This window comes from Triticum urartu, chromosome 7A (genome assembly GCF_056163025.1).
Source record: "Triticum urartu cultivar PI428250 chromosome 7A, HENAU_Tu73, whole genome shotgun sequence".
Classification (NCBI taxonomy): domain Eukaryota; kingdom Viridiplantae; phylum Streptophyta; class Magnoliopsida; order Poales; family Poaceae; genus Triticum; species Triticum urartu.
The window spans coordinates 714099713-714171801 of NC_141879.1; the positions used below are offsets into that span (position 1 = coordinate 714099713).

A 72089-nucleotide genomic window follows, 5' to 3' on the forward strand; every position below is an offset into this window, starting at 1 on the left:
CATATGAAGTGGATCAGGTATGTCTTTGTGTCGGATATCTGGCCTTCTGTATTGGTCTTCTTTGGGTAAGTCGATTGACTTTCGTCCTGTCTGTTGTCTTCCAGGCGACCACTGAGATGTACTCGACGCCCAACGGGGCACAAGGGTCGACTGAGGAAGGTGAGGGGAGCGGAGGCGAGAGCGGGGACGACCAGGTCGAGTGGGAGTCCGACGGTGAGGGAGAGGAAGGCGATGACATCTTCTCCAGCGAAGAGGAGGAGGAGGCTGAACCCTCCCGCCCGGAGGGGCGATCCAAGCTCACCCATGATCCAGCGCGGGAACGTGGCAAGGCGACTGCTCCTGTTGGGCAGTCGTCGAAACGCCCTCTGACTTCTTCTCCTCCGCCGACCGGGAAGGCTCCCAAGCACCCACGAGCGATGCCATCCAAGCTGCCCAAGGCCTTGCCCAAGATGAAGATAGCTGTTCCCACCATTTCTAGGTAACAATAACACTTGCTTTCCTTTGTCGACTGTGGACGGATCCTTGGTAGATTCACTGGGCCAACTGACTAACTTTCGAGATTTGCAGTGGTCCAACTTCTGAGGTCTCCGCCAGGAACGACGACCAAGAGATGGAGGACGCTGTCACCTCCAACCCTGGTACGATCACTAACGTCCTGCTTTCGAGTCGACTGAAACTTTATTGCGATTGAATGTTTTCCTTGCAGCTCCTCCTCATGTTATTGACCTCCCGGACGACGACGACAACGAACCACTGAGAGTGAAGAGGAAGAAGAAGGCGTTGGCTGGCAAGACTCCGCAATCCACTCCGGCGCCTGAGGCCGTAGTTCGGGACGATGGCGAACCCACTCGGGCTTCCGTGACTTTCGCTGTTCCTCTGACGAGTGTGCGGCCTTCAGCATCAACTGCGGATCCGTCTTCGCTTTTTGCTGCGTACCCCGTCCCTGAGGACCAAGCGGCTGCTGCGAAGGAGGCTGTACGCCAGGCTGGAATCATGATGGAACAGGTGAAAGTGGCTCGGGAGGCTTGCCAGGCGGCTTATGACGCAAGCTCGGCTCTTCAGAGCAATGTCCAGGTCAGTCGACTTCAACACTTGGTCTGTTTCGATATGTCCTTTGAAGAATCTCTTTTTCGAAGATCTTTAAGTTTGTACACCCAGTGGGTGTGTTTGCCAATTCTTGGACGAGTGGGGGCACGCTAAGTGCACCCACTGGGTGTAGTCCCCGAGACTACGGTGGACTGCTGGCAGTCGACTGTAGTCTTTAAATTGAGTCGTTGTAGTTGAGTTTCTTCGCTCTGTCTGATCGGGTCATGTCGAATGGAACGGTATCCTGTCGACTGCGGGCAGTCGACGTCTTTCTCTTTTTTTACTGTGGGGGCACGCTAAGTGCACCCACTGGGTGTAGTCCCTGAGGCTACTGTCGAATGTTTCGCTTCGGCTGAAGTCTTAGAAACTCCATTATTGTCTCTTAGCTGCTCGGAAGCAACTTTTCTTGGACTCGACTTCAGGGGTCGGTCGGGTGGGATAGGAACCGGTGGGGGCACGCTAAGTGCACCCACTGGGTGTAGTCCCCGAGACTATGGTGGATTGCTGGCAGTCGACCGTAGTCTTAGTATTTATTGCCTTTGTTGCTTTTTTTTACTGAAATTGTAACTCCTCCCCTTTGACTTCAGAAATCTTGTGATCTTGGAACCCGCTTGGCTGACTTGGAGAAGCAGCAAATTCAAATGAACCTTGATCTGGAGCTGGCCAGGACAGAGTTGCAGAAGGTCAGAGACGGCGCCGCAGGTAAGACGCCTTTGTCGACTGATTAGTTTTTAGGCTTGAGTATCTTTTCGCTTTCTCCGACTCAATCATCATTTTTTTACAGAAAAACTGAAAGAAGCTCTGGTGAAGAAGGATCAGGACTTGCTTCTGCCCGTAAGGAGGCTGATGACAAGACCGCTCTGGCCGCGCAGAAGCTGGCTTCGGTCGACCAATTAGAAGGAGAGAATACCAAGTTGAAGACCGCTCTGAATGAAGCCAACAGGGAGTGTTCGCGTTGGAAGAAGGAGAACCTCACCCTCAACGAGAAGGTGGAAGGCATCGCTCGCAGGAGGGATGACCTGGAGAGCTACTTGAGAAGCCTTGCCAAGAAGTTGTACATCAAGCTCGAAGGTGCACACTCAGTTCCGACTGGTGTTTTTTGTGTCGACTCGGTTTTACGAAATTTGACTTATCCTTGGGTCGTGTATGCAGAACTTTGCCAGAACTTTGAAGAGGAGACTGGGCGGATCGAAACAGGTTTGGATCCAATCAACTCTCCGGTGAAAGATGAAGCTGCCATGAACCTGCTCCGACTGGAATCTCGTGTTGACGGCATCGTGGATTACTTGGCTCGACTGAAGGTTGCCATGACGCGGATCGACCCGACGCTTTGGCCAGAGTCTACGCTCCAGAATGATCTTGAGTCTCTGATGACTCGACTCAACGGAATCCCTGACCGAGTGCAGGAGTGGAAGAAGTCTTCAGCTCGGTGTGGCGCTGACGTGGCTCTATCTCTGGTCCGCGTCCATTGCAAGGAGGTGCGGGAGGAGAAGCTGGCCGCCATCCAAGTCGCCAACACGAGGAAGCACAACTTCCAGGACTTCATGGAGACATTTATTGCTGCTGCTACCCGTGTCGCAGACGGGATCGACTTGGATGAGTTTGTCGCCCCTGCCAGTCCTCCTCCTCCTGAGGAATGAAAAAACTCGCCTCGGAATGCCGAGTGTATTTTGTAATCCGTTAAACTCTGCCTTAAATTTGCCTCGGAATGCCGAGTGGAAGTGTAACAGTTAAACTCTGCCGAGCCGGGGGCTCGAGTACTTTGATCTGAGGTCTCTGGGACCTTTTAGGCTTTATTTGAACTTGATTTGTCGTTGAATCTCTTTGTGGATGACCCGTCGAGTGGAATTTGGTCTTCACTCGAAATAACTTTGTGTCTGTGGTGCAGCTCCGAAGGAGAAGGTGGCAGTCGACCTGCCCCTCGTCGTCCTTGGGAAATGAGATGTGTTTCATACTTAGGCGAGCGCTGGGCTGCAGCTAAGCCTCCGAGCGGGAGGTTTGCTCTCGTCCGGTAGGATTTCAAACTTAGGCGAGTGCTGACCACAGCTAAGTCTCTTCGTAGGAGAACTTAGGCGAGTGCCGGACCGCAGCTAAGCCTCCGAGTGGGAGGTTTGCTCTCTACTCGGTAGGATTTTTCAAACTTAGGCGAGTGCTGACTCCAGCTAAGTCTCTTCGTAGGAGAACTTAGGCGAGTGCTGGACTACAGCTAAGCCCCCGAGTGGGAGGTTTGCTCTCCACTCGGTAGGATTTTTCAAACTTAGGCGAGTGCTGACTGCAGCTAAGTCTCTTCGTAGGAGAACTTAGGCGATTCCTGGACTGAAGCTAAGCCCCCGAGTGGGAGGTTTGCTCTCCACTTGGTAGGATTTTTCAAACTTAGGCGAGTGCTGACTGCAGCTAAGTCTCTTCGTAGGAGAACTTAGGCGAGTGCTGGACTGCAGCTAAGCCCCCGAGTGGGAGGTTTGCTCTCCACTCGGTAGGATTTTTCAAACTTAGGCGAGTGCTGACTGTAGCTAAGTCCCTTCGTAGGAGAACTTAGGCGAGTGCTGGACTGCAGCTAAGCCCCCGAGTGGGAGGTTTGCTCTCCACTCGGTAGGATTTCTCAAACTTAGGCGAGTGCTGACTGCAGCTAAGTCTCTTCGTAGGAGAACTTAGGCGAGTGCTGGACTGCAGCTAAGCCCCCGAGTGGGAGGTTTGCTCTCCACTCGGTAGGATTTTTCAAACTTAGGCGAGTGCTGACTGCAGCTAAGTCTCTTCGTAGGAGAACTTAGGCGAGTGCTGGACTGCAGCTAGGCCCCCGAGTGGGAGGTTTGCTCTCCACTCGGTAGGATTTTTCAAACTTAGGCGAGTGCTGACTGCAGCTAAGTCTCTTCGTAGGAGAACTTAGGCGAGTGCTGGACTGCAGCTAAGCCCCCGAGTGGGAGGTTTGCTCTCCACTCGGTAGGATTTCTCAAACTTAGGCGAGTGCCAGGTATTGGAGAACCTGACGTCCATAACAGCCATGTAGCGATGGACGTGCTCGTCCTCCTCCCTGACACGGCGACGTACCACCTCCGGCGGGGCTGGCTCCCTCCGCACCGAAAGTGGCCCATGCGAACGCCACCAAAGGAGATGAGGGTCGACGACGGGACCCGGGGCCGGGTTCCTCACCAAGCGTCGTGCCCCTGAAGGTAGCACCTCCCAGTGCCAGCCCGGCGGAGCCCAGTCCCGGACATGGGTCCTCTGAAGCAGGACGTCGTCGCGAACGGGTCGACGGCGAGGATGCGGGCCGGGCATCGTCGACAACAAATACTATATGCCGCAAAAGTAAAGTAACATTTTTTAAATGATGGATTGTGATTTCATATATGCAAATTCTAAATTTTATAACTAAAACTAACATTTCTAATATTTCTATAACTAAAACTAACATTTCTAATATTTCTATAACTAAAAAACATTTCTATATAACTAACATTTCTATATAACTAACATTTCTAATATAACTAACATTTCTATATAACTAACATTTCTAATATTTCTATATAACTAACATTTCTATATAACTAACATTTCTATAACTAAAACTAACATTTCTAATAATTCTATAACTAAAAAATAGAAAGATTGCTAACAATTCTATAACAATGTGTGTGTGTGTGTGTGGTTGGCGGCCGGGGCAGGAGCTCACCGGCTAGGCGCGACAACGGGGGGCGGCGACGGGGACGGGGACGGAGACGGAGACGGGGATGGGGCGGCGACGACGGGGACGGGGACGGGCCGGGCGGGGACGACGGGAGGACGGGAGGACGGGGCGCGGCGCGGCGCGGTGACGGGGACGGGGACGGCGATGGCGACGGACGGCGACGGGGGCGGCGACGAGGGGCGGCGGCGACCGGGCAGAGGAGAAAGAAGCAGAGGGAGAGATGAGAAACTGACAACTTTTTTGAAGTGTTTTCTTATATAGAACCCACCTTTAGTACCGGTTGGAGCCACCAACCGGTACTAAAGGTCTGTTTTGGCTAGGCGAAGCGGCAGGAACCGCACCCCGTTTAGTACCGGGTCGTGGCACCAACCGGTACTAAAGCCCCCCCCTTTAGTACCGGTTGGAGCCACGACCCGGTACTAAAGGGTGTACGCTGCCAGGTGAGGGGCGCAGAAGTTTAGTCCCACCCCGCTAGCCGAGAGGCACTCGCACCAGCTTATAAGCCCCGCCGCCGCTGCTGTCTCGAGCTCCTCTCTTAAGCAGGCCTTCTGGGCCTACCTCTGCTGCGATGCCCTGTTGGGCCTACTAGGCTAGCGGGCCTGCATCCTGGCCCAACTAGAATTTGGGTTTCTAGTCGTATGCAGGCCGCTGTGGCCCAGTAGGTGGGCTTTTTTTCTTCTTAATTTTTTTTGCTTTATTTATTTTTGTTTTATTTATTTTTGAGTTGTTTTTTGCTGTATTTAGAGTTTCTTTGTGAATATTTTTGCTTTAGGTACAAAAAATTACAAACTTTCTGTTAGTACCGGTAGTTTACAAATTTGAATAATTTAAATTTTGAATTATTTGAAATTTGTATGAATCACTAGTTTGTGAATAACTTAACTTTGAAAATAGATTTTTCAGTCATTCTTTTTTCTTATGTTTAATATTAGTGTGTTTTATCATTATATTCAATTTGGTAATGCTTAGGTTATTTAAAAAATGAAATGCCTTTGTAACGGATGAGTTTTTGTCTGAAACCCTGATACTTCGAAAGAGATTGTCCATTTTGTACACGAAGTGCATCCAGTTTTTGCGGTAACCCTCTCTACTTTTTTGCACATGCTATGTGGGTGAAATTATGATACCATGCCAACTTTCAACCTTTTCTGAGTTCATTTGAAATGCTTTTCAATTTCAGGGTCATTTAGCTGGAAAAAAAATCAGTAAATGCATGAAAGAATTTGCTTGCACATAAAATTTCTTCGCGTTTCAAATGCCAAAACACATAACTAGCTACCCTAACAATTACAGAGATTCCCTTCTGGGTGTGAAACACATAAGAAAGTGATGATAGTGAAGCCGATCACATCCCAGATCTTTGGGTGTGAAACTTTTTCTTCGCGTGTGTCCTTTTGCGCCGTAGCCATGGAAAATCTTCATCATTTAACTGGATTCTCGGGTCAATATTCACTGTTAATGGAGCAATTTCATCAAACTTTTCATAATCTCCTGACATGTCTATCTTGTCATCCACTCCCACGATGTTTCTCTTCCCAGAAAGAACTATATGTCGCTTTGGCTCATCGTACGATGCATTCGCTTCCTTATCTTTTCTTTTTCTCGGCTCGGTAGACATGTCCTTCAGATACAAAACCTATGCCACGTCATTGGCTAGGACGAATGGTTCGTCTGCATACGCAAGATTGTTGAGATCCACTGTTGTCATTCCGTACTGCGGGTCTTCCGTTACCCCGCATCATGTCATATTGACCCATTTGCACCGAAACAAAGGGACCTTCAAACCACGTCGATAGTCAATTTCCCATATGTCCTGTATATAACCATAATATGTTTCCTTTCCCATCTCGGTTTCTGCATCAAAGCGGACATCACTGTTTTGGTTGGTGCTCTTCTTATCTTGGGCGATTGTGTAAAATGTATTACCATTTATCTCGTACCCTTTGAAAGTCATTATATTCGAAGATGGTAACTGGGACAGCAAGTACATGTCATCTTCAATAGAGGTGTCATGCATGGTACGTGTCTGCAACCAGCTGGCGAAACTCCTGGTTTGTTCACGTGTGATCCAGTGATCAGACCACTCTGGGTGTTTGGAGCATAGCAAATTCTTGTGTTCATCCACATACGGAGCCACCAAGGCGGAATTTGGTAAAACTGTGTAGTGTGCTTCAGTGAGAGAATGTCAACCATACATATTATTTGTTCCCCTCCTAGCGTGCCTTTTCCATCCAGTTTGCCCTTATGCCGCGATTCAGGAACACCAATCGTCTTAAGGTCAGGAATAAAGTCAATACAAAACTCAATGACCTCCTCATTTTCATGGCCCTTGGAGATGCTTCCTTCTGGCCTAGCACGGTTATGAACATATTTCTTTAAGACTCCCATGAACCTCTCAAAGGGGAACATATTGTGTAGAAATACAGGACCCAAAACTTTAATCTCTTCACATAGGTGAACTAGGACGTGTGTCATGATGTTGAAGAAGGATGGTGGCAACACCAACTTGAAACTGACAAGACATTGCACCAAATCATTCTCTGACCTTGGTATGATTTCTGGATCGATTACCTTCTGAGAGATTACATTGAGGAATGCACATAGCTTCACAATGGCTAATCGAACGTTTTTCGGTAGAAGCCCCCTCAATGCAACCGGAAGCAGTTGCGTCATAATCACGTGGCAGTCATGCGACTTTAGGTTCTGGAACTTTTTCTCTGCCATGTTTATTATTCCCTTTATATTCGACGAGAAGCCAGACGGTACCTTAATACTGAGCAGGCATTCAAAAAAGATTTCCTTCTCTTCTTTGGTAAGAGCGTAGCCTGCATGACCCTGATGTATGCCGTCTTTTCCGTGCATACGTTGCTGGTCCTCCCGTACCTCAGGTGTATCTTTTGTCTTCCCATACACGCCCAAGAAGCCAAGTAGGGTCACACAAAGATTCTTTGTCACGTGCATCACGTCGATTGCGGAGCGGACCTCTAGGTCTTTCCAATAGGGCAGGTCCCAAAATATAGATTTCTTTTTTCACATGGGTGCGCGTCCGTCAGCGTCATCCGGAACAGGTTGTCCACCAGGACCCTTTCCAAAGACCACCGTCAAATCCTTGACCATATCATGTACATCAGCACCAGTACGGTGGCGAGGCTTCGTCCGGTGATCCGCCTCACCTTTGAAATTCTTGCCTTTCTTTCTTACGGGATGCCTGCTCGGAAGAAATCGACGATGTCCCAGGTACACATTCTTCTTACAATTAGTCAAATATATATTGTCGGTATCGTCCAAACAGTGCGTGCATGCGCGGTATCCCTTGTTTGTCTGTCCTGGAAGGTTACTGAGAGCAGGCCAATCATTGATGGTCACAAAGAGCAACGCCTTTAGGTCAAATTCTTCCCCCATGTGCTCATCCCACGCACGTACACCTGTTCCATTCCACAGTTGTAAGAGTTCTTCAACTAATGGCCTTAGGTACACATCAATGTCGTTGCCGGGTTGCTTAGGGCCTTGGATGAGCACTGGCATCATAATGAACTTCCGCATCATGCACAACCAAGGAGGAAGGTTATACAAACATATAGTCACAGGCCAGGTGCTATGGTTGCTGCTCTGCTCCCCAAAAGGATTAATGTCATCTGCGCTTAGACCAAACCATACGTTCCTTGCGTCATCTGCAAACTCCTTCCCGTACTTTCTTTCGATTTTTCTCCACTGTGACCCGTCAGCGGGTACTCTCAACTTTCCGTCTTTCTTACGGTCTTCTCTGTGCCATCGCATCGCCTTGGCATGCTCTTTGTTTTGGAACAAACGTTTCAACCGTGGTATTATAGGAGCATACCACATCACCTTGGCAGGAATCTTCTTCCTGGGGCGCTCGCCCTCGACATCACCAGGGTCATCGCGACTGATCTTATAGCGCAATGCACCGCATACTGGGCAAGCGTTCAAATCCTCGTACTCATCGCGGTAGAGGATGCAATCATTAGGGCATGCATGTATCTGGGCAATGCACCGCGGTAGAGGATTCGGCTTCGGGGAAAACCCTTGATCTTGTGTGACCGGACTATGGCGTGCGACTCCTTTGCGTCGTTTCCCCGCTTGAGGGCTTCTTCCTTGGATCTGGGCATTTGCAAGTGTGACCAGTGGGAGGCGGCGATGTTGCCGCCATGGCTTCTGTGGCAACGATGGTGGAGGCGAGTGAAGTCAGAGACATGGCAATGGTTGTAGTAGTTGGTTGTTTTAGACGTAACCATGGGATTACCTCGGGTTGTTTTGTTGTGCTGAAGTCAGAGCGGCGGGCGCGGGGCCCATGTGGTGATGATGATAGGCAGCAGGTGGTCTGTTCGGCGGTCTTCCAAGGCGCCAAGCTTGCATAGTTCTCATTCGGAGCTCTCCATCAGAGTCAGAGCTGTTTTGCCCTCGGTGCGGGTGGCTGAAGTTGGCACGAGTCTTCTTGTATTTCACATAGCCTCTACGGCGAGGGTTGGGTTGACGTTCGTCTTTGGCAAAGACGAAGTCTTTTGCTCGGAGATTAGGGAGGGCGATGACGCCTCTTGGGGAAAAGTGATGACGATGACACCATAGTGTATTTTGACGAGACCCTCTCTATTGAGGTATGTGTGTGGGGGGGGGGGGGGTGGGGGGGCGCTATCATGTGTGTGACGCTTGACAATTTGTGACAGTTTTGGCCTATTTTTTCATTAATTAACAGGACAACTCTCTTCTGCTTTATTTAATTGATGAGACAAATCCTGCCTCCATTTCGACAAAAAATAAATATGTATTTCACTCAATTTCAGTTTTTCAGATATTATTCACAAATATTGACACATATCTTACTCATTTTAGTTATATTTGAATCAATTACAGAAAAAAAGTTCCACATGCATATTTCACAAACATTTCAAGCAATTATTTAACACATATTCAACGTTTTTGAATATTAACTCCATTTATGTTCTTTCAAATATCATTCCCCTCAATTTCAAGTTTTGAGAAAAATATTCATAAAAATTCACACATAGGTTAACCATTTTATTTATATTTTAATCAATCAGGGAAAACATCCCACATGCATTTTTCGCCAGTATAAAATTATCTTAGTGAGATGTTAATTATTTTAAGCACTTTTTTTACAAAAGTGCCCACACATTTCAGTAACATTTCACACGATATGTTTATTCAGGTAAGTCTAGGTCGCGGCAAGGTTTTGTTAGTTTGTTTTAACCCACAAAAAGTTTTTTTTTGTGTAAATGTAGTCAGCTTTTTGGTGTATCAGTCGGGTGCTTTGTTTATCGTTGTTGAAGCGGAGCTGCTGTGTCATGTGGTGGCAACTGACAATAACGAGTGATGGTTTGAATTTCCACTCTTGGAGCTCTTTTTTTGAGCGTAATAACTTTATTCCTCAAATAACAGCAAGATCGTTTACATAATGGTGGAGAATAAAGTCAGGGACGATGGTCTCCCACTCTTCTGATTTACTAATGCTGAAACAGTGCTTTGCTAAACCATCCGCTATCAAGCTTGCCTCTCTAGTACAATAATCAAAACTGATAGAAGCATAATCCATTGACATGAAGGAGCATTCTGCTATGATTGGGACATCCACTCCCATGTAGGCATTAGGATCAGATATGGCCTCCAGCGCAGTCAAACTATCAGACTCGATGATAAGCTTCATACAACCCAGTTTCGCTGCTAGGTACAGACCACATCGAATAGCAAATAATTCAGCTGAACCTGCACTAGACACATGTGGTAGGACATGAGTTGTTGCCCCCAAAAATTTGCCATGGTCATCTCGTGCAACAGCTCCGCAAGCTCCTGTGAACTTATCCTCATGAAATGATGCATCGACATTGATTTTTACAACTCCCGCACTTGGCTTCTTCCATACATGATCAATCCTACGTATAGGGTGGTTTGGTGAATGAGCACGAACAAAATTTGTGGCAAGTACTTGAATAGAAATAGCTGTTTGATTCGGTGTCTGTACTGTCTCCCCTCTTGTACGTTGCCTTCTTTGCCACCAAATGAACCACATGGCCACCAATATAAATTCGGCTGTTGGTATGGTATGTGTCACTGTGCGCAGCCGAATCAATATATCTAGGGTGATAGAGCCAGATCGGTCTTGCCGAGCGGCTTGTTCAATCACCTCCGATAGTCCTAGAGCAGTCCACACTTCAGATGCACAGATACACGTAAATAGACAGTGCTGGATATCCTCTAGACCAATTTTGCATAGCGGGCATTGCGGGATCAAGGGTACATGTCTGCCTGCGAGAACACCGTAACATGGTAATACCCCCTTTAATACTTTCCAGCCAAAATGTTTGATCTTCCCTGGAAGGCGAAGTTGCCATAATTCTTTCCAAACTGCATTCAACTGAGCACTCCCTAGGCTATTCAAGCTTGCGTAATGACGTCCTAACTGATGATCGAACTCCACATGGTATGCCGAACAAACTGAGAAAGTTCCAGATCTCGTATAATGCCACGCCACAAAATCTTCCATAGTTTCAACATGGAGGGGGATTTGAAGTATTCTGTGCACATCCACTGGTGAGAACACACTATGCAATAGTGCCTCATCCCACTGTCCCGTGTGGGGGTCGATTATATCTTCCACCTTTGTTAACATAATTCCTCCTCTAGGGGTAATAAGTTTCCTGGTTTCGCTAGAAGGGATCCAAGGGTCCTCCCAGATGTTAATTTGGGAACCAGTGCCCACTCGCCAGATGCAACCCCTTTTGAAAGTTTGTATCCCAGCAACAATACTTTGCCAAGTAAAAGATGATCCTTTCTTTGGACCAGCTTTGAGGATATCGCCATTAGGATAATATTTTGCACTCAGAACACGTGCACACAAAGAGTCAGGATTTTGGAGAAGTCGCCAACACTGTTTTGCTAACATAGCAAGGTTAAAACTGTGAAGGTCTCTAAACCCCATGCCTCCCTTCTTCTTCGTGACACACATTTTCCACCATGCAAACCAATGCATTTTCCTTTTCTCCTCTCCATCACCCCACCAGAAACCCGATATTTCATCAGTGATTGATTTACATATCCCTTTCGGTAACTTAAACACAGACATAGCATAGGATGGAATTGCCTGCACCACAGATTTCAGGAGAATCTCTTTACCTTGCATTGATAAAGTCTTTTCTTTCCATCCCTTCAGTCTCTGGCACACTCTGTCAACTAGGTGCTGAAAACAGTCACTACGGTCAACCCCAACCATAGTTGGTAAACCCAGATACTTATCTGACAAAGCTTCAGTTAATATGTCCAGCATTCCGCAAACACTCTCCCTGTCATTTACTCTGGTATTAGGACTAAAAAATATACTAGATTTTGGGGTACTTACACGCTGCCCTGAACTAACACAGTACATGTCGAGAATCCTTTTCAGCGTGTTTGCATTCTGATTAGTTGCTCTCATCAGTATCAAAGAATCATCTGCAAATAAAAGATGAGAAATAGATGGGGCATTCCTTGAAACTTTTATACCTTCAATTCCATCAATTTCTTCCTCATGAGCTAACAGACTTGATAGGCCTTCAGAACATATCAAAAAGAGGTATGGGGACAAAGGATCGCCCTGTCGAAGGCCTCTGGCTGGTAAAAACTCCTCTGTTTCCATGTCATTAAATCTGATTTGGTAGCTTACGGAGGAGACACACTCCATAATAAGTTCAACCCATTGCGAATGAAAACCCAACCTTATCATCATCTGCCGAAGAAAATCTCATTCTACTCTGTCGTATGCTTTTAGCATGTCCAACTTAACAGCACAAACACCATTTGAGCCATGTGTTCGCTTTTTAATGGAATGAAAGCATTCATAAGCGACCAACACATTATCAGTTATTAACCTGCCTGGTACAAAAGCACTTTGTGTCGGGGAAATCACATCAGGAAGGATTTTTTTCAGTCTATTGGCCAGCATCTTTGAGATTATCTTGTATACCACGTTGCATAAACTAATGGGTCTGAATTGGGTTATTACCTCAGGGCTGTCCACCTTTGGGATTAGCACAACATTGGTAGCATTCCACCCATCTGGGATCTTCTTATTGTTGATAGCATCAAGTACTTCTCTAGTAAGCTCCTCTCAACAATGTGCCAGAAGCGTTTGAAGAAAATAGCATGAAGGCCGTCCGGTCCAGGAGCCTTCATATCGCCAATTTGGAATAAGGCTTTCTTTACTTCCTCCTGTGTATATGGTGCAATTAATAAAGCATTCATATGCGGTGTAACCACTGGTTTAACAGTGGACAGCAAATCCTCATCTATCATTCCTGCATCAGAATCAAAGAGGCTCCGAAAGTAATCGAAAATGAGGGGCTTGAGGTTATCATTCCCCTCAACCCATTCATCATTATTATTTTTCAATCTCTTAATTAAATTACGGCGCCTACGGGATGAAGCATACTGATGATAAAATTTTGTGTTACGGTCGCCGCGTCGCAGCCAATTCGTATGACCTCTTTGAGCCCAATAGATTTCCTCCTGTTCAAGAAGGTTTTCAATCTTCAGTGTAAGTTCTTGCTGCTTCGACTTAATCTCAGCAGTAAACGGCACACGCATGATCATTTCCAATTCCTGTTGTGTTGCCTTCAATCGAGCACGAGGGCCCTTCAAAACTTTTCGATCCCACAAATGGAGATCCTTATGCACAGCAGACAGTTTGTCGCTAGCCGAAGGACAAAGCCCTTGGACGACTGCCTTTTGCCACGCTGTTCTAGCCTAAGAAAATGTTTGACTGAGATGCCGCGTTCCATAAAAAATGTGAGTTTTTTGTTTGAGCAAATAAAAAAAATCTGAGGTGCCGGGCCTGAAAGTAGAAACGTAAATGGGCAGTGTTGGCCCGAAGATGGCCATTTCACAGGCCCATTTCGGCAGCAGGAGAAAATCAGTCTCTCCAGACTCCCTCCAGCGGCGTCCGCACAGCACGCAGCCGGCTCCTGCTAAATCAGCGGCCAGGGTTCCCGAATCCCGATTCCAGTTCAAAAAACCAGGGTTCCCCGGCGGCCGCCTCCTCCACCCACCGGCGATCGCCTCTTCCGCCCCAGCCGCTCTCGAATTCCCCTACCACCAACCACCCTCCCTCCTCCGCCTCACTCGCGGCCGGCAAGGAAATGGCCTCGTCGCTCATGTCCATCCCAGATCACCTCAAGGCGGAGATCTTCGTCCGGCTGCCTGAACCAGAAGATCTCGCCCGCACAGCTGCCACCTGCGTCGCCTTCCGCGGAGTCCTAGCCGACGGCTCCTTTCGCCGCCGCTTCCGCCTCCTCCACGCCCCGCCCCTTCTCGGCATCCTCGATCGCGACGGCTTTCATCCCGCCCTCCCGCCTCACCCCGCCGCGTCCGCCGCCCGCGCGCTCGCCCACGCAGCCGACTTCACCTTCTCCTTCCTACCCTCCCACCGCCGCTGGGCCGTGCAGGACGTTCACGACGGCCGCGTCCTCCTCGCCGCCAACCCTGATCCCCAAGTGTTCACGGAGCTCGTGGTGTGCGACCCTTTGCACCAGCGGCACATCCTGCTTCCCCAAGTGCCTCATGACCTAGCTGCTTCGCTGGAGTTTCCAGTCCATATGGTACACCGGTGCCAGCTTTTAAAAGCTTCCCCCGGAGCAGGCGAGAACGAGGCAGCTGCAGCCATGGAAGAGGCGGCAAGGGCATTCATAGTGGTCATGATAGCACATTGCGAAACTGGTCCAGCTGCCTTCGTCTTCTCATCGAGCACCCGACAATGGCGAGCCGCTGCATCCAATGGTTGGGACGATTTGTTCCCCAACCAGGGAGAGTCAACCATGATCTCATCAATGCACAGCAAGTTGGTCGGGTGCCATTACGCTTATGGCTGCTTTTATTTGGAGTCCACAATGAATAACAAGTTGCTTGTGTTTGACACCTGGAGGATGGAGTTCTCCATCCTCGACGTCCCATGCGAAACATCAAACATGTTCGGTCTAGCCATTGTGGAGGCAGGAGAAGGCAGGCTCGGGATGTTGGATATCCATGATGAAACTTTAGGTGGCAAATGTGAACTCTGTTATTACATTAGAGGAAACAGAGGTGAGAATTCTGGCCAGTGGAAGATCGAGAAGACAATATCACTACCTTATGATTATCAGTACTATATCCAAGCTTCAACTAAGAGGTACTTGCTCCTAAGAAAGCTTGGACCCCTGCAGTCCATAAGCTCATCTCTGGAGGTGGAATATGTCTCAATGGACGTCAAGACATTGCAGCTTCAGTGGGTTTGTGGTGTATCTTTCGGGTTTAGCTTGGCCAGCACGCGCATATACACCAACTTCCCTCCATCCTTGTTGTCTGCACCGACAATATGAAGTGGTAAATTTACTATTGCATCCTAGTTATATCCTCCCCTTCATAGTTAGCACACAGCTTGCCTAATGCTTAATAGTTCATTGTTGTGATTGATCATTCTTGTTCATATGATGCAGTAGTGCTTATTTATCTTGTGCTTGTGGGAAAGCCAATCTTGCTGAGTAATTTAATTGTGATTTTTGTTGTTTTATTTGTTCCAATTTCCTTATGGAGAGAATCTTACAAGAGAAGATTTTTCATATAGCTTATGCATCACTGTTATTTAGGCCTCATGAAATCACTAAAATGGTAGAGCAATTCTTTTACAGGAATACTTATGGTAAAGGTGTAGAAGGACTACTAGTATAGATTCAACTTACCTTCGAATGTTCCACTCAGCTCATGGAAATTCGTTCAATTCAAGCACGACTCATCTTGTTCGCTTCTTTTATATATAACCATAAGAAGGCAGAAAAGTTTCCTTTTAGAGTTTGAAGCATCTTCACATATATAATTTTATCTTCAATTGAATAACTGCTGCGATCACAAATAAGAGACTCACTACTCTGTATAGCAAGAATAGCTTATGCCGCACAAGCTGTTTGATTAGAATCAGCCTCATAAGATCAGTTATAGGCGGGGCACCCAGTTTTTGTTTTTCTTTCCATTTTAAGGTAGTTTGAACAATTTCCCGTATCTCTTTAATGGACGGCAAATATAAGCACGCAAAATTTGTCGGTTCTGACAAGGACTCTTGATTTTTTTCCTGTCACGACCATATAAGTTTTAAGTTTTTTTTAACTGACCTAGGTTATGTCCTCCCCTTCATAGTTAGCACACAGGTTGCCTAATGATTAATAGTTATATTGTGATTAGTCATTCTTGTTTATACGATTCAGTAGTGCTTATTTAGCTTGTGCCTCTGGGAAAGCCAATCAAGCTCAGTAATTTCATTGTGATTTGTTGTTTTATTTGTTCCAATCACCTTCTGGTTATATTGTGATTAGTCATTCTTGTTTATACGATTCAGTACTGTTATTTAATTTAGGCCTCATGAAATCAGAAAAAGGGCAGAACAATTATTTTACGGGAATACTTTATGGTCAAGGTGTAGAAGGAATACTGGTATGGAGCCAAATTTCCTTCCGAGTGTTACACTCTCACGCAAATTCATTCCATTCAAGCACGAATCATCTTGTCTACTTCTTTTATATATAACCATAAGGTGGCAGAAAAGTTTTCGTTTAGACTTTAAGGCATCTTCACATGTATAATTTTATCTTCAATTGAATAACTGCTGTAGTCACAAAACAAAGACTCACTACTCTGTATAGCAAGAGTTGTGTGTGCTGCACAAGCTGTTTGATTTGAATCAGACTCATAAGATCAGTCATAGGCGGGGCACCCAGTTTTTCCTTTTCTTTCCATTTTAAGATAGTTTGAACTATTTCATGTGCCTCTTTCCGAGTCTCCCAATGGAACGCAAATATAAGCACGCAAAATTTGTTGTTGTGGCAAAGACTCTTTGATTTTGTTTTCTTTCGGAGGCTTAAGTTAAAAAAAATCTTGATACTGACCTAGGTTAAAAGTTTGTTAGACTACTATGTAGTATACATAGTCCTTCAAAGGCTGCAGCACAAATCTACCTTTTTGCATGATCTAAGTTTTACTGGACTCATTTACTTATATTTTCATGCCTCGGTCGGGCTATGTATTCCAGCTTGGATTGCAAATTACACTGCATAAAGGTGAAAGTATGCAGTTACACATAAAAGTGCTCATGACTCGTGTCTTTGCTGTGCTTCCTTTCAACCGATCACGTGGCTACTCCTTGCCTTAGTAAGTACATGAGACTGAAGTTTAATAGTTGTGATTATCATTTGTGAGATTAGGGTGCCAACATGGCCACAATTTAAGAGGATGTTTCTCTATGACAGTGTGAGGCTTGTCATCTACTACCTCCCTCATAAAATATAAGACATTGTTGTAGGCTAATTTAGTCTACAAAACGTCTTATATTTTGAGACGGAGGTAGTATGCTTACTATGTTTACAGGGTTTGCTAAACCTGGTTAGCCGCCGGCATTATCTCTGTTTTGTCTTGCCTATGTAGGAGTATATATCAATGCATGGTGTAACATGACCTGTACGTGGGGCACAAAGTTAACTAATGTGATTAGGCTTCAATCCGAATAATCTATATTTTGCTCCCATAACTCCATAATACGTTGGTGTCTATCTTTCAATCAACAAATTTTTTATTGTTTCACCAAGAGCTAAACCTAAACATTGATGGCTTGTATCTGAATCTGAATTGCTTGATGTTTTTTTTTTCAATTACTTGAATGCCATTTCTATATATGTTTTAATCCTACTCAAATTTCTGGTGTCATTTGTCTATATAAATCTGTAATATCTGTAAAACGTTCCATCACACTCACTCTATGTGGAATAAGTGTGACGGCTTGCTTATTTCCTGTTTAATAATTTATAGAGCTAATAAATTGCAAGATCTCTGCAACAAAACTGACAACCAACCCAACACTTGACAAACACTATTGCAGCATGTCATTGGACTGTTTTTTAATTATTATTATTTTGTTTGCTCATCTACCATGATGCCAAACCTAGATCACAAATAACAGTCTGAGCGATTGCTCTGAATAGCAAGAACAGTGTGTGCTCACAAGCTGTTTGATTTGAATCAGCCTCATAAGAATAGTTGTAGGCTTCACATCTATGCTTTGTTGATTGTGAGTAACCAAGATTCTTCATAGGTATCTTCCTTCCGTGGCCTAAGTTAGAAGGTTTTTAATGAAAGTATGAAACTGACCTAAGGTAGTAGTCTGTTATACTAGAAAAAGGAATTATAGGAAAAACAAGACCCCCCCCCCCCCCCCCCCTTGTGGTGCGACACCGGGGCTAAAGGCAGCGTCGCTGCCACTTCCCTCTAGGACGGTCACCCCTCCACCGCTGCTGCCGGCCCTCGCCGCGGCATCGGCGAGCCCAGCTGCCAAAGGTTGTGTGGGAGGTTCTGGCGGCGTCAGAGTGTTGCTGCTGCGTCTGGGGTGGCAGCGGCCTACTTGTTGGGGCATAGAGGCTGGGTGGCCTCCCCGTGCCGTGGTGGTGGAGACCCTCTCTGGTGGGTGGTTGGTAGCCGGGCGACAGGGGTTGCGGGGCCTGTGTGTGGTGGCTCGGTTGCTCTCAAGATTTCGCGGCGATTGAAGTCGCTGCTTGTCGTTCGTCGGCCGTTTTGTGGCGCGGCTGCATGTGGGCTCCTGGCAGCAGATCTGCGCACGCAGGGCCAATTGGCCTACGAGGCGGTGCCTGGCGGGGCTAGTGGAGGAGGTGTTCCGGCGCAACGGTGGCATGCTCCGGGTCGTCCTCGGCGGCTCCTTGGCGAGGTCTGCGCCGGGGCTCAGGATCCGGCATGTTCTTGTCCTACCCTCTCCGACAGCACCTTGCTGTGGGGCTTCGGGCCCAGGTCTGGCCAGTGGGCGCTGGAGAGCGCGGGGATGTGCTCGGCTCGAGGTTGTTCTGGTGCTGCTCGGTTTTGCGTGCAGTGCAGCTGCCGGTGGAAGAAGGTTGCCGAGGCGGCGGCCTCAGGTTGTGATCGTCGTAATGGAGGTGTTTGCCACGACGTGAGGTGGCACGGTGGGTGCTACATGCGGAGGTGGGCACATGTGGTTGGTGGCAATGCCGGCAGTGGCGCGTCAAGCGGGCGTGCGGTTTGGATGGTGGCGGTTGTGGGAGTGCCGGAGCCTCGGGTGAAAGCCCTGCTCCACCCTTGTTGGTGCCCCCGCCGATGGCTCCCATGGGCGTCGTTCCCCTCCCTGGAGGCGTCGTATTGGGTGCTTCGGCTCATCTTTTGCCTCCACTAGCTTTGGTTCCTTCGGGTGAAAGTCTAGTTCCTGGTTTCTGTCGGGGCTGGCTATGGTGGCGTTCTCACCGCTTCCTACTTGGAGGCATCGGCTTAGGAGGCCATGACCTGGCTAGACGATCCTCTGATGTGTGATGTTGCCATGTCGGTGTGCATAGAAAACACCATGGTCGAGCCATTGGATCGTGTGGTGCGCGGCTTCGGGGCCATTGTGGAAGTCAGAGCGGAGGCTTTGGATCTCGTCGTCTTCGAAGGGTGTTGGCACTTGTCGCTTGGGTGATAGTGTCGTTGGCTGGCCTAGTGCACACCTTGGGGTCGGCGGGGATGTTGGAGCAGCAGCTCGAGAGATGGTTTTAGGGTGTATGCTTCGGTTGCTCGGGTGACGGAGCATGCGGCTTGCTTGTTGTGTGGCCTTGGGGTCGTCGTGTGTGTTGCTTGCATTTGTATGTCGGAGTGGGAGCTCCAGGGATGGTTGTAGAGTGTCGGCTCCGGTTGCTCGGGTGATGGAGCAGGCGACTCACATGGTATGCGAGCTGAGCGCCTGCATGGATGCCGGAGTGGCGGCATCGGATAGGGTCGTAGGATATTGGCTCCGATTGCTTGGGTGATGGAGTCAGCAGCTCGCCTGGCGCGCAGGGTCGGGGTCGGTGTGTGCATTGCTGATGTATCGGTTTTTGACCAGTTTTCCTTATTAACTAGTCAATTCTCCTAAATGAAAAGCAGAGCTCCTACTGATTCGTCAAAAGAAAAAAGGAAATATATGAAGCAATCAACAGGAAACTGTCAAATTAGCATGACATAATATTTCCAGGGCTTTTTATTTATTTATTACTTATGATGCCTCTTTCTGTCTATGCGTACCGACTTGGATTGCAAATTATATTGCCAAACACACAAAAGCAAGTCAGTCTTTCTGGTCACATGTTTCAGATTCAGCTGAGATCAATATTACCCATGGGACAATTGCTCTTCTGCTTGTTCTTGTGATAGTCATCTTTACAAATATAAGAGCTATAACTTGTTTCTTTTAGCTCGTATAAACTCTGAATGTGTGTACACATTCAAGCTAAAATTCTACTCGGGTGTCTAACCTCCTGTCTTGTTGTTCAGATTTGATGGAGCCGTAATCAGATCAACATTCTTAATTCAAAGTGACTGTGAGATTTCAATAGCGGGGAGTTGGATCACCTTGCCTACAGGGATGACACAATGTCACATTCTAGATTGCTTCGCCTGGTGTTGGTCATGTCTATGTTTGGGTTAATTATACTGTAGCATCGATGTGGTTGTTGTTCGCTGCCTGAGAGTGACATTGGAATTTACAGTATTTCAGTTCGCAGTGGTGTTTATGCTGTTATTGTATCCTGGTTAGGAAAGTAACATTGAAATGAACGTCCGTCTTGATATCACAAAAAGAATAGTAAATCTAGCTGATGTACACATTGTTGGTTTTCTATCTACATTATCTTTGTCTATCTTTTTTTGGTGGGGATATTTTTTTTCTATCTATATCAACCATTTTTCTGTTTCAGCGGTAGCCTAACCATAAGTTCAAACAAGCGCTATCTTTTTTCTTTTTCTTTTATCTTTGGACATATACACAAATGCTACCTGGAATACTCGTACTTGACGGTTGCCGCTCTGCTGATATCTAAGAACATCCACATTCTTTAGAAAAATGTCTCTATAAATGCCTTGAAGGAGGTCAGGGTTGGGGTTCTCCCTGCTGGTTGAAGCTGAGACCTCTCTTGGGTGGCGATGTAGTATTGTGGTCGGACCTGGCTATCAAGTAAGATTTGGAGATGGCAGATGGATCTACGGCCCCTAATATTGAACACACCAGATTCTTTCTGGTGAGGGTTAACGACCAATGGCATATATTCTGCTGCTTGTGCTTTCAGCTTTCCTCCATGGCTCGATCGAAGCAGACCACGCTAGGTTTTGGTGGGAGTTTCATGAGCCTTTAAAAGGGAAGTTCTTAAGATTTTGATGACGCGCAACAACTGCTAGAATATATGGACGCCTGACGAGTCGTGGTATCAAAGGCCGATCATCTATACTTAGTGGCAATGTTCAGAAATCATTTGACCATCTCTTAATGCAATGTGCCAAATGACAGATTATTTGGTTACTGCTGAGAACCACAAAGGGGAACTCGCTACATTTTTCCTGTTGAGCGATAAAACCATCACTACAGTAGACTACCCTACCGAGACTGTGGTTAACATTTTGTTTTTGCCAAACGGCCTCGTCCCGGATGTGGCCTGTTACCCAGCAAGGCCCATTTTGGCAGCACGCAAATCACTCACACTTCACATCTCCTTACCCTCAACAACGACGAAAAAAAGACTCCCAATCTCCTGTCCCCTAGGGTTCCCAGCGGCTGGCTGCTCTTCCGCCGGCGGCCAACTCCTGATGGCCACCGATAAAAAAGGGGAATTGCTGCTGACGAAGATCCCAGACCACCCCCTGACGGAGATCCTCCTCCGCATGCCCACCCCAGAAGACCTCGCCCGCGCATGCGCCGCGTGCAGCACCTTCCGCCGAATCGCCACCGACGGCTCCTTCCGCCGCCGATTCTGCCGCCTCCACAACCCACTACTCCTCGGCTTCGTTGACCGCGAAGGGTTCCGCCCCGCCGTCCCTCCTCACCCCGCCGCGCCGGCCGCCCGCGCGCTCGCCCGCACCGCCGACTTCTCCTTCTCCTTCCTCCCCTCCGACTGCAGCTGGACTGTCCGGGACATCCGCGATGGCCGTGTCCTCCTCGCCCGCGACCCCGACACCCAACAGCATGATCAGCTCCCAGTATTCACGGATCTCGTGGTCTGTGACCCCTTGCACCGGCGATACATCCTGCTTCCCCCCATTACCCCATGACCTAGCCGCTTCCGTGGAGGACCCAGACCCTGTATTTTTCAGGCGCTTCTGCGAGCCCAGCCTCATCCCACCCAACGAGGAAGAGGCGGCGACCGTGGAAGATACGACGTTCAGAGTGATCTGGTTCGTGCCTTCCAACATCAAGCTATACATCCTCGTCTTCTCTTCGAGCACCAGACAATGGCGAGCCGCTGCATCCCAGGGCTTGACGGATTTGCTTGTTGGGGAGGGCGAGTTGCCCATGATTACATTGCAGCACCCTTTGTTTCTCGGGCACTATTATGCTTGTGGATGCGTCTACTGGAAGTGGATGACAAATGAAAGGTGGAAGAAGTTGCTCATTCTGGATACTTGGAGGATGGAGTTCTCGATTGCTGACTTGCCACTTGAAACATGGAACATGGCAGATATAGCTATCGTGGAGGCAGGGGAAGACAGGCCTGGGTTGTTTGGTACTCGTGATGAATTTGAGGGTATCATGTGTTATATGGTTGGGTGAAAACAAGGTGAGAATCTTAGCCACTGGCAGACGGAGAAGACAATCTCGCTAAATTATAGCTACCAACATTGTATCGGAGCTGCAACAGGGAGGTACTTGCTCCTAGAAAGGGAAGAAGGCTCGCTGTTTAGGTGCCTTGGGTTGGACTCGCCAAATATGGAATATTTCTCACTTGATGTCGAGACATTGCATCTTGAGAGAGTTTGCGATAAACCTATCTCGTCTGGCACATCAAGGACACACCTATATACCAACTTCCCACCACCGTTATTGTCTTCACCGACAATATGAAGGGGTAAATTTTCTGTTGCATCCCAGTTATCTGTTTCCCTTCATAGTTACTCCCTCTGTAAACCAATATAAAATGTTTTAGATCACTAAAGTAGTGTTGTAAAACGTCTTATATTTATTTACAGAGGGAGTATTACATAAATTTTCTAATGCCAGATAACTCATTATCACAATTGACCATTCTTGTTTACACAATTTAGTAGTGGTTACTTTTCTTCCTTGTGGGAGAGGTAATCAAGCTCAGGAATATAAGTTTAATCCATTGTCTTGTTTGTTCCATTGGCCGTTTAACGGTAGTCAGATACGGAAAAATAACTATGGCATAGCTTATGCATCACCTGTTATTTAGGTCTAGTCAATTCACAAAATTGCTAGATCACATCATTTATTTGCAATGACTAGTTTTTATAGTCAAGGCCTTTGAAAATAAATACAAGTATAGATCCAGCTTACCTTTGGAGGAGGCAATTGAAAAGGTATAGTCGTGACGTTGTACATCCCAGCACTAGTGCAGAACTGGGCAATAGCATCGGTTTGTAAGGCCCTTTAGTGCCGGTTCGGTAACCGGCACTAAAGTGTGGGCACTAAACCCCCCCCCCCCCTCTTTAGTACCGGTTCAGCACAAACCGGTGCTAAAGCGCAACCACGTGGCACGAGCCAGCTTCGGGGGCAGGGAGCCCTTTAGTACCGGTTGGTGTCACCAACCGGTATTAAAAGGTTTGGGGGAGGGGGGGTTGGGTTTATGATTTCTTTTTTATTTAATTTTGTGTTTTTCATTTAATTCTTTTTCGTTTGCTGGTATTTTACGATACTACATATTGTACACGTTATGCATATATATAAATATAATTTTTAGTAGAACCGATCATAATATATATATATATATCATCGAATCTCTCACAACCACCATTAATTAATTCACACATATATATACAATTAGCTAGCTATCTACAATTTCTCCTAATTGGTGCCTTCGGAGCCAGTGGCATTAGCCTAATTGGTGCCTTCGGAGCACGATAACAATTGGAAGTGGTTCATGGGGGCGGTAGCGGGTAATAGTATTCTCCTTTGGGATCTATGACCTGATCGAGCAAAAATCCCGCTATTTCCTCTTGAATTGCTTCTATGCAGTCCTCTGTTAGGAGCTTCTCCCGCACCTCTTTGAACTGTTAAGAAGGAGATCAATATGCATGTGTATTAGTTGTGTGACTAGATAGTGATAATGGTGTAAAAATTGTGAATAGTGTTTTGACAAACGTACCCACTCCTGTCTTTGAGATCTGCTCCTTTCGGACGCCATCATGCGAATGTTCTCGCAAACGTAGTATGCACACAGATTATTCCCCGGCGCCTGCTTCAGGGCCTTTACGAGAATGGAATTTGATCAGATAATAATTAATCAAGCATGATAATTAAAGAGATGGAAGCTAGCTAGTACTACTTAATTACTTACATGGGGTCGATACCATTTTAGATTTTGTTTCCATGGGCCTGGAGTGGCCCTGATGAACTTTGCCCAAGCCCTGCCCGCCGACAAAGAAAATGAATAAATGGGTTATTAAATAGTTGTTATCAGGAAAAACATGTAGCTAGCTAGTAAGCAAAAACATGTAGCTAGCTAGTAGAAAAAAACAGAATTTGTAGTACAAGACAGTGTGACTCACTTGAAGTTGTAAGGAAGTAGTATATCTTCATTGTATTTGAGGCGCTTGAAGAACTCTAGCATACTTTCCTCTACACTTTTTTCGTAATATGGATCTAATTTCCATGTGTATTCATTAATGGTATTTGGGTCAACGAACCAATGCCATAGCGTCCACCTTTTTTCATTTCATAAATCTTCATCCTGCATAATACCACAGAAAAGAATATAGTGAGGATAATTAGAGCTAATGATTGATCAAAATGATCACTACAGCTAGCTTGAGACTTAAATTACAGAAAGAAATCACTTACAGACAATAGCAACTGATGATAGATTTGTCGAGTGCGTCTTGATTGTATAGGTGAAATAGTTCTGAATAATCGACGGTCACAGCTTTCTCATGGTAGTAATGATCCTTCTTGACATTCACCATGAGGGACTCTTGATTGGAAATCTTGGTAATGTCCATGTACCATTGATGCAATTCATACATTCTCGTTGGGAGCTTCTTGACCTCGTCTGGCTTGACCAAAGGTTGGCCCCGGACATATTTCTGTTTTATTTCCTCCTCTCTAGTCGGAGACATGGGCTCGATATCGAGGAGTTGTCCAACAGTGATCATGAGCGTTTTAGCCTGCTCAATATGCTCCTCGGTTATTACCACATCGCCCAGCCCGGGAACGTTAACGGTTTGCCCACAATAATATTGGACGCGCCTACTCTCATGAAGTTTTTGTCTGTCGTCGACAAAAGTAACTCCTGGACATGGCTTTGCTGGCTCTCTCCATTCTTGAAGGGAGATCGGGAGTTGGTCCTTCACAAGAACTCCGCACTGACGAATGAACTTGTCCGCAATCTTCTTAGGCGCTAATGGTTTGCCATTAGGTTTGATGGCCTCGATATTGTACTTTACGTCCTCCTTCAACTTTTTGTTCGGGTCTCGTTTCCTGTTGCCTGAAGATTTGCTCGATCCGGATGGCTGAATGAAGAAAGATCGATTCATTAATATATCTTCAAGTCATTTAAAACATGTGATGATCACCAGATGCCTGCTTATATAAATATATATACCTCGCCGGTCTTTGTTGTTTCAAGATCAACATTTTCTTCGTCATGTTCATAGTTCACGACTTCATCAATTCGGTCGTCGTGATCGAATAACATATCACCCTCCCCGGTGTTGTTTAGATATTCGGAGGCGTCATAATCTTCTTCATTCTGATCATTATCTGGCCCGTGAGGATTGCGTATGATATTGAACAGGGCCTCTTCTCCCTCTCTGCCGATATTGTCCGCCATAGGTTTTGTTTAACTAATCCAAACGAAATATATTCAAATTACAATCCATGGATGCAATCAATTAATAAGGAAAAACTGAATCAATCATAGTACATAATAAGCATCATCGAATATAATCTCGAATACGTCGTCTCTAATAATAGACATAATCTCGAATACATCGTCTCGAATAATATATATAATCTCGAATAAATCATCTCGAATATTATATATCGAATACATCACTAGCTAGCTAGCTAGCTAATAAAGATCGAATACTAGAGAGTAATCTAGGCGGTAGACAACCAAAGTGAAGGAACCATCACTGGATCATAGCTCGGGTGATCTCCCCAAAGAACCTACCAGGTATTGAAGAACCTGACATCCATAGCAGCCATGTAGCGATGGACGTGCTCGTCCTCCTCCCTGACATGCCGACGTACCACCTCCGGCGGGGCCGGCTCCCTCCGCACCGAAAGTGGCCCACGCGAACGCCACCAAAGGAGATGAGGGTCGACGATGGGACCCGGGGCCGGGTTCCTCACCAAGCGTCGCGCCCCTGAAGGTAGCACCTCCCAGTGCCAACCCGGCGGAGCCCAGTCCCGGATATGGGTCCTCTGAAGCAGGACGTTGTCGTGAACGGGTCGACGGCGAGGATGCAGGCCGAGCATCGTCGACAACAATACTATATGCCGCAAAAGTAAAGTAACATTTTTTAAATGATGGATTGTGATTTCATATATGCAAATTCTAAATTTTATAACTAAAACTAACATTTCTAATATTTGTATAACTAAAACTAACATTTTTTAATATTTCTATAACTAAAAAACATTTCTATATAACTAACATTTCTAATATAACTAACATTTCTATATAACTAACATTTCTAGTATTCTATATAACTAACATTTCTATATAACTAACATTTCTATATAACTAACATTTCTATAACTAAAACTAACATTTCTAATATTTCTATATAACTAACATTTCTATATAACTAACATTTCTATAACTAAAACTAACATTTCTAATAATTCTATAACTAAAAACAGAAAGATTGCTAACAATTCTATAACAATGTGTGTGTGTGTGTGTGTGGTTGGCGGCCGGGGCAGGAGCTCACCGGCGAGGCGCGACGACGGGGGGCGGCGACGGGGACGGGGACGGAGATGGAGACGGCGACGGGGACGGGGCGGCCACGACGGGGACGGGGACGGGCCGGGCGGGGAGGACAGGGCGGGGCGTGACGACGGGGCGCGGCGCGACGACGGGGACGGCGATGGCGACGGACGGCGACGGGGACGGCGACGGACGGCGACGGGGGCGACGGCGACGGGGCAGAGGAGAAAGAAGTAGAGGGAGAGATGAGAAACTGACAAATTTTTTGAAGTGTTTTCTTATATAGAACCCACCTTTAGTACCGGTTGGAGCCACCAACCGGTACTAAAGGTCTGTTTTGGCTAGGCGAAGCGGCGGGAACAGCACCCCCTTTAGTACCGGGTCGTGGCACCAACCGGTACTAAAGGCCCCCCCTTTAGTATCGGTTGGAGCCACGACCCGGTACTAAAGGGGGTGCGCTGCCAGGCGAGGGGCGCAGAAGTTTCGTCCCACCTCGCTAGCCGAGGGGCACTCGCACCTGCTTATAAGCCCCGCCGTCGCTGCTGTCTCGAGCTCCTCTCTTAAGCAGGCCTTCTGGGCCTACCTCTGCTGCGATGCCCTGTTGGGCCTACTGAGCTAGCGGGCCTGCATCCTGGCCCAACTAGAATTTGGGTTTTCTAGTCGTATGCAGGACGCTGTGGCCCAGTAGGTGGGCTTTTTTTTCTTTTTTTTGCTTTATTTATTTTTGAGTTGTTTTTTGCTGTATTTAGAGTTTCTTTGTGAATATTTTTTCTTTAGGTACAAAAAATTACAAACTTTCTGTTAGTACCGGTAGTTTACAAATTTGAATAGTTTAAATAATGAATTATTTGAAATTTGTGTGAATCACTAGTTTGTGAATAACTTAACTTTGAAAATAGATTTTTCAGTGATTCTTTTTTCTTATGTTTAATATTAGTGTGTTTTATCATATATTCAATTTGGTAATGCTTAGGTTATTTAAAAAATGAAATGCCTTTGTAACGGATGAGTTTTTTTTCCGAAACCCTGATACTTCGAAAGAGATTGTCCATTTTGTACACAAAGTGCATCCAATTTTTGCGGTAACTCTCTCTACTTTTTTGCACATGCTATGTGGGTGAAATTATGATACCATGCCAACTTTCAACCTTTTCTGAGTTCATTTGAAATGCTTTTCAATTTCAGGGTCATTTAGCTGAAAAAATTAGTAAATGCATGAAAGAATTTGCTTGCACATAAAATTTATTCGCGTTTCAAATGCCAAAACACATAACTAGCTACCCTAACTATTACAGAGATTCCCTCCTGGGTGTGAAACACAGAAGAAAGTGATGATAGTGAAGCCGATCACATCCCAGATCTTTGGCTGTGAAACTTTTTCTTCGCGTGTGTCCCTTTGCACCGTAGCCATGGAAAATCTTCATCATTTAACTGGATGCTCGGGTCAATATTCACTGTGAATGGAGCAATTTCATCAAACTTTTCATAATCTCCTGACATGTCTGTCTTGTCATCCACTCCCACGATGTTTCTCTTCCCAGAAAGAACTATGTGCCGCTTTGACTCATCGTACGATGCATTCGCTTCCTTATCTTTTCTTTTTCTCGGCTTGGTAGACATGTCCTTCACATAGAAAACCCGTGCCACATCATTGGCTAGGACGAATGGTTCGTCTGCATACGCAAGATTGTTGAGATCCACTGTTGTCATTCCGTACTGCGGGTCTTCCGTTACCCCGCATCGTGTCATATTGACCCATTTGCACCGAAACAAAGGGACCTTCAAACCACGTCGATAGTCAAGTTCTCATATGTCATGTATATAACCATAATATGTTTCCTTTCCCGTCTTGGTTTCTGCATCAAAGCGGACACCACTGTTTTGGTTGGTGCTCTTCTTATCTTGGGCGATCGTGTAAAATGTATTACCATTTATCTCGTACCCTTTGAAAGTCATTATATTCGAAGATGGTAACTGGGACAGCAAGTACAGGTCATCTTCAATAGAGGCGTCATGCATGGTACGTGTCTGCAACCAGCTGGCGAAACTCCTGGTTTGTTCACGTGTAATCCAGTGATCAGACCGCTCCGGGTGTTTGGAGCGTAGCAAATTCTTGTGTTCATCCATATACGGAGCCACCAAGGCGGAATTCTGTAAAACTGTGTAGTGTGCTTCAGTGAGAGAATGCCCGTCCATACATATTATTTGTTCCCCTCCTAGCATGCCTTTTCCATCCAGTCTGCCCTTATGCCGCGATTCAGGAACACCAATCGGCTTAAGGTCAGGAATGAAGTCAATACAAAACTCAATGACCTCCTCATTTTCATGGCCCTTGGAGATGCTTCCTTCTGGCCTAGCATGGTTATGAACATATTTCTTTAAGACTCCCATGAACCTCTCAAAGGGGAACATATTGTGTAGAAATATAGGACCCAAAACGTTAATCTCTTCACATAGGTGAACTAGGACGTGCGTCATGATGTTGAAGAAGGATGGTGGAAACACCAACTCGAAACTGACAAGACATTGCACCAAATCATTCTCTAACCTTGGTATGATTTCTGGATCGATTACCTTCTGAGAGATTGCATTGAGGAATGCACATAGCTTCAAAATGGCTAATCAAACATTTTCCGGTAGAAGCCCCCTCAATGCAACCGGAAGCAGTTGCGTCATAATCACGTGGCAGTCATGAGACTTTAGGTTCTGGAACTTTTTCTCTGCCATGTTTATTATTCCCTTTATATTCGACGAGAAGCCAGACGGTACCTTAATACTGAGCAGGCATTCAAAGAAGATTTCCTTCTCTTCTTTGTTAAGAGCGTAGCTTGCATGACCCTGATGTATGCCGTCTTTTCCGTGCATACGTTGCTGGTCCTCCCATGTCTCAGGTGTATCTTTTGTCTTCCCATACACGCCCAAGAAGCCAAGCTGGGTCACACAAAGATTCTTCATCATGTGCATCACGTCGATTGCGGAGCGGACCTCTAGGTCTTTCCAATAAGGCAGGTCCCAAAATATAGATTTCTTCTTCCACATGGGTGCGCGTCCGTCAGCGTCATTCGGAACAGATTGTCCACCAGGATCCTTTCCAAAGACCACCTTCAAATCCTTGACCATATCATGTACATCAGCACCAGTACAGTGATCCGCCTCACCTTTGAAATCCTTGCCTTTCTTTCTTACGGGATGCCTGCTCGGAAGAAATCGACGATGTCCCAGGTACACATTCTTCTTACAATTAGCCAAATATATACTGTCGGTATCGTCCAAACAGTGTGTGCATGCGTGGTATCCCTTGTTTGTCTGTCCTGAAAGGTTACTGAGAGCATGCCAATCATTGATGGTCACGAACAGCAACACCTTTAGGTCAATTTCTTCCCCCATGTGCTCATCCCATGCACGTACACCTGTTCCATTCCACAGTTGTAAGAGTTCTTCAACTAATGGCCTTAGGTACACATCAATGTCGTTGCCGGGTTGCTTAGGGCCTTGGATGAGCACTGGCATCATAATGAACTTCCGCTTCATGCACAACCAAGGAGGAAGGTTATACAAACATAGAGTCACAGGCCAGGTGCTATGGTTGCTGCTCTGCTCCCCAAAAGGATTAATGTCATCTGCGCTTAGACCAAACCATATGTTCCTTGTGTCATCTACAAACTCCTTCCCATACTTTCTTTTGATTTTTCTCCACTGCGACCCGTCAGCGGGTACTCTCAACTTTCCGTCTTTCTTACGGTCTTCTCTGTGCCATCGCATCGCCTTGGCATGCTCTTTGTTTTGGAACAAATGTTTCAATCGTGGTATTACAGGAGCATACCACATCACCTTGGCAGGAATCTTCTTCCTGGGGCGCTCGCCCTCGACATCACCAGGGTCATCACGGCTGATCTTATAGCGTAATGCACTGCATACTGGGCAAGCGTTCAAATCCTCGTACTCACCGCGGTAGAGGATGCAATCATTAGGGCATGCATGTATCTTCTGCACCTCTAACCCTAGAGGGCAGACAGCCTTTTTTTCTTCATACGTACTCTTGGGCAATTCGTTGTCCTTTGGAAGCATATTCTTTATCATTACCAGCAACTTTCCAAATCCCTCGTCAGATACACCATTCCCTGCCTTCCATTGTAGCAATTCCAGTGTGGTGCCCAGTTTTTTCTTGTCACCTACGCAATTTGGGTACAACAATTTTTTGTGACCCTCTAACATGCGCTGCAACTTCTTCTTCTCCAAATCACTTGCGCAGTTTCTCTTTGCATCGGCAATGGCCCGACCTAGATCATCAATGGGCTCATCCGATGCCTCTTCTTCAGCTTCTTCCCGCATTGCTGGCTCAGCTTCTTCCCGCATTACCGGCTCAGCTTCTTCCCTCATTGTTGTATCATCGTATTCAGGGAACCCATGGCCAGGATAGCTGTCGTCGTCCTCTTCTTCTTCATTGTCTTCCATCATAACCCCTCTTTCTCCATGCTTGGTCCAAACATTATAGTGGGGCATGAAACCGGACTCAAATAGGTGGACGTGAATGGTTCTTGACGTAGAGTAATTGTGACCATTCTTACAGCCAGCACATGGACAAGGCATAAAACCATCCGCCCGCTTGTTTTCCTCAGCCGCAAGCAGAAAAGTACGCACGCCATTAATGAACTCGAGAGAGCATCGGTCATCGTACATTCATTGCCAGCTCATCTTCAATACACGGCATCGAAAACACCAAATTAATACAATACATAAAGTTCATACATAAAGATCATACAACACTTAAATGCAACAAACAAATAACTCTCTAGCTAAAGAATTTAAATGCAACAACAAATGCGATCAAGATCGCAACTAAGGTAACAATTGATCCAACAGCGTCATGATACCAAGCCTCACTATGAATGGCATATTTTCTAATCTTTCTAATCTTCAAGCGCATTTTCTCCATCTTAATCTTGTGATCATCGACGACATCGGCAACATGCAACTCCAATTCCATCTTCTCCCCCTCAATTCTTTTCAATTTTTCCTTCAAATCCTCATTTTCTCTTTCAACTAAATTTAACCTCTCGACAATAGGGTCGGTTGGAATTTTCGGTTCAACTACCTCCTACATACAAATATCTATGTCAACTTGATGGGCATAATTTGTCATAAACACGAAATGCAATGAATAGTTTTAAAAGAGAATATACCACATCCGAATCATAACCCGGACGAGGGCCGACGGGGACGGATATCAAAACCATGGCACTATGTATAACAAACAACGTATGTGTAAGATAATTATACGAGTAACTATATATCCAAATCACACAAACATCAATTTTTTATATAAAACTTCATGAACAAGAGGCTCACCACAAGGTGGTGCCGGCGACGGGACGTTGCGCGGTCGACGGTGGTTACGACGGAGATTTAGAAGGTACTAAGTAAACCACACCTACATATGCAAACTAAGTGTTATTTTTGACCTCAAATTGCATATAAATCAAATACTAGCACATATATATAATTCCTCCCAAATTACTAAACTCAAAAATCAATCACTATATAAAGCATTGCACGAGCTAATCTAGCAATGAGAGATGAAAGGACAAAGTTGCTAACCTTTGTGATCATTTGAATGGATGGGGGCCTTCAAATCTTGATAAATTTTGGGCAAAATGTGTGATGAGCTTGAGAGGAAGAGGGAAAAGAACAGAGGGGAGAGGGGAAAGGGGAAGAACAGAGCGAGCTCGGGTCGACGAAGGGTCTATGTAGGACGACCTTTAGTACCGGTTCGTGATACGGCCCGGTACTAAAGGTGCTGGAGGGGCCCCGAACTGACAACATCCTGTCACCACTCACTTTTGTACCGGTTCGTAGCACGAACCGGTGCTAAAGGTTCGCCATGAACCGGTACTAATGAGAGCGGCCGGCTAGTCGTTGGAACCGGCACTAATGCACACATTAGTGCCGGCTCAAATTCAAACTGGCACTAATGTGCTTCACATTTGACCCTTTTTCTACTAGTGTTCATAGATCAAGCACAAAGCACAGTATACGACCTAACGATACGTAGTAGTGAGTAGGTCATCTTGCAAAGTAGATCCCGAGATAACTGGCCACGTTGCTGAAATATAACACGGCAGGCCTAAAAACTACGTCGCGATACGCTCTAGGACATGTAAGGTCCACAACAACGCCCTCAGCAGGGGGAGGAGGGGGACGACACAAAGCGTTGCCGCTAGCGAGTCCGAGATAGACTTGGGTCTTCAGCAAGAACCTTGACATGGAGAGAAGAACCACAGCGATGTCCTCGAGAGGAAAGCGGCACCCACAGGTGTCGCCAAAGTGCAAAGCTTTCGCTCGTCAGCTGACCCATGCCACCACAAGGTATCAGGACAACCGCCATGAGCACAAGTCTATAGGTCCAGATCTGGGTGTCGCCATCGCCAACGACACAGAGCCAGCCCAAGCCCACCGCTACCCCTCGTCTCCCAGGCAACCAAAACGCATAGCCACCCTGACCCCTAGGGCGTCTGTCGGAGAGCCAACCATGCAGACTGCTATCCTTGGGATGTCGCCCTGGCATCCATGCCCCGAGACACCGGCAACCATCTGCAAGGCAACATGCCAACAATGGTAGGAAGAATGGAAGGCACCTCCTTCCACCCCAAGCCCAACATCAACCAACCGGGTTTGGGTCAACACATCCACCATAGGAGGCGCCAATGCATGCGTTCCCAACCGGTCCAGGTGGGCGTGGGGGGAGGGGGTGGACACAACCCAATGGTTGCCGACAGCCACTGCCGAGGAAGCCCCTATCGATGCCCTCTGGCCATGGCCTAGCTGAGCTCACACACCACCATGCTCGTGGCTGATGGTGTTGATCCGCCGATGCCACAGCCATGCCAGGGAGCTCGACTCGGACTGACACCACGAACGAACCATAGGCCAGGAGAGCACAAGACGGAAGTTTGCACCAGCACGGACAAGTCGGCCTTCCATACATGCACGCTGACCGATGCTGTCCACCACCTTGGAGCCGCAGCACACCGCTCACGCAGCAGGCGAGCGCACCACCTCCATCTCAAGCCCCTTACACAGCCTTCCTGGAGCATGTTGATCTTCGGGAGCGATTCTGCAACCTATAGCCCCCATGTATATTTCGCCCCACCCACGAGCAGTTGGCCAGCTGCCGCCCACGTCCAAGGCAGGTGCGTCGGAGCCATAACAAGGAAGGCCCGCCAGATCTACTTGTGGCAGCCCGTGACCTAGATTTGACTCCGCGCCGCCGCCACAGGCACGCAACCGCCGCACCACAAGCAACCTCAGAGTTGCCCTCCATATGCGCACATACCTTCGAGCCCTGCGTGCACCCGACACTACCATCTGGTCAAGCCGCCCCACACTAACCACCCCCGAGCAGAGAAGAAAAGAGTCATGCCACCATCCACATATGAGCGATCGTGGGATCACACCGACAATTTGTTGGGCATTTTCCTAGACTTGACACTGGTACTCACATTTTCCTAGAGTTTAAGTCCTAAATTTGACACTGGTGCTCGCATTTTACTAGATTTATTTCAGGCCTTCAAGCGATGTGCGTGCAGTGGGAGGAGACATTCCCGCCGACAATGCAGATGTATGTGGCGACTTCGACAAACTCAACATGATGTGCCGGTTCAGTCTCTCAGAGGTGCTCATTGGGTAGGGTGTGCATGTGTGCGTTCATATGGGGTGAGTATATGTGCATATGTATGACTGTCCGTGTTTTAAAAAAGTGGCAACATGATGACCAAGTTCTTCCCTCAAGTAGTTTCACAACTTCCTGTACAACACAAGTAGCCTACTACTCTAGCATAAGCACTATATAGAGATAAAAAGTTCCAAAGGAATAGCTCAAACAGACAAAGATGCATCTTATCATATAGGCTGCAGTAATTTCCTGGAGAGGAGGCAATGGGCACTTGTCAAGTAAAGATAGTGAGCTAACCAGAGAGGCAGAGACTGAGTTCATTTGGTTCAAATATGAGGAAGAGCATTCAAAATGTGATGAAACAGTGAAAAGCAATAGAAATCACAGGCGTAACAGAGAAACTTGGTGCACATATTGACATAGGTCAAGCACAGTAACTTTGACAATTAAACATGGTTTGAGGCTTTCGGCACAATAAGTTCAACACTTCGACAACTGAGTATATGCTGAGCATAACTACCTGAACGTGTTGATTATTGTAGCACTGTGGGCATATAGCTGTCTCCAAAATAGCAAGCAGGCTAGAGTGCAATATTCTGTGCCTAAGCTGCATTGAAGTGTGGAAAATAACACGGCAACATCTCAGTTTATTGGTAGAAGTAACCAAAGCCAAATCCTGAAACTACTTGATATATATGGAGTTGGTCAGCACGTCGAATGACTATCTTGTTGATGCACATCATGAATTCACAAATAGAGAATCATGTCGACAAACAATTTTGGCTGCCATGCATTAACCCTGCAGTGGAGGCAAATTGAAACCAGCTCCGGTAAGTATTGCAACTTGCAAATGAAGATTTGTTATATCAGTAAATATTGTTACCATTCGCAGATCAAATGCAATGAATGCTGACGGAAGAGAGGAATACCAAAGTACTCGTCAAACAATATATAGATGGAGATGAATAATTTGTGCCCAACCCAAAATTAAATAAAATTCAAATATTAAACAGTTAACCTAGAAACTATCTTTTGTGCAACTAAATATGGATGCAAAGTAGGAGGGCAAAATCAACAGAGAAGACTGCATAAAAAAGGAACTAAGTTAAGGAAGCCAGTAAATTATTTATGACTACATCGTTCAGCTTTTATTGTATAGAGATATGAGGGTTTGTGCACAAATTAACCAATGACAACAATCTAAAGCATGATGATCACGCCATCGGAGAAACTTATAAGGATTAACAGTTATATTCTTGAGGAGCATGTTAACCATGCATGCAGAACATATACTCACCAGAGTTAAGACAAACACAACATTCCACGTAAGAATAGGCCCTAAAAATATCATATAGTTTTGTGCATATATCACTACTTGACGAGTCCTCCCGTGACAGCTTCACGGTAACTCTATCAAGATTTGGCGCAGACTTGAATACCAATTTCAAGAAATCAAACTCATGATCCTCGCCTTCGAAGCCGTCAACTTCCATCTCTTTGAGGGCGGTCAAGGACATGGTTTGGGTTTTCCAGTTCATGGGATCACACCGACAATTTGTTAGGCATCCTTCTTTCTGCTAAAACCAAAATCAAGAGTAACTACAAAATTGATGATCAAAATATATATATAGTAAAACAGAGAATTACCATTGATCTCTGTAGGACGACCCTAAGCCTCTGCATAGCACTATGAATGCAATTCATCCCAATGAGATGAAACACGAAAGTTCCGAAAACATGCCCAGCTGTTTCAAGATGTAGCTCCAAAACAGAAAATGCATCAACGATATGCTTCTGAATAGCCTCCCTGCAGCTGCCCACTTCGTTGAGAAGACTATACGACCTCTGGAAAAACAACAATTTGTCAAGGTATATATGTCACATGCATATCTCTACTCCTATAGTGTACCAGTTCAAATTTTGGATTTACCACCTCCGCTACAGTCTTTCCCGCCAAAGAGAGAGATGAAATCAATTTCAACCGTCAATTTCTTCCTCTGTATTAACATCCACCCTCCATCGCACGCTAACATACCAGATCTGACGGTCCATCTTTGCTGGATTCGCCCACCTCTACCCAGTTCCCACCTGTGTGGAATTTGCCAGCACCTTCGCGATGGCTCCTCACGTGACTCTCTGGAAAATCAAAATCACCCCGCGCGCGAAACCAATCTGGGAGCCCACACGAGCCAGCGCGCCAAACAGCAGCTTCTCCTTCCACTCCGCAGCCCACACCCCACCGCTGCCAAACAGCAGTTTCTCCATCCCCTCCACATCCCACCGCCGCGTCCACCTGCTGTCTACTCCGATTTGGTTTCCATCTTCTTCTTTTGAGTGCTTGCAACTCGTGGGATCTAGGCTGGGAGGAGCGGAAGTGCCCTAACGTACATGTGAGTCCGTTGCACAGCTGTTTTTCTTTTCACGCTGGTTCCGATTTTCTTGATCTTTTTCTCATACGAGATTATCATGTAAGTTGATGCTTCTTGCAAATAACTATCTATTCTCTCCATGTTACAAATCAAAACGAAATGATGACATTTTCTGTCCCTTGTGGAGGGTATGCATTTTTTGTGCACACAAGGTGTCTGTGTATTTGCCCAAACTGTGATGAAGAGATAGAGGCCACCGGAAGGCAAAGGATTAATGTACGGTCATGTATCTGCATACCAGAATCTGATGTATAAGTGGAATGGTCATATTCATACTTTTGTATTCTTGTTAGTTGGTTCTTGGTTCCTAATATAATGTTTTGATTTGTTCAGAAGTTATACTCATTTGAGAAACTTACATATGATGTTCTCTTTATTTTTTGATGAGATTAGAGACTAAAAAACTGCAGCTCCGTAATTTGATCAGAGCTAAACTGAACTAAACTTTCAGTTCAGTCATTACATATTGTCTCATAACTTTGTATATCTACATGAGAGTAATATTGTCAGTCAAAGCATTATTTATCTAAATAACCTATTATGTTGTTTAAACTAAATCTGCAGTTTTGAGTTGGCAACTTCGAACGATCAACCTCGCGGGCCAGCATGACTCTGTTTCGGCACTCTGTTGGAAATACCAGCCCATTTGCTTCTCCTTCATCAGTCCCAGGTACATAAGTCTTCCCCTAACATATAGGTACAAAATCTGCAATCATGTGGTTTCCTGTTCTAAGCACATACTATAGATACCTTTGTGGTCTCCTCAGATGTATAAAAGAAGAGATTAGAAATAGGGTTAATCATATGAAGGATACAAGCAATTATGTATGCTCAACTGCTCATCATATGAATGCAGATAACTACAGAGAACGATGCACTCAGTTGGAAGAACGAACTCCTTTAAAAAATATTACTAATGCCCCAGTGGTTAATTCAACAACACCATCAGAAGCGAAACAAGGTTCTATATCTTTGGACTCAAATCATGTTCCTGAAGATTGATTAAGATTTGTATTTACTTTTGTAATTGACTTATCTTTTGTTTGCTAATTTTTCAGTGCTGAATAATTATTTTGTTGAACAAAGAAATGTATCAATAAATCCTGTACACCGTAAGCGTTTTCGTGATCGGAATAGATACTTGCAAATGACACCAGTTCAAAGAGAAACCTATTTACAGAGGAATCGCGAGTACAAACGGGCTAAGAGAGAAAACTATGCAGTTAGTAGCAGTGCGCAGTCCATAACTGGGCAGAGAAATATGAGTTGGAGTGACCACATACACAAGCTTATGAACTCTTCTCAGGTGGCAGAAGGTACTTTATAGTGGTTTATGATAAATATAATTTTAGTTACCATTACGTGTGCTTGGTGAAGGAATTAATATCTTTTTTTCAGGTTGCTGCATGGACATTCCAGCGGTCGATCAGCATGGTTTCTCATCAAAAATGAAGCAAGGTTTGATAAAAAGCTGTATTTACCATCAGAATCTATTTTTAGATGTATTACTAATAATAATATAATCTAATTTTGTGTGTGTGTGTTTATCATGTCAAAAGCAGTGGCCACATTTGGTAGTTTTGGGATATCTAAGTCTGGTAAAGACATATCTGAATTGGACCAGCACCTTATTCTTCAGTCAAATATGTGCCACCTAGATCATGGAACTCGACTGACAGTCAGTCCATCGGAAGTATATGTATCATCTATTTCTCTTGAAGATCATGGTGCATATAATGCATTGACAAACAGTAGTCGACGTAAGCGACAACGTGGCACTAAGTGGTACTCAAACTTGGCACCTGAACAAAAAGAAGCATACTTACAAAGGAATCGTGACTATAAGAAAAGAAGAAGCTCTCATGGAGCGGGTTGTAGTAATGCACATGATACAACTGACAAGGCGAGTTGTAATACACAGAATGTAACTGGACAAAGTGACAACTTGGTTCATCAACATATGCCTATGGAAATTCAACAGCATAATGATCATGAATCTGAAGACACAATCTACATGCCAACTGATTTTTTTCCTGCTATCCAAGGTAATTTTTAGCACCAGATGACAATGATTTTCTAATTTACTTTCCTCATAAGTATTAATTATGTCAAATAATTTGCTAAATTGATTTAATACTCAACAGATAAAATTGGGGAAACTGGAGATGATATAATAGGTGAATATGGGAAAACCCAATATATGCTTGAAGCCGATGATGAAGATTGTGATAGCTGTTTATTCGGCGAAGGAGGTAAGTATTTTAGTATATATCTTGTCAAATGGAGGGAAAAAACAGATATTGGTATCAAGATAACTATTATACTATTTTCTCACTTCCAAATAACGATGGACAGGTTCTGAATATGAATCATATCAAGAACCAGACCATGCTATTTGTGAAACACAAGTTGATCCGTATGATCACATATATAAAAATTTGCCAAGTGGTCATCATGTTTTGGAGGCAGTACCCAATTGCAGATATTGCACCGCAAAAAGGTTTCAGTACGAGAAACCAACTTTTTGTTGCATGGGTGGCAAGGTCAAGTTAGTGACTCCACTTGTTCCTGAAGAAATGCATCGATTGTACACAAGTCAAGATCCAGAAGCAAGGTATTTCCAAGATAACATAAGGTACTTCAATTCACACTTTTCTTTTACCTCTCTTGGGGTTATGTTGGATCAACGATATTGCAATAAAAGGTCTGGAGTTTACACTTTCCGTGCACAAGGTCAGATTTACCACAGGATTGACCAATTGGTTCCAACAGGGGATGGGCCCAAACATCTACAATTGTATTTTTATGACACAGATGATGATTTGCAACATAGATTCCGATACTCTTCTAATCTTGATAAAGTTCTTATCTGCAAATTGACGCACATACTTCCACATAATCCTTATGCCCAGATATTTCGAAGCCTTGGTTCTGTGCCAAAACTTGATGAATATCGGATTGAGCTGAACACAGACATTTGTTTAGATCAACGAGTATATAATACGCCCACTGCGTCCCAAGTAGCAGCAATTTGGGTAGAGGGAAATAATCCTCAAGGTCACTTTGACAGGAGTATAATTGTATACGGTAAATCAGATAAGCCACAATACATAAAAGCATACCAAGGCTGTTATGATCCACTATCATACCCACTTTTCTTTCCCAGCGGGGAAGTTGGATGGAACTTAAATATACCGAAAGTGGGAACAAATTCTAATATTTGTGTTAGTAGACATCGAGTAAACGGCCTCGAGGAAGAAGGTTAGTTTTATCATATTTTGATGGTGTTGTCATTTTTAATTGTTTTATATATTTCTATCTAAATCAAATTTCATTTTATAGGGCAAGAGTAGAACTCTGGTTCTTGTGTTTCACCAAGGGAATATTATTGTTTCAAACTACAAATTCAAGCCAAAGAATTTAATGTGTTACTTTTTGGAAAACGACTCACTCAACAATATATTGTTGATATGTACATAAAGATTGAATCGATAAGATTGGCATTCTACTTAAAACCAGCAAATCAAATTCTCATACGAGCAGATCTATATCAAGGGCTGGTTGATAGTGTTATTGCTGGTGAGACACGTGCATGCATGATTGGCAAGCGCATTGTGCTCCCTGCCTCTTTCATTGGAGGTCCAAGGGACATGCGCCGAAGGTATCTAGATGCTATGGCTTTGGTCCAACGGTTTGGAAAGCCAGATTTATTTTTAACAATGACGTGCAACCCAAGTTGGGAAGAGATCATAAAAGAACTCGCACCAGGCTAATCAGCACAAGACCGACCAGACTTGGTAGCACGGGTCTTTAGGGCAAAATTAGAGGATCTGAAAAAGCTTATATTCAAGAAGAAATTCTTTGGCGAGGTTGCTGCTTACGTGTATGTCATTGAATTTCAAAAAAGGGGACTGCCTCATGCACATTTCTTGATAATCCTAAAGTCAAATTACAAAATAAACAACCCTGACCAGTATGACCATATTATATCCGCTGAAATTCCTGATAAGGATAAGTACCCTGTGCTGCATGATTTAGTTATTAAACACATGATGCATGGTCCATGTGGTGTTCTCAATAGTAAAAATTCGTGCATGCAAGACGGAAATTGTAAATACCACTATCCCTGCCCGTTCTCAAAGGTTACGTTGCAAGGAGAGGACTCATATCCGATCTATAGACGCAGGGATGATGGTCGCCAAGTGCGCATTAGGGGAGCTGTTTTAGATAACAAATGGGTTGTGCCATACAATCCGTACTTACTTATGAGATACAATTGTCATATCAATATTGAAGTTTGCTCCAGCATTAAGGCTGTTAAGTATTTATTCAAGTACATATACAAAGGCCATGATCGTGCCTCTTTTATCCTAGAAGCCACGGGAGATAAAATTATTAATGAAATTCGTGAATATAGAGATGCCAGGTTTATATCACCTCCAGAAGCAATATGGAGGATTTATTCTTTTAATCTCAGCGAGATGTCTCCTCCTGTTCTACAATTACAGGTTCACTTGCCAAATATGCATATTGTGCACTATAAAGATTCTGATAATTTGGGGAATGTGATAAATAGAAATTCATCTTCCAAGACAATGCTAACTGAGTATTTCAAAATGAACTCCATTGATAGTTATGCCAGAAATTTTTTATATAAGGAATTTCCTGAATTTTATGTATGGCAAAGAAACCACAAAACATGGAGACGTCGTACGCAGAGGATTCAAATAGGTAGACTTGTGGCTGCTCACCCTGCAGAGGGCGAGAGATATTACTTGAGGGTATTGCTAAACCATGTCAGGGGGGCTACATCTTTTGAGGATTTACGTACTGTTGAAGGCATAGTTTGTTCCACTTTTAGAGAGGCTGCAGAGAGAAGGGGACTCGTTGAAGCAGACAATAGTATTTCTGATTGTCTCACGGAAGCTGCAACATTTCAAATGCCTTATGCACTTAGGAGGCTTTTTGCTACAATTTTGGCCTTCTGTGAGGTAACACATGTTCGTGCATTGTGGGACAAGCACTTTGAAGCCATGTCTGATGATTTTCGTAGGGAGAGCATAAGTAATGAAGCAATTGAGCAGAGGGTGCTTAGAGATATTGGAGATTTGCTATACTCTATGGGTAAGGACATCCAGAGCTTTGATCTTCCTGATCTAATGGATGCCGCTGATTTGGAAAGCTTAGAGCAGAAAGAATTAACTGAAGAGATGTCTATTTTAGTTGATAAAGAAGACTTACAATTGTGTGAAACTTTGAACAATGAACAACAGCTTGCTTTTGATGACATAATGAACCATGTTATACAAAAGAAGGGTAAGGTCTTCTTCATTGATGGTCCAGGAGGCACAAGGAAGACATACCTTTATAAAGCCTTGCTGGCTAAAGTGCGGTCCATGGGACTAATAGCCATCGCAACAGCAACATCAGGCATTGCGGCTTCTATTATGCCTGGTGGCAGGACTGCCCATTCCAGATTTAAAATACCAATAAATATTCAAGAAGACACTATGTGTAACTTCACTAAGCAGAGTGGAACAGCAGAATTACTTCGAAGATCATCTTTGATAATTTGGGATGAAGTTGCCATGACAAAACGACAAGCCGTCGAGGCACTTGATAGAACACTGCAAGATATTACAGGTTGTAGATCACCATTTGGAGGAAAGACAATAGTGTTTGGGGGTGATTTCAGGCAAGTCCTCCCTGTGGTGAGGCGTGGCACTAGAGCACAAATTGTTAATGCCACTCTTAGAAAATCTTATCTCTGGGAGGATATGATACAAATAAAACTCAAACACAATATGAGAGCAAAATCTGATTCATGGTTCTCTGATTTTCTTTTGAGAATTGGAAATGGTACTGAAGAATCAATTGGTGAAGACTATGTGCGGCTACCTGAAGAGATAGTTATAGGTTACACAAATTCAAAAGCGGCTGTTACTAAGTTGATCGATGATGTATTTCCATCACTTAATGAGAATGGTAGATCATCATCTTACATAAGTTCCCGTGCCATTCTTTCCACTAAAAATGAATATGTGGACGAACTAAATGCAATGCTTATCGACCAATTTCCTGGAGAAGAAAAAATATACTACAGTTTTGACTCAGCAGTGGATGATACACACAATCACTACCCACCTGAATACCTAAATTCTCTCACACCTAATGGCCTGCCTCCACATGTTCTTAGATTGAAGATCAATTGTCCGGTCATCTTGCTTCGAAATTTAGATCCATCTAATGGGCTATGCAATGGCACAAGGCTCATTATTAGGGCATTTCAAGGTAATGTTATTGATGCAGAGATTATTGGAGGACAACATTCTGGAAAACGAGTTTTTCTTCCACGAATTCCTATGTACCCTTCTGAGGATGATGTGCTTCCGTTTAAATTCACAAGAAAGCAATTTCCTATTCGTCTTAGCTTTGCAATGACAATCAATAAAGCTCAGGGTCAAATGATTCCAAATGTTGGCATCTACCTTCCGGAACCTGTATTTTCTCATGGTCAGCTTTATGTTGCTTTGTCTAGAGGGATATCAAGGCAAACGACAAGAATACTTGCCAAGCCAAACAAGGATATCGACCCATCAGGGAAAAGTACTAAAAATATTGTCTATAAGGATGTTTTGATGTGATAAATGTAACATAGATGGACTGCTGTTCTACAATGACCAACAGAGGTAATAATAACTCATCAGTGTTTTTGAATCATGTGAATAACACCATGCCTTTTCTGCTCCTTTATCTAGCTGTAATATTGTGATATCGAAATAGCATAATTTAGATATTAGTCAATACTTTCCAGTGACTGGTCCATTTGATGCTTCTAATATGATTCTTGCATGATTTCTACAGGAAGACTCCAAAGCTGCACTATTTCAGTCTGTGTGGATTCAAGCGCCGGTCATTCTGTCAATCTCCGGGAATAGGAGGGATTTCTCCTCCTTTTGTTTCCTATTCGACAAAGTAAACAAGAAACTTGCTTCTCTACATAGTTTCAGGATATATATAGTGTAATCCTGTAGTCCATAGTTTAGCTGTGCAGATGTCATTCGTTTATGGTTAGATGACATGCCTAATGACACGAAGCAGCTTGTCTTGGAATATATTGTGATATGTTTTAACAGTATGTTGCAATGAAGCTTTCTCTTTTCATGGTAAAGAAAAAGCCAGCCGTGTGCTCTTATGATCTGCGTGGTAATGCCAAGCTTGTCAAACTACTGTTTGTGAGAGTAAAATCCAAACTGGGCAAACTGCTTTGTGTCATGTTTTGCTGAATATGCAGCATACATCGCGTAAAGGCAGAATCATTGCTATATTTTTGTTTTCATGGTATTGCACCATTAAACAATTCATCAAAAAATAATGTCATTTTCATTGTGCACAATACAACTTCAACATTACAAGTTCGACAAAATACTGGCATTTCATTCCTATGCTTCGAAGTTCGAACCATCCCTAGAACCACACTTTGCCAAGAATTACCATTTTCATTGCATATATCTTCAGTAATTCTTCGCATTGCATAGAAACAACCAGCACGCACTCAAAAGAAACTTTAAAATTCATATACAAGGAGTACTTTTCTCCCTTATGGATCATCAGGCGGCATGGGTTCACCCGATCTCCACTCCCAAGGTGATTGGGAAGGAGCCAGAGGTACTCCTCTACGACGTTGTGGTCGGCATCAATGTCAGGGGCTCGGGGCGAGGCTCGGGATGGCGGGTACGCGAGGTGGTGGGTGGCGCAGTACTGAGAGAGGCGAACAGATCCTGCACTTTGACAAACTGAAATTTCAGATTAACTTAATTTCAGAACAATACCTGCCTTTACACAGAGAGGTCGAGACCGGCTGCTGGTATCCCATGGCCCTCGGTCGTCGTAGAAGTTCAGGCGGGGGTGCAGCCATCTACAATTGCCGACCGAAGGGCGGGCAGCGGCTTCTCGCTGAGAGGTAGAGACCAGCGACAGGATAGGGTTCATATATAGCAGCACAACCTGAGAGGTAGGACGCTGCAGTGGAGGGTGGCGCAGGTGGTAGTCGATGATGGGAGGGCGAGGAGGCAGCGGTGGGTATTGCTGACTCCTGTGGTCAGATTTAAGTGCGGAGGACTTGGGGTGTCGATCTGAGAGAGGACGAAAGCTTTTTTTTTTTTGAGAGAGGACGAAAGCTAGAGCAGAGGGGGATCGGGTGAGGAGGGCCGGCGGAGAACGGGGGAGTAACTTTTTTTTTTTAGCGTTAATGAACGGGGGAGTAACCGAGTAGATGCGGTGCGTGTGTTGTAGTAGGCCAGGCTTACTGGGCTAGGCCAATGGGTTCATGTGTATGTTTTTTTTTTGTGCGGGGGACGGACAACTAATAAAGGAAAAGTGAACCTTACTTATCTGTATGTATATATACGTTTTTTTATTGTTCAAAATCTAAAAGAAAAAAAGGTATGTGTATACGTGTGCATATGTCGTTTCCTTTTAATTTTATAAACCAACTAAAAAATGAAACGGCATAATAGTGTAACATGTTAGCAAATTCAAACACATTGGTTCTGTTTTTTTATTTCTTATATCTATCACTATGACTTAATTTGATGGTCATAAATTAAAACTAATGTTTTGGACAAAGAAGCCATCACGTTGGTATTATTACATCTTTTATTTTGTAATCATGTATACACGGGGCGTACATTGCACGTGCACTTTTACTAATAACTCGAATAAATTATAAAAGAAAGGAGACACAATTTGTTGGTATATGCATGAATGTGTAACGAAGTTAGCTGTCCTTGTCTCTCAGCCGTTTGTAGCCGCAACTTACCGAGGCACCAAAGACCAAAACCAGCTTTACCACGCACCCTGACATACAAGCACTGCCATGAAACCTTCTCCATCATTGGTGCCATGACGGAGATGTTCTTATCAATGTAAGAGACCATGGACATCGTCAGTTGCTTAAGCGAGGAGGCGACAATGTCGACATTGCGCATCCATTTATTCTCCACGACAAGCTCATGCAGCGACGCGGAGTGGACCATGCAGTGGGGGAGCAGTGCATTCATGTCGACCATGCAGCCCGACAGGGACAACGTCTCGAGCACGGGGAACTCGACGCCAGCAGGCACACGGAAGAAGAAGAGCGCTTCCAGCACGATCGAGGTGGCACGGTGGAAGCTTGGCAGCTCGACGTCGTACGTGTTTCGTGTTGATTAGTCTGGCTAGCAACTCGAATAAATTATGAAAGAAAGGAGACACACTTAGTTGGTATATGCATGAATGTGTAACAAAGTGGGCCGTCCTTGTCTCTCAGCCATTTGTAGCCGCAACTTACCGAGGCACCAAAGACCAAAACCAGCTTTACCACGCACCCTGACATACAAGCACTGCCACGAAACCTTCCCCGTCATTGGTGCCATGACGGAGATGTTCTTATCAATGTAAGAGACCATGGACATCGTCAGTTTCTTAAGCGAGGGGGCGACAATGTCGACATTGCGCATTCATTTATTCTCCATGACAAGCTCGTGCAGCGACGCGGAGTGGACCATGCAGTGGGGGAGCAGTGCATTCAGGTCGACCATGCAGCCCGACAAGGACAGCGTCTCGAGCACAGGGAACTCGACGCCAGCAGGCACACGGAAGAAGAAGAGCGCTTCCAACACGATCGAGGTGGCACAGTGCAAGCTTGGCAGCTCGACGTCGTACGTGTTTCGTGTTGATTAGTCTGGCTAGCAACTCGAATAAATTATCAAAGAAAGGAGACACACTTTGCTGGTATAGGCATGAATGTGTAACGAAGTGGGCTGTCCTTGTCTCTCAGCCGTTTGTAGCCGCAACTTACCGAGGCACCAAAGACCAAAACCAGCTTTACCACGCACCCTGGCATACAAGCACTGCCACGAAACCTTCTCCATCATTGGTGCCATGACGGAGATGTTCTTATCAATGTAAGAGACCATGGACATCGTCAGTTTCTTAAGCGAGGGGGCGACAATGTCGACATTGCGCATCCATTTATTCTCCACGACAAGCTCGTGCAGCGACGCGGAGTGGACCATGCAGTGGGGGAGCAGTGCATTCAGGTCGACCATGCAGCCCGACAGGGAGAGCGTCTCGAGCACGGGGAACTCGACGCCAGCAGGCACACGGAAGAAGAAGAGCGCTTCCAACACGATCGAGGTGGCACAGTGCAAGCTTGGCAGCTCGACGTCGTACGTGTTTCGTGTTGATTAGTCTGGCTAGCAACTCGAATAAATTATGAAAGAAAGGAGACACACTTTGCTGGTATAGGCATGAATGTGTAACGAAGTGGGCTGTCCTTGTCTCTCAGCCGTTTGTAGCCGCAACTTACCGAGGCACCAAAGACCAAAACCTGCTTTACCACGCACCCTGACATACAAGCACTGCCATGAAACCTTCTCCATCATTGGTGCCATGACGGAGATGTTCTTATCAATGTAAGAGACCATGGACATCGTCAGTTGCTTAAGCGAGGGGGCGACAATGTCGACATTGCGCATCCATTTATTCTCCACGACAAGCTCGTGCAGCGACGCGGAGTGGACCATGCAGTGGGGGAGCAGTGCATTCAGGTCGACCATGCAGCCCGACAGGGACAGCGTCTCGAGCACGGGGAACTCGACGCCAGCAGGCACACGGAAGAAGAAGAGCGCTTCCAGCACGATCGAGGTGGCACGGAGGAAGCTTGGCAGCTCGACGTCGTACGTGTTTCGTGTTGATTAGTCTGGCTAGCAACTCGAATAAATTATGAAAGAAAGGAGACACACTTTGTTGGTATATGCATGAATGTGTAACAAAGTGGGCCGTCCTTGTCTCTCAGCCATTTGTAGCCGCAACTTACCGAGACACCAAAGACCAAAACCAGCTTTACCACGCACCCTGACATACAAGCACTGCCACGAAACCTTCCCCATCATTGGTGCCATGACGGAGATGTTCTTATCAATGTAAGAGACCACGGACATCGTCAGTTTCTTAAGCGAGGGGGCGACAATGTCGACATTGCGCATTCATTTATTCTCCATGACAAGCTCGTGCAGCGACGCGGAGTGGACCATGCAGTGGGGGAGCAGTGCATTCAGGTCGACCATGCAGCCCGACAAGGACAGCGTCTCGAGCACGGGGAACTCGACGCCAGCAGGCACACGGAAGAAGAAGAGCGCTTCCAGCACGATCGAGGTGGCATGGAGGAAGCTTGGCAGCTCGACGTCATACGTGTTTCGTGTTGATTAGTCTGGCTAGCAACTCGAATAAATTATAAAAGAAAGGAGACACACTTTGTTGGTATAGGCATGAATGTGTAACGAAGTGGGCTGTCCTTGTCTCTCAGCCGTTTGTAGCCGCAACTTACCGAGGCACCAAAGACCAAAACCAGCTTTACCACGCACCCTGACATACAAGCACTGCCACGGAACCTTCTCCATCATTGGTGCCATGACGGAGATGTTCTTATCAATGTAAGAGACCATGGACATCGTCAGTTTCTTAAGCGAGGGGACGACAATGTCGACATTGCGCATCCATTTATTCTCCATGACAAGCTCGTGCAGCGACGCGGAGTGGACCATGCAATGGGGGAGCAGTGCATTCAGGTCGACCATGCAGCCCGACAGGGAGAGCGTCTCGAGCACGGGGAACTCGACGCCAGCAGGCACACGGAAGAAGAAGAGCGCTTCCAGCACGATCGAGGAGGCACGATGGAAGCTTGGCAGCTCGACGTCGTACGTGTTTCGTGTTGATTAGTCTGGCTAGCAACTCGAATAAATTATGAAAGAAAGGAGACACACTTTGCTGGTATAGGCATGAATGTGTAACGAAGTGGGCCGTCCTTGTCTCTCAGCCGTTTGTAGCCGCAACTTACCGAGGCACCAAAGACCAAAACCTGCTTTACCACGCACCCTGACATACAAGCACTGCCACGAAACCTTCTCCATCATTGGTGCCATGACGGAGATGTTCTTATCAATGTAAGAGACCATGGACATCGTCAGTTGCTTAAGCGAGGGGGCGACAGTGTCGACATTGCGCATCCATTTATTCTCCACGACAAGCTCGTGCAGCGACGCGGAGTGGACCATGCAGTGGGGGAGCAGTGCATTCAGGTCGACCATGCAGCCCGACAGGGAAAGCGTCTCGAGCACGGGGAACACGAGGCCAGCAGGCACACGGAAGAAGAAGAGCGGTTCCAGCACGATCGAGGTGGCACGGTGGAAGCTTGGCAGCTCGACGTCGTACGTGTTTCGTGTTGATTAGTCTGGCTAGCAACTCGAATAAATTATGAAAGAAAGGAGACACACTTTGCTGGTATAGGCATGAATGTGTAACGAAGTGGGCCGTCCTTGTCTCTCAGCCGTTTGTAGCCGCAACTTACCGAGGCACCAAAGACCAAAACCTGCTTTACCACGCACCCTGACATACAAGCACTGCCACGAAACTTTCTCCATCATTGGTGCCATGACGGAGATGTTCTTATCAATGTAAGAGACCATGGACATCGTCAGTTGCTTAAGCGAGGGGGCGACAGTGTCGACATTGCGCATCCATTTATTCTCCACGACAAGCTCGTGCAGCGACGCGGAGTGGACCATGCAGTGGGGGAGCAGTGCATTCAGGTCGACCATGCAGCCCGACAGGGAAAGCGTCTCGAGCACGGGGAACACGAGGCCAGCAGGCACACGGAAGAAGAAGAGCGGTTCCAGCACGATCGAGGTGGCACGGTGGAAGCTTGGCAGCTCGACGTCGTACGTGTTTCGTGTTGATTAGTCTGGCTAGCAACTCGAATAAATTATGAAAGAAAGGAGACACACTTTGCTGGTATAGGCATGAATGTGTAACGAAGTGGGCCGTCCTTGTCTCTCAGCCGTTTGTAGCCGCAACTTACCGAGGCACCAAAGACCAAAACCTGCTTTACCACGCACCCTGACATACAAGCACTGCCACGAAACTTTCTCCATCATTGGTGCCATGACGGAGATGTTCTTATCAATGTAAGAGACCATGGACATCGTCAGTTGCTTAAGCGAGGGGGCGACAGTGTCGACATTGCGCATCCATTTATTCTCCACGACAAGCTCGTGCAGCGACGCGGAGTGGACCATGCAGTGGGGGAGCAGTGCATTCAGGTCGACCATGCAGCCCGACAGGGACAGCGTCTCGAGCACGGGGAACTCGACGCCAGCAGGCACACGGAAGAAGAAGAGCGCTTCCAGCACGATCGAGGTGGCACGGAGGAAGCTTGGCAGCTCGACGTCGTACGTGTTTCGTGTTGATTAGTCTGGCTAGCAACCCGAATAAATTATAAAAGAAAGGAGACACACTTTGTTGGTATATGCATGAATGTGTAACGAAGTGGGCTGTCCTTGTCTCTCAGCCATTTGTAGCCGCAACTTACCGAGGCACCAAAGACCAAAACCAGCTTTACCACGCACCCTGGCATACAAGCACTGCCACGAAACCTTCTCCATCATTGGTGCCATGACGGAGATGTTCTTATCAATGTAAGAGACCATGGACATCGTCAGTTTCTTAAGCGAGGGGGCAACAATGTCGACATTGCGCATCCATTTATTCTCCACGACAAGCTCGTGCAGCGACGCGGAGTGGACCATCCAGTGGGGGAGCAGTGCATTCAGGTCGACCATGCAGCCCGACAGGGAGAGCGTCTCGAGCACGGGGAACTCGACGCCAGCAGGCACACGGAAGAAGAAGAGCGCTTCCAGCGCGATCGAGGAGGCACGATGGAAGCTTGGCAGCTCGACGTCGTACGTGTTTCGTGTTGATTAGTCTGGCTAGCAACTCGAATAAATTATGAAAGAAAGGAGACACACTTTGCTGGTATAGGCATGAATGTGTAACGAAGTGGGCTGTCCTTGTCTCTCAGCCGTTTGTAGCCGCAACTTACCGAGGCACCAAAGACCAAAACCTGCTTTACCACGCACCCTGACATACAAGCACTGCCACGAAACTTTCTCCATCATTGGTGCCATGACGGAGATGTTCTTATCAATGTAAGAGACCATGGACATCGTCAGTTGCTTAAGCGAGGGGGCGACAATGTCGACATTGCGCATCCATTTATTCTCCACGACAAGCTCGTGCAGCGACGCGGAGTGGACCATGCAGTGGGGGAGCAGTGCATTCAGGTCGACCATGCAGCCCGACAGGGACAGCGTCTCGAGCACGGGGAACTCGACGCCAGCAGGCACACGGAAGAAGAAGAGCGCTTCCAGCACGATCGAGGTGGCACGGAGGAAGCTTGGCAGCTCGACGTCGTACGTGTTTCGTGTTGATTAGTCTGGCTAGCAACTCGAATAAATTATAAAAGAAAGGAGACACACTTTGTTGGTATAGGCATGAATGTGTAACGAAGTGGGCTGTCCTTGTCTCTCAGCCATTTGTAGCCGCAACTTACCGAGGCACCAAAGACCAAAACCAGCTTTACCACGCACCCTGGCATACAAGCACTGCCACGAAACCTTCTCCATCATTGGTGCCATGACGGAGATGTTCTTATCAATGTAAGAGACCATGGACATCGTCAGTTTCTTAAGCGAGGGGGCAACAATGTCGACATTGCGCATCCATTTATTCTCCACGACAAGCTCGTGCAGCGACGCGGAGTGGACCATGCAGTGGGGGAGCAGTGCATTCAGGTCGACCATGCAGCCCGACAGGGAGAGCGTCTCGAGCACGGGGAACTCGACGCCAGCAGGCACACGGAAGAAGAAGAGCGCTTCCAGCACGATCGAGGAGGCACGATGGAAGCTTGGCAGCTCGACGTCGTACGTGTTTCATGTTGATTAGTCTGGCTAGCAACTCGAATAAATTATGAAAGAAAGGAGACACACTTTGCTGGTATAGGCATGAATGTGTAACGAAGTGGGCTGTCCTTGTCTCTCAGCCGTTTGTAGCCGCAACTTACCGAGGCACCAAAGACCAAAACCTGCTTTACCACGCACCCTGACATACAAGCACTGCCACGAAACTTTCTCCATCATTGGTGCCATGACGGAGATGTTCTTATCAATGTAAGAGACCATGGACATCGTCAGTTGCTTAAGCGAGGGGGCGACAATGTCGACATTGCGCATCCATTTATTCTCCACGACAAGCTCGTGCAGCGACGCGGAGTGGACCATGCAGTGGGGGAGCAGTGCATTCAGGTCGACCATGCAGCCCGACAGGGACAGCGTCTCGAGCACGGGGAACTCGACGCCAGCAGGCACACGGAAGAAGAAGAGCGCTTCCAGCACGATCGAGGTGGCACGGAGGAAGCTTGGCAGCTCGACGTCGTACGTGTTTCGTGTTGATTAGTCTGGCTAGCAACTCGAATAAATTATAAAAGAAAGGAGACACACTTTGTTGGTATATGCATGAATGTGTAACGAAGTTAGCTGTCCTTGTCTCTCAGCCGTTTGTAGCCGCAACTTACCGAGGCACCAAAGACCAAAACCAGCTTTACCACGCACCCTGGCATACAAGCACTGCCACGAAACCTTCTCCATCATTGGTGCCATGACGGAGATGTTCTTATCAATGTAAGAGACTATGGACATCGTCAGTTTCTTAAGCGAGGGGGCGACAATGTCGACATTGCGCATCCATTTATTCTCCACGACAAGCTCGTGCAGCGACACGGAGTGGACCATGCAGTGGGGGAGCAGTGCATTCAGGTCGACCATGCAGCCCGACAGGGACAGCGTCTCGAGCACGGGGAACTCGACGCCAGCAGGCACACGGAAGAAGAAGAGCGCTTCCAGCACGATCGAGGAGGCACAATGGAAGCTTGGCAGCTCGACGTCGTACGTGTTTCGTGTTGATTAGTCTGGCTAGCAACTCGAATAAATTATGAAAGAAAGGAGACACACTTTGCTGGTATAGGCATGAATGTGTAACGAAGTGGGCTGTCCTTGTCTCTCAGCCGTTTGTAGCCGCAACTTACCGAGGCACCAAAGACCAAAACCTGCTTTACCACGCACCCTGACAGACAACCACTGCCACGAAACTTTCTCCATCATTGGTGCCATGACGGAGATGTTCTTATCAATGTAAGAGACCATGGACATCGTCAGTTGCTTAAGCGAGGGGGCGACAATGTCAACATTGCGCATCCATTTATTCTCCACGACAAGCTCGTGCAGCGACGCGGAGTGGACCATGCAGTGGGGGAGCAGTGCATTCAGGTCGACCATGCAGCCCGACAGGGACAGCGTCTCGAGCACGGGGAACTCGACGCTAGCAGGCACACGGAAGAAGAAGAGCGGTTCCAGCACGATCGAGGTGGCACGGTGGAAGCTTGGCAGCTCGACGTCGTACGTGTTTCGTGTTGATTAGTCTGGCTAGCAACTCGAATAAATTATGAAATAAAGGAGACACACTTTGCTGGTATAGGCATGAATGTGTAACGAAGTGGGCTGTCCTTGTCTCTCAGCCGTTTGTAGCCGCAACTTACCGAGGCACCAAAGACCAAAACCAGCTTTACCACGCACCCTGACATACAAGCACTGCCACGAAACTTCCTCCATCATTGGTGCCATGACGGAGATGTTCTTATCAATGTAAGAGACCATGGACATTGTCAGTTGCTTAAGCGAGGGGGCGACAATGTCGACATTGCGCATCCATTTATTCTCCACGACAAGCTCGTGCAGCGACGCGGAGTGGACCATGCAGTGGGGGAGCAGTGCATTCAGGTCGACCATGCAGCCCGACAGGGACAGCGTCTCGAGCACGGGGAACTCGAGGCCAGCAGGCACACGGAAGAAGAAGAGCGGTTCCAGCACGATCGAGGTGGCACGGTGGAAGCTTGGCAGCTCGACGTCGTACGTGTTTCGTGTTGATTAGTCTGGCTAGCAACTCGAATAAATTATAAAAGAAAGAAGACACGCTTTGTTGGTATCGGCATGAATGTGTAACTAAGTGGGCTGTCCTTGTGTCTCAGCCGTTTGTAGCCGCAACTTACCGAGGCACCAAAGACCAATACCAGCTTTACCTCGCACCCTGACATACAAGCACTGCCATGAAACCTTCTCTATCATTGGTGCCATGACGGAGATGTTCTTATCAATGTAAGAGACCATGGACATCGTCAGTTGCTTAAGCGAGGGGGCGATAATGTGAACATTGCGCATCCATTTATTCTCCACGACAAGCTCGTGCGGCGACGCAGAGTGGACCATGCAGTGGGGGAGCAGTGCATTCAGGTCGACCATGCAGCCCGACAGGGACAGCGTCTCGAGCACGGGGAACTCAATGCCAGCAGGCACGCGGAAGAAGAAGAGCGCTTCCAGCACGATCGAGGTGGCACGGCGGAAGCATGGCAGCTCGACGTCGTAGGTGTTTCGTGTTGATTAGTCTGGCTAGCAACTCGAATAAATTATGAAAGAAAGGAGACACACTTTGTTGGTATAGGCATGAATGTGTAACGAAGTAGGCTGTCCTTGTCTCTCAGCCGTTTGTAGCCGCAACTTACCGAGGCACCAAAGACCAAAACCAGCTTTACCACGCACCCTGACATACAAGCACTGCCACGAAACCTTCTCCATCATTGGTGCCATGACGGAGATGTTCTTATCAATGTAAGAGACCATGGACATCGTCAGTTGCTTAAGCGAGGGGGCGACGATGTCTACATTGCGCATCCATTTATTCTCCACGACAAGCTCGTGCAGCGACGCGGAGTGGACCATGCAATGGGGGAGCAGTGCATTCAGGTCGACCATGCAGCCCGACAGGGACAGCGTCTCGAGCACGGGGAACTCGACGCCAGCAGGCACACGGAAGAAGAAGAGCGCTTCCATCACGATCGAGGTGGCACCGTGGAAGCTTGGCAGCTCGACGTCGTACGTGTTTCGTGTTGATTAGTCTGGCTAGCAACTCGAATAAATTATGAAAGAAAGGAGACACACTTTGTTGGTATATGCATGAATGTGTAACAAAGTGGGCTATCCTTGTCTCTCAGCCATTTGTAGCCGCAACATACCGAGGCACCAAAGACCAAAACCAGCTTTACCATGCACCCTGACATACAAGCACTGCCATGAAACCTTCTCCATCAGTGGTGCCATGACGGAGATGTTTTTATCAATGTAAGAGACCATGGACATCGTCAGTTGCTTAAGCGAGGGGGCGACATGAAGGAAATATGCCCTAGAGGCAATAATAATGTTATTATTTTATTTCCTTATATCATGATAAATGTTTATTATTCATGCTAGAATTGTATTATCCGGAAACATAATACTTGTGTGAATACATAGACAAACCAAACGTCACTAGTATGCCTCTACTAGACTAGCTCGTTAATCAAAGATGGTTATGTTTCCTAACCATGGACAAAGAGTTGTTATTTGATTAACGGGATCACATCATTAGGTGAATGATCTGATTGACATGACCCATTCCATTAGCTTAGCACCCGATCGTTTAGTATGTTGCTATTGCTTTCTTCATGACTTATACATGTTCCTATGACTATGAGATTATGCAACTCCCGTTTGCCGGAGGAACACTTTGTGTGCTATCAAACGTCACAACGTAACTGGGTGATTATAAAGGAGCTCTACAGGTGTCTCCAAAGGTACATGTTGGGTTGGCGTATTTCGAGATTAGGATTTGTCACTCCGACTGTCGGAGAGGTGTCTCTGGGCCCTCTCGGTAATGCACATCACATAAGCCTTGCAAGCTTTGCAACTAATAAGTTAGTTGTGAGATGATGTATTACAGAACGAGTAAAGAGACTTGCCGGTAACGAGATTGAACTAGGTATTAAGATACCGACGATCGAATCTCGGGCAAGTAACATACCGATGACAAAGGGAACAACGTATGTTGTTATGCGGTCTGACCGATAAAGATCTTCATAGAATATGTGGGAGCCAATATGAGCATCCAGGTTCCGCTATTGGTTATTGATCGGAGACGTGTCTCGGTCATGTCTACATTGTTCTCGAACCCGTAGGGTCCGCACGCTTAAGGTTTTGATGACAGTTATATTACGAGTTTATGCATTTTGATGTACTGAAGTTTGTTCGGAGTCCCGGATGTGACCACGGACATGACGAGGAGTCTCGAAATGGTCGAGACATAAAGATTGATATATTGGAAGCCTATATTTGGATATCGGAAGTGTTCCGAGTGAAATCAGGATTTTACCGGAATACCGGGAGGTTACCGGAACCCCCTGGGAGGTATATGGGCCTTAGTGGGCTTTAGTGGAAGAGAGGAGAGGTGGCCAGGGCTGGGCCGCGCGCCCCTCCCCCCTAGTCCAAATAGGACAAGGAGAGGGGGGCGGCGCCGCCCCCCCCCCCCCCCTTCCTTCTCTCTCTCCTCTTTCCCCCTCCCGAATCCTATTCCAACTAGGAAAGGGGGGAATCCTACTCCCGGTGGGAGTAGGACTCCTCCTGGCCGGCCGCACCTCCCCCTACTCCTTTATATACGGGGGCAAGGGGCACCCCTAGACACACAAGTTGATCCACGTGATCATATTCTTAGCCGTGTGCGGTGCCCCCTTCCACCATAATCCTCGATAATATTGTAGCGGTGCTTAGGCGAAGCCCTGCGACGGTAGTACATCAAGATCGTCACCATGCCGTCGTGCTGATGGTACTCTTCCCCGACACTTTGCTGGATCGTAGTCCGGGGGTCGTCATCGAGCTGAACGTGTGCTAGAACTCGGAGGTGCCGTAGTTTCGGTGCTTGATCGGTCGGGCCATGAAGATGTACGACTACATCAACCGCGTTGTGCTAACGCTTCCGCTGCCGATCTACCAGGGAACGTAGATCACACTGTCCCCTCTCGTAGCTATGCATCACCATGATCTTGCGTGTGCGTAGGAAATTTTTTGAAATTACTACGTTCCCCAACAGTGGCATCCGAGCCTAGGTTTTATGTGTTGATGTTATATGCACGAGTAGAATACAAGTGAGTTGTGGGCGATATAAGTCATACTGCTTACCAGCATGTCATACTTTGGTCCGGCGGTATTGTTGGACGAAGCAGCACGGACCGACATTACGCGTACGCTTACGCGAGACCTGTTCTCCCGACGTGCTTTGCACAAAGGTGGCTAGCGGGTGACAGTTTCTCCAACTTTAGTTGAACCGAGTGTGGCTACGCCCGGTCCTTGCGAAGGTTAAAACAACACCAACTTGACAAACTATCATTGTGGTTTTGATGCGTAGGTAAGATTGGTTCTTGCTTAAGCCCGTAGCAGCCACGTAAAACTTGCAACAACAAAGTAGAGGACGTCTAACTTGTTTTTGTAGGGCATGTTGTGATGTGATATGGTCAAGACATGATGCTAAATTTTATTGTATGAGATGATCATGTTTTGTAACCGAGTTATCGGCAACTGGCAGGAGCCATATGGTTATCGCTTTATTGTATGCAATGCAATCGCGTTGTAATGCTTTACTTTATCACTAAGCGGTAGCGATAGTCGTGGAAGCATAAAATTGGCGAGACGACAACGATGCTACGATGGAGATCAAGGTGTCGCGCTGGTGACGATGGTGATCACGACGGTGCTTCGAAGATGGAGATCACAAGCACAAGATGATGATGGCCATATCACATCACTTATATTGATTGCATGTGATGTTTATCTTTTATGCATCTTATCTTGCTTTGATTGACGGTAGCATTATAAGATGATCTCTCACTAATTATCAAGAAGTGTTCTCCCTGAGTATGCACCGTTGCGAAAGTTCTTCGTGCTGAGACACCACGTGATGATCGGGTGTGATAGGCTCTACGTTCAAATACAACGGGTGCAAAACAGTTGCACACGCGGAATACTCAGGTTATACTTGACGAGCCAAGCATATACAGATATGGCCTCGGAACACGGAGACCGAAAGGTCGAGCGTGAATCATATAGTAGATATGATCAACATAGTGATGTTCACCAATGAAACTACTCCATCTCACGTGATGATCGGACATGGTTTTGTTGATTTGGATCACGTGATCACTTGGAGGATTAGAGGGATGTCTATCTAAGTGGGAGTTCTTAAGTAATATGATTAAATTGAACTTAAATTTATCATGAACTTAGTCCTGGTAGTATTTTGCAAATCATGTTGTAGATCAATAGCTCACGTTGTTGCTTCCCTGTGTTTATTTTGATATGTTCCTAGAGAAAATTGTGTTGAAAAATGTTAGTAGCAATGATGCGGATTGGATCCGTGATCTGAGGTTTCTCCTCATTGCTGCACAGAAGAATTATGTCCTTGATGCACCGCTAGGTGACAAACCTATTGCAGGAGCAGATGCAGACGTTATGCACGTTTGGCTAGCTAAATATGATGACTACTTGATAGTTTAGTGCACCATGCTTAACGGCTTAGAATCGGGACTTCAAAGACGTTTTGAATGGCATGGACCATATGAGATGTTCCAGGAGTTGAAATTAATATTTCAAGCAAATACCCGAGTTGAGAGATATGAAGTATCCAACAAGTTCTATAGCTAAAAGATGGAGGAGAATCGCTCAACTAGTGAGCATGTGCTCAGATTGTCTGGGTACTACAATCGCTTGAATCAAGTGGGAGTTAATCTTCCAGATAAGATAGTGATTGACAAAATTCTCTAGTCACCATTACCAAGTTAGTAGAACTTCGTGTTGAACTATAGTATGCAAGGGATGACGAAAACGAATCCCGAGCTTTTCATGATGATGAAATCGATGAAGGTAGAAATCAAGAAATAGCATCAAGTGTTGATGGTTGACAAGATCACTAGTTTCAAGAAAAGGGCAAAGGGAAAAGGGGGAACTTCAAGAAAAACAGCAAGCAAGTTGCTGCTCAAGTGAAGAAGCCCAAGTCTGGTCCTAAGCCTGAGACTAAGTGCTTCTACTGCAAAGGGACTGATCACTGAAAGTGGAACTGCCCCAAGTATTTGGCGAATAAGAAGGATGGCAAAGTGAACATAAGTATATTTGATATACATGTTATTGATGTGTACTTTACTAGTGTTTATAGCAACCCCTCAGTATTTGATACTAGTTCAGTTACTATGATTAGTAACTTGAATCAGGAGTTGCAGAATGAACAAAGACTAGTTAAGGGTGAGGTGACGATGTGTGTTGGAAGTAGTTCCAAGATTGATATGATCATCATCGCACACTCCCTATACTTTTGGGATTAGTGTTGAACCTGAATAAGTGTTATTTAGTGTTTGCGTTGAGCATGAATATGATTTGATCATGTTTATTGTAATACAGTTATTCATTTAAGTAAGAGAATAAATTGTTGTTCTGTTTACATGAATAAAACCTTATATGGTTACACACCCAATGAAAATAGTTCATGTAGGGTTTCGTAGTAATTTCAAAAAAATTCCTACGCACACGCAAGATCATGGTGATGCATAGCAACGAGAGGGGAGAGTGTGATCTACGTACCCTTGTAGATCGACAACGGAAGCGTTAGCACAACGTGGTTGATGTAGTCGTACGTCTTCACGGCCCGACCGATCAAGCACCGAAACTACGGCACCTCCGAGTTCTAGCACACGTTCAGCTCGATGACGATCCCCGGACTCCGATCCAGCAAAGTGTCGGGGAAGAGTTCCGTCAGCACGACGGCGTGGTGACGGTCTTGATGTACTACCGTCGCAGGGCTTCGCCTAAGCACCGCTATAATATTATCGAGGACTATGGTGGAAGGGGGCACTGCACACGGCTAAGAATATGATCATGTGGATCAACTTGTGTGTGTAGGGGTTCCCTCTGCCTCCGTATATAAAGGATCAAGGGGGTGCGGCCGGCCAGGATAGGGCGCGCCAGGAGGAGTCCTACTCCCTCCGGGAGTAGGATTCCCCCCCTTTCCTAGTTGGAATAGGATTCGGGAGGGGGGAAAGAGGAGAGAGAGAAGGAAGGGGGGCGCCGGCCCCCTCTCCTTGTCCTATTCGAACTAGGGGGGAGGGGCGCGCAGCCCAGCCCTGGCCACCTCTCCTCTCTTCCACTAAGGCCCATATACCTCCCGGGGGTTCCGGTAACCTCCCGGTAATCCGGTAAAATCCCGATTTCACCCGGAACACTTCCGATATCCAAATATAGGCTTCCAATATATCAATCTTTATGTATCGACCATTACGAGACTCCTCGTCATGTCCGTGATCACATCCGGGACTCCAAACAAACTTCGGTACATCAAAATGCATAAACTCATAATATAACTGTCATCAAAACCTTAAGCGTGCGGACTGTCGGAGTAAATAGCCATGGGTAGCCTAGCCGGCTTCCCCTGGCACTTCTGAGAAAATTACGAGCCAGCCCGGCTCTCAAGAACCCAAGACATGGGGCCGCCTTCCCCTAGCCGGCTGCGATCAAGGCCGGCTTTCGGAAGGCGGTCCGACTTTAGCCCTCATGAGAGAGCCGACTCCAAGAAGCCGGCTGTGAGAAGGCCGACTCCTACGAGCCGGCTCCCCGTAAAGCAGTCAAGACCGTACCCACAAAGTTTGCACCCACCTAACGGCGGTGCGACGGGGCGTGGCTACAGAAGAGCCTGCCACCCTCGAATCCTGGGGCACGCCTGGCACAGTGCGCCGTACGGGGGAGGCATGACCCGTCTGGCGCAGCACTGTTGCCATGTTGACCCTGGCCTCACCCACGACGGGCCGCCAGCGCGGCCCACAGGCGGTGGGCCCCTTAGAGCAGAGAGACGGCTGAAGGCGGCCACGCTTCCAACCAGTCGGCCCAAGACGGAGCCGGCTCTCCGCAGCCGGCTTGCCGCCTCCCTCGAAGAAGACGCCCCATTAAGGAGACAAGACGCGGTAAGGCTACAGCGATCGTCCGACAGGCGGCGGTACTGTAGCCGCGCTTACCACGACGAAGCTCACGTCAACAAGATGAGGCTATAGTGACCAGCCGCCGACCTGGCCCCGGACAGTGGGGCCTGCCTGTCGGCCAAGGAGTTGGCAGCCGGCGGGCCCCAGCAGCCGGCGCAGAAGCCGGAGAGCGCAGTCACAGACGGCTGGGCCCCGCGCCCAGCCGGATTACCATTGTACCCCCGGGGGGTAGGCCTATATAAACCCCCCGGGGCACCCATGCAAAGGGTTGGACCCCCTGCTAGTTCTAGACACCATGAGAGGAAGCAGGCTAGCCGTGCCCTTTCTTCCTCCTCCCCCCCCCAAAAAAACAGCTCAAGGAGCGTCGTGTAGCTACTAGATTCATCTAGTGAGCATGCGGAGACCCCGCAGAGCAGAAGTAGGGGTGTTATCTCCTCGGAGAGCCCCGAAGCTGGGTAAGATCCGCCGGCGTGCATGTCCTCGCCTCAGCCCGCTTCCAGGCACCGGCGATGTCTTACTGGTTCCCACAAAGATAAGCCACCCGTTGGCATATGTCGCACCTACCACCCGACACGGACCCTACAGGTTCGAGAACAATGTAGACATGACCGAGACACGTCTCCAGTCAATAACCAATAGCGGAACCTGGATGCTCATATTGGCTCCTACATATTCTACGAAGATCTTTTATCGGTCAGACCGCATAACAACATACATTGTTCCCTTTGTCATCGGTATGTTACTTCCCGAGATTCGATCGTCGGTATCTCAATACCTAGTTCAATCTCGTTATCGGCAAGTCTCTTTACTCGTTCTGTAATACATCATCTCACAACTAACTTATTAGTTGCAATGCTTGCAAGGCTTATGTGATGTGCATTACCGAGAGGGCCCAGAGATACCTCTCCGACAATCGGAGTGACAAATCCTAATCTCGAAATACGCCAACCCAACATCTACCTTTGGAGACACCTGTAGAGCTCCTTTATAATCACCCAGTTACGTTGTGACGTTTGGTAGCACACAAAGTGTTCCTCCGGCAAACGGGAGTTGCATAATCTCATAGTCATAGGAACATGTATAAGTCATGAAGAAAGCAATAGCAACATACTAAACGATCGGGTGCTAAGCTAATGGAATGGGTCATGTCAATCAGATCATTCACCTAATGATGTGATCCCGTTAATCAAATAACAACTCTTTGGCCATGGTTAGGAAACATAACCATCTTTGATTAACGAGCTAGTCTAGTAGAGGCATACTAGTGACACTCTGTTTGTCTATGTATTCACACATGTATTATGTTTCCGGTTAATACAATTCTAGCATGAATAATAAACATTTATCTTGATATAAGGAAATAAATAATAACTTTATTATTGCCTCTAGGGCATATTTCCTTCAGTCTCCCACTTGCACTAGAGTCAATAATCTAGATTACACAGTAATGATTCTAACACCCATGGAGCCTTGGTGCTGATCATGTTTTGCTCGTGGAAGAGGCTTAGTCAACGGGTCTGCTACATTCAGATCCGTATGTATCTTGCAAATCTCTATGTCTCCCACTTGGACTAGATCCCGGATGGAATTGAAGCGTCTCTTGATGTGCTTGGTTCTCTTGTGAAATCTGGATTCCTTTGCCAAGGCAATTGCTCCAGTATTGTCACAAAAGATTTTCATTGGACCCGATGCACTAGGTATGACACCTAGATCGGATATGAACTCCTTCATCCAGACTCCTTCATTTGCTGCTTCTGAAGCAGCTATGTATTCCGCTTCACATGTAGATCCCGCCACGACGCTTTGTTTAGAACTGCACCAACTGATAGCTCCACCGTTTAATGTAAATACATATCCGGTTTGCGATTTAGAATCATCCGGATCAGTGTCAAAGCTTGCATCGACGTAACCAGTTACGATTAGCTCTTTGTCACCTCCATAAACGAGAAATATATCCTTAGTCCTCTTCAGGTATTTCAGGATGTTCTTGACCGCTATCCAGTGATCCACTCCTGGACTACTTTGGTACCTCCCTGCTAGACTTATAGCAAGGCACACATCAGGTCTGGTACACAGCATTGCATACATGATAGAGCCTATGGCTGAAGCATAGGGAACATCTTTCATTTTCTCTCTATCTTCTGCAGTGGTCGGGCATTGAGTCTGACTCAACTTCACACCTTGTAACACAGGCAAGAACCCTTTCTTTGCTTGATCCATTTTGAACTTCTTCAAAACTTTTTCAAGGTATGTGCTTTGTGAAAGTCCAATTAAGCGTCTTGATCTATCTCTATAGATCTTTATGCCTAATATGTAAGCAGCTTCACCAAGGTCTTTCATTGAAAAACTCTTATTCAAGTATCCCTTTATGCTATCCAGAAATTCTATATCATTTCCAATCAATAATATGTCATCCACATATAATATCAGAAATGCTACAGAGCTCCCACTCACTTTCTTGTAAATACAGGCTTCTCCAAAAGTCTGTATAAAACCAAATGCTTTGATCACACTATCAAAGCATTTATTCCAACTTCGAGAAGCTTGCACCAGTCCATATATGGATCGTTGGATTTTGCACACTTTGTTAGCTCCCTTTGGATCGACAAAACCTTCTGGTTGCATCATATACAACTCTTCTTCCAGAAATCCATTCAGGAATGCAGTTTTGACATCCATCTGCCAAATTTCATAATCATAAAATGCGGCAATTGCTAACATGATTCGGACAGACTTAAGCATCACTACGGGTGAGAAGGTCTCATCGTAGTCAATCCCTTGAACTTGCCGAAAACCTTTTGGGACAAGTCGAGCTTTGTAGACAGTAATATTACCGTCAGCGTCAGTCTTCTTCTTGAAGATCCATTTATTCTCAATTGCTTGCCGATCATTGGGCAAGTCAACCAAAGTCCATACTTTGTTTTCATACATGGATCCCATCTCAGATTTCATGGCTTCAAGCCATTTTGCGGAATCTGGGCTCACCATCGCTTCTTCATAGTTCGTAGGTTCATCATGATCTAGTAGCATGACTTCCAGAACAGGATTACCGTACCACTCTGGCGCGGATCTCACTCTGGTTGATCTACGAGGTTCAGTAGTATCTTGTTCTGAAGTTTCATGATCATTATCATTAGCTTCCTCACTGATTGGTGTAAGGTGTCACAGAAACAGGTTTCTGTGATGTACTACTTTCCAATAAGGGAGTAGGTACAGTTACCTCGTCAAGTTCTACTTTCCTCCCACTCACTTCTTTCGAGAGAAACTCCTTCTCCAGAAAGTTTCCGAATTTAGCAACAAAAGTCTTGCCTTCGGATCTGTGATAGAAGGTGTATCCAATAGTTTCCTTTGGATATCCTATGAAGACACATTTCTCCGATTTGGGTTCGAGCTTATCAGGTTGAAGCTTTTTCACATAAGCATCGCAGCCCCAAACTTTCAGAAATGACAACTTTGGTTTCTTGCCAAACCACAGTTCATAAGGCATCGTCTCAATGGATTTTGATGGTGCCCTATTTAACGTGAATGCGGCCGTATCTAGAGCGTATCCCCAAAATGATAGCGGTAAATCAGTAAGAGACATCATAGATCGTACCATATCTAGTAAAGTACGATTACGAAGTTCGGACACACCATTACGCTGTGGTGTTCCGGGTGGCGTGAGTTGCGAAACTATTCCACATTGTTTCAAATGTACACCAAACTCGTAACTCAAATATTCTCCTCCACGATCAGATCGTAGGAATTTTATTTTCTTGTTACGATGATTTTCAACTTCACTCTGAAATTCTTTGAACTTTTCAAATGTTTCAGACTTGTGTTTCATTAAGTAGATATACCCATATCAGCTTAAGTCATCTGTGAAGGTGAGAAAATAACGATATCCGCCACGAGCCTCAACATTCATCGGACCACATACATCTGTATGTATGATTTCTAACAAATCTGTTGCTCTCTCCATAGTACCGGAGAACGGTGTTTTTGTCATCTTACCCATAAGGCACGGTTCGCAAGTACCAAGTGATTCATAATCAAGTGGTTCCAAAAGCCCATCAGTATGGAGTTTCTTCATGCGCTTTATACCGATATGACCTAAACGGAAGTGCCAGAAATAAGTTGCACTATCATTATCAACTCTGCATCTTTTGGTTTCAACACTATGAATATGTGTATTACTACTATCGAGATTTAATAAGAATAGACCACTCTTTAAGGGTGCATGACCATAAAAGATATTACTCATGTAAATAGAACAACCATTATTCTCTGATTTAAATGAATAACCGTCTCGCATCAAACAAGATCCGGATATAATGTTCATGCTTAACGCTGGCACCAAATAAAAATTATTTAGGTCTAATATTAATCCCGAAGGTAGATGTAGAGGTAGCGTGCCGACTGCGATCACATCGACTTTGGAACCGTTTCCCACGCGCATCGTCACCTCGTCCTTAGCCAATCTTCGCTTAATCCGTAGTCCTTGTTTCGAGTTGCAAATATTAGCAACAAAACCAGTATCAAATACCCAGGTGCTACTGCGAGCATTAGTAAGGTACACATCAATAACATGTATATCACATATACCTTTGTTCACCTTGCCATCCTTCTTATCCGCCAAATACTTGAGGCAGTTCCGCTTCCAGTGACCAGTCTGCTTGCAGTAGAAGCACTCAGTTTCAGACTTAGGTCCAGGTTTGGGTTTCTTCTCTTGAGCAGCAACTTGTTTGCTGTTCTTTTTGAAGTTCCCCTTCTTCTTCCCTTTGCCCTTTTTCTTGAAACTAGTGGTCTTGTTGACCATCAACACTTGATGCTCCTTCTTGATTTCTACCTCCGCAGCTTTCAGCATTGCGAAGAGCTCGGAAATAGTCTTATTCATCCCTTGCATATTATAGTTCATCACGAAGCTCTTGTAGCTTGGTGGCAGTGATTGGAGAATTCTGTCAATGACGCAATCATCTGGAAGATTAACTCCCAATTGAATCAAGTGATTATTATACCCAGACATTTTGAGTATATTCTCACTGACAGAACTGTTCTCCTCCATCTTGCAGCTATAGAACTTATTGGAGACTACATATCTCTCAATCCGTGCATTTGCTTGAAATATTAACTTCAACTCCTGGAACATCTCATATGCTCCATGACGTTCAAAACGTCGTTGAAGTCCCGATTCTAAGCCGTAAAGCATGGCACACTGAACTATCGAGTAGTCATCAGCTTTGCTCTGCTAGACGTTCATAACATCTGGTGTTGCTCCAGCAGCAGGCCTGGCACCCAACGGTGCTTCCAGGACGTAATTCTTCTATGCAGCAATGAGGATAATCCTCAAGTTACGGACCCAGTCCGTGTAATTGCTACCATCATCTTTCAACTTTGCTTTCTCAAGGAACGCATTAAAATTCAACGGAACAACAGCACGGGCCATCTATCTACAATCAAACATAAATAAGCAAGATACTATCAGGTACTAAGTTCATGATAAATTTAGGTTCAATTAATCATATTATTTAAGAACTCCCACTTAGATAGACATCCCTCTAATCCTTTAAGTGATTACGTGATCCAAATCAACCAAACCATGTCCGATCATCACGTGAGATGGAGTAGTTTCATTGGTGAACATCAATATGTTGATCATATCTACTATATGATTCACGCTCGACCTTTCGGTCTCTGTGTTCCGAGGCCATATCTGTATATGCTTGGCTCGTCAAGTATAACCTGAGTATTCCGCGTGTGCAACTGTTTTGCACCCGTTGTATTTGAACGAAGAGCCTATCACACCCGATCATCACGTGGTGTCTCAGCATGAAGAACTTTCGCAACGGTGCATACTCAGGGAGAACACTTCTTGATAATTAGTGAGAGATCATCTTATAATGCTACCGTCAATCAAAGCAAGATAAGATGCATAAAAGATAAACATCACATGCAATCAATATAAGTGATATGATATGGCCATCATCATCTTGTGCTTGTGATCTCCATCTTCGAAGCACCGTCGTGATCACCATCGTCACCGGCGCGACACCTTGATCTCCATCGTAGCATCGTTGTCGTCTTGCCAATCTTATGCTTCCACGACTATCGCTACCGCTTAGTGATAAAGTAAAGCATTACAGCGTGATTGTATTGCATACAATAAAGCGGCAACCATATGGCTCCTGCCAGTTGCCGATAACTCGGTTACAAAACATGATCATCTCATTTAATAAAATTTAGCATCATGTCTTGACCATTTCACATCACAACATGCCCTGCAAAAACAAGTTAGACGTCCTCTACTTTGTTGTTGCAAGTTTTACGCGGTTGCTATGGGCTTAAGCAAGAACCAATCTTACCTACGCATCAAAACCACAACGATAGTTTGTCAAGTTGGTGCTGTTTTAACCTTCGTAAGGACCGGGCATAGCCACACTCGGTTCAACTAAAGTTGGAGAAACTGTCACCCGCTAGCCACCTTTGTGCAAAAGCACGTTGGGAGAACCGATCTCGCGTAAGCGTACGCGTAATGTCGGTCCGGGCCGCTTAGTCCAACAATACCACCGAACCAAAGTATGACATGCTGGTAAGCAGTATGACTTATATCGCCCACAACTCAATTGTGTTCTACTCGTGCATATAACATCAACATATAAAACCTAGGCTCGGATGCCACTGTAGGGTTTCGTAGTAATTTCAAAAAAATTCCTACGCACACGCAAGATCATGGTGATGCATAGCAACGAGAGGGGAGAGTGTGATCTACGTACCCTTGTAGATCGACAACGGAAGCGTTAGCACAACGTGGTTGATGTAGTCGTACGTCTTCACGGCCCGACCGATCAAGCACCGAAACTACGGCTCCTCCGAGTTCTAGCACACGTTCAGCTCGATGACGATCCCCGGACTCCGATCCAGCAAAGTGTCGGGGAAGAGTTCCGTCAGCACGACGGCGTGGTGACGGTCTTGATGTACTACCGTCGCAGGGCTTCGCCTAAGCACTGCTATAATATTATCGAGGACTATGGTGGAAGGGGGCACCGCACACGGCTAAGAATATGATCACGTGGATCAACTTGTGTGTCTAGGGGTGCCCTCTGCCTCCGTATATAAAGGACCAATGGGGGGGTTGTGGCCGGCCAGGATAGGGCGCGCCAGGAGGAGTCCTACTCCCTCCGGGAGTAGGATTCCCCCCTTTCCTAGTTGGAATAGGATTCGGGAGGGGGGAAAGAGGAGAGAGAGAAGGAAGGGGGGCGCCGGCCCCCTCTCCTTGTCCTATTCGGACTAGGGGGGAGGGGCGCGCGGCCCAGCCCTGGCCACCTCTCCTCTCTTCCACTAAGGCCCACTAAGGCCCATATACCTCCCGGGGGGTTCCGGTAACCTCCCGGTAATCCGGTAAAATCCAGATTTCACCCGGAACACTTCCGATATCCAAATATAGGCTTCCAATATATCAATCTTTATGTCTCGACCATTTCGAGACTCCTCGTCATGTCCGTGATCACATCCGGGACTCCGAACAAACTTCGGTACATCAAAATGCATAAACTCATAATATAACTGTCATCAAAACCTTAAGCGTGCGGACCCTACGGGTTCGAGAACAATGTAGAAATGACCGAGACACGTCTCCGGTCAATAACCAATAGCGGAACCTGGATGCTCATATTGGCTCCTACATATTCTACGAAGATATTGTATCGGTCAGACCGCATAACAACATACGTTGTTCCCTTTGTCATCGGTATGTTACTTGCCCGAGATTCGATCGTCGGTATCTCAATACCTAGTTCAATCTCGTTACCGGCAAGTCTCTTTACTCGTTCTGTAATACATCATCTCACAACTAACTTATTAGTTGCAATGCTTGCAAGGCTTATGTGATGTGCATTATCGAGAGGGCCCAGAGATACCTCTCCGACAATCGGAGTGACAAATCCTAATCTCGAAATACGCCAACCCAACATGTACCTTTGGAGACACCTGTAGAGCTCCTTTATAATCACCCAGTTACGTTGTGACGTTTGGTAGCACACAAAGTGTTCCTCCGGCAAACGGGAGTTGCATAATCTCATAGTCATAGGAACATGTATAAGTCATGAAGAAAGCAATAGCAACATACTAAACGATCGGGTGCTAAGCTAATGGAATGGGTCATGTCAATCAGATCATTCACCTAATGATGTGATCCCGTTAATCAAATAACAACTCTTTGTCTATGGTTAGGAAACATAACCATCTTTGATTAACGAGCTAGTCTAGTAGAGGCATACTAGTGACACTCTGTTTGTCTATGTATTCACACATGTATTATGTTTCCGGTTAATACAATTCTAGCATGAATAATAAACATTTATCATGATATAAGGAAATAAATAATAACTTTATCATGTTATTATTTTATTTCCTTATATCATGATAAATGTTTATTATTCATGCTAGAATTGTATTATCCGGTAACATAATACTTGTGTGAATACATAGACAAACCAAACGTCACTAGTATGCCTCTACTTGACTAGCTCGTTAATCGAAAATGGTTATGTTTCCTAACAATAGACATGTGTTGTCATTTGATTAATGGGATCACATCATTAGGAGAATGATATGATTGACATGACCCATTCCATTAGCTTAGCACCCGATCATTTAGTCTGTTGCTATTGCTTTCTTCATGACTTATACATGTTCCTATGACTATGAGATTATGCAACTCCCGTTTGCCGGAGGAACACTTTGTGTGCTACCAAACGTCACAACGTAACTGGGTGATTATAAAGGAGCTCTACAGGTGTCTCCAAAGGTACATGTTGGGTTGGCGTATTTCGAGATTAGGATTTTTCACTCCGATTGTCGGAGAGGTATCTCTAGGCCCTCTCGGTAATGCACATCACATAAGCCTTGCAAGCATTACAACTAATGAGTTAGTTGCAAGATGATGTATTACGAAACGAGTAAAGAGACTTGCCGGTAACGAGATTGAACTAGGTATTGAGATACCGACGATCGAATCTCGGGCAAGTAACATACCGATGACAAAGGGAACAACGTATGTTGTTATGCGGTCTGACCGATAAAGATCTTCGTAGAATATGTGGGAGCCAATATGAGCATCCAGGTTCCCCTATTGGTTATTGATCGGAGATGTGTCTCGGTCATGTCTACATTGTTCTCGAACTCGTAGGGTCCGCACGCTTAAGGTTTTGATGCTAGTTATATTATGAGTTTATGCATTTTGATGTACCGAAGTTTGTTCGGAGTCCCGGATGTGATCACGGACATGGCGAGGAGTCTCGAAATGGTCGAGACATAAAGATTGATATATTGGAAGCCTATATTTGGATATCGGAAGTGTTCCGAGTGAAATCGGGATTTTTACCGGAGTACCGGGAGGTTACCGGAACCCCCCGGGAGGTATATGGGCCTTAGTGGGCTTTAGTGGAAGAGAGGAGAGGTGGCCAGGGCTGGGCCGCGCGCCCCTCCCCCCCTAGTCCGAATAGGACAAGGAGAGGGGGGCGGCGCCCCCCCCTTCCTTCTCTCTCTCCTCTTTCCCCCTCCCGAATCCTATTCCAACTAGGAAAGGGGGGAATCCTACTCCCGGTGGGAGTAGGACTCCTCATGGCGCGCCCTCCTCCTGGCCGGCCGCACCTCCCCCTGCTCCTTTATATACGGGGGCAGGGGGCACCCCTAGACACACAAGTTGATCCACGTGATCATATTCTTAGCCGTGTGCGGTGCCCCCTTCCACCATAATCCTCGATAATATTGTAGCGGTGCTTACGCGAAGCCCTGCGACGGTAGTACATCAAGATCGTCACCACGCCGTCGTGCTAACGGAACTCTTCCCCGACACTTTGCTGGATCGGAGTCCGGGGATCGTCATCGAGCTGAACGTGTGCTAGAACTCGGAGGTGTCGTAGTTTCGGTGCTTGATCAGTCGGGCCGTGAAGACGTACGACTACATCAACCGCGTTGTGCTAATGCTTCCGCTGTCGATCTACAAGGGTACGTAGATCGCACTCTCCCCTCTCGTTGCTATGCATCACCATGATCTTGCGTGTGCGTAGGAAATTTTTTGAAATTACTACGTTCCCCAATAGTGGCATCCGAGCCTAGGTTTTATGTGTTGATGTTATATGCACGAGTAGAACACAAGTGAGTTGTGGGTGATATAAGTCATACTGCTTACCAGCATGTCATACTTTGGTTTGGCGGTATTGTTGGACGAAGCGGCCCGGACCGACATTACGCGTACGCTTACGCGAGACCGGTTCTCCCAACGTGCTTTGCACAAAGGTGGCTAGCGGGTGACAGTTTCTCCAACTTTAGTTAAACCGAGTGTGGCTACGCCCGGTCCTTGCGAAGGTTAAAACAGCACCAACTTGACAAACTATCGTTGTGGTTTTGATGCGTAGGTAAGATTGGTTCTTGCTTAAGCCCGTAGCAGCCATTTAAAACTTGCAACAACAAAGTAGAGGACGTCTAACTTGTTTTTGCAGGGCATGTTGTGATGTGATATGGTCAAGACATGATGCTAAATTTTATTGTATGAGATGATCATGTTTTGTAACCGAGTTATCGGCAACTGGCAGGAGCCATATGGTTTTTGCTTTATTGTATGCAATGCAATCGCGCTGTAATGCTTTACTTTATCACTAAGCGGTAGCGATAGTCGTGGAAGCATAACATTGGCGAGACGACAATGATGCTACGATGGAGATCAAGGTGTCGCGCTGGTGACGATGGTGATCACGATGGTGCTTCGAAGATGGAGATCACAAGCACAAGATGATGATGGCCACCACGCCGTCGTGCTGACGGAACTCTTCCCCGACACTTTGCTGGATCGGAGTCCGGGGATCGTCATCGAGCTGAACGTGTGCTAGAAGTCGGAGGTGCCGTAGTTTCGGTGCTTGATCGGTCGAGCCGTGAAGACGTACGACTACATCAACCGCGTTGTGCTAACGCTTCCGCTGTCGATCTACAAGGGTACGTAGATCACACTCTCCCCTCTCGTTGCTATGCATCACCATGATCTTGCATGTGCATAGGAAAATTTTTGAAATTACTACGTTCCCCAACACGACAATGTCGATATTGTGCATCCATTTATTCTCCATGACAAGCTCGTGCAGCGACGCGGAGTGGACCATGCAGTGGGGGAGCAGTGCATTCAGGTCGACCATGCAGCCCGACAGGGACAGCGTCTCGAGCACGGGGAACTCGATGCCAGCAGGCACACAGAAGAAGAAGAAGAGCGCTTCCAGCACGATCGAGGTGGCACGGTGGAAGCTTGGCAGCTCGACGTCGTACGTGTTTCGTGTTGATTAGTCTGGCTAGCAATTCGAATAAATTATAAAAGAAAGGAGACACACTTTGTTGGTATAGGCATGAATGTGTAATGAAGTGGGTTGTCCTTGTCTCTCAGCCGTTTGTAGCCGCAACTTACCGAGGCACCAAAGACCAAAACCAGCTTTACCATGCACCATGACAT

The 72089-nt window shown here is 46.1% G+C and overlaps 4 protein-coding genes and 1 pseudogene across 4 annotated transcripts; all 5 read left to right on the forward strand.

Moving 5' to 3' along the window:
* The first annotated feature begins 13819 nt into the window (after window positions 1–13819).
* Window positions 13820–20414, forward strand: LOC147961974 (uncharacterized). Its single transcript, XM_087536300.1, has 2 exons — window positions 13820–15130; window positions 20096–20414. The coding sequence occupies exon 1, from the start codon at window positions 13912–13914 to the stop codon at window positions 15124–15126; it is 1215 nt and encodes a 404-aa protein (XP_087392426.1). The 5' UTR covers window positions 13820–13911; the 3' UTR covers window positions 15127–15130; window positions 20096–20414.
* A 960-nt stretch (window positions 20415–21374) lies between these two features.
* LOC147961975 (uncharacterized) lies at window positions 21375–22652 on the forward strand (annotated as a pseudogene).
* Window positions 22653–37407: 14755 nt separating this feature from the next.
* On the forward strand, window positions 37408–38701 carry LOC147961976 (uncharacterized). Its single transcript, XM_087533034.1, has 4 exons — window positions 37408–37471; window positions 37658–37762; window positions 38200–38259; window positions 38380–38701. The coding sequence occupies exons 1-4, from the start codon at window positions 37408–37410 to the stop codon at window positions 38457–38459; spliced, it is 309 nt and encodes a 102-aa protein (XP_087389160.1). The 3' UTR covers window positions 38460–38701.
* A 66-nt stretch (window positions 38702–38767) lies between these two features.
* Window positions 38768–40067, forward strand: LOC147961977 (uncharacterized). The gene is made up of 3 exons (XM_087533032.1): window positions 38768–38846; window positions 38946–39053; window positions 39157–40067. The coding sequence occupies exons 1-3, from the start codon at window positions 38768–38770 to the stop codon at window positions 40065–40067; spliced, it is 1098 nt and encodes a 365-aa protein (XP_087389158.1).
* Window positions 40068–41834: 1767 nt separating this feature from the next.
* LOC147961978 (uncharacterized) lies at window positions 41835–44109 on the forward strand. Its single transcript, XM_087534038.1, has 4 exons — window positions 41835–43301; window positions 43666–43776; window positions 43938–44007; window positions 44096–44109. The coding sequence occupies exons 1-4, from the start codon at window positions 41835–41837 to the stop codon at window positions 44107–44109; spliced, it is 1662 nt and encodes a 553-aa protein (XP_087390164.1).
* The last annotated feature ends 27980 nt before the right edge of the window (window positions 44110–72089 follow it).

Bases quoted from the DNA above. Each gene is read 5' to 3' on its own strand.
- LOC147961977 (XM_087533032.1), top strand. From the start codon at position 38,768: ATGGAAATTCAACAGCATAATGATCATGAATCTGAAGACACAATCTAC. The intron at 38,847-38,945 runs GTAATTTTTAGC...AATACTCAACAG, and splicing joins TTTTTTTCCTGCTATCCAAG to ATAAAATTGGGGAAACTGGA. The intron at 39,054-39,156 runs GTAAGTATTTTA...AACGATGGACAG, and splicing joins CTGTTTATTCGGCGAAGGAG to GTTCTGAATATGAATCATAT.
- LOC147961976 (XM_087533034.1), top strand. From the start codon at position 37,408: ATGACTCTGTTTCGGCACTCTGTTGGAAATACCAGCCCATTTGCTTCT. The intron at 37,472-37,657 runs GTACATAAGTCT...ATATGAATGCAG, and splicing joins TTCTCCTTCATCAGTCCCAG to ATAACTACAGAGAACGATGC. The intron at 37,763-38,199 runs GTTCTATATCTT...TCTTTTTTTCAG, and splicing joins ACCATCAGAAGCGAAACAAG to GTTGCTGCATGGACATTCCA.
- LOC147961974 (XM_087536300.1), top strand. From the start codon at position 13,912: ATGGCCTCGTCGCTCATGTCCATCCCAGATCACCTCAAGGCGGAGATC.
- LOC147961978 (XM_087534038.1), top strand. From the start codon at position 41,835: ATGTCTGATGATTTTCGTAGGGAGAGCATAAGTAATGAAGCAATTGAG. The intron at 43,302-43,665 runs GTATTTTCTCAT...TGATTTCTACAG, and splicing joins GCATCTACCTTCCGGAACCT to GAAGACTCCAAAGCTGCACT. The intron at 43,777-43,937 runs GTAAACAAGAAA...ATGTTTTAACAG, and splicing joins TTTGTTTCCTATTCGACAAA to TATGTTGCAATGAAGCTTTC.